This window comes from Canis lupus, chromosome 2, assembly GCF_048164855.1.
Source record: "Canis lupus baileyi chromosome 2, mCanLup2.hap1, whole genome shotgun sequence".
In the NCBI taxonomy this organism is placed as follows: domain Eukaryota; kingdom Metazoa; phylum Chordata; class Mammalia; order Carnivora; family Canidae; genus Canis; species Canis lupus.
In genome coordinates this window covers 48884254-48956342 of record NC_132839.1, presented here as the reverse complement: position 1 = coordinate 48956342, position 72089 = coordinate 48884254, and the positions used below count along the sequence as shown (strand labels likewise).

The window sequence follows — 72089 nt, the reverse complement described above, 5'->3', positions numbered from 1 at the left end:
GGAAAAGAAAAGTGGAGTGTAACCAGTTCTCTCTCTGTATTGGGTCTGACCACCACATGGTATCACCATTGAACATGGACCCTGTGGAAGGTCTCCAGACTTGAGCTGGTCCAGCAGTGATGATGCCCTGGTTGGTCCCTGAGCAGGCTGTAGTCTTCTTCAAGAAAAGGTGGCCTTCCTCCCTGGTGTTAAATCCCATCTTGGGTGCCCCAGCTTTGAGCATACACATAAGCACATGCACCCACACATGCACTCAGTTGCTATTTCCAAAGCACATCCAGTGTGCCTGATTGGCTGTGCTAGGATCCCATTCTTTCTCCCAACTCACCCTCTCCTTGTGCCTTACTTGTATTGAGCCTGGGCCAGTAGTCTTTTCACAAAGTAATACTTTAATGCCTGAATTTGTCCCACCTTTATCCAACCCAAAAGACCTCAGGACTTCAGATATCAGGAATTAGGGTTTGGAGTCTTTCCCAGAAGGTCCTAGCTCTTCTGCAAGTAGATTTACCTCCTCACCTAATTAGCTTTGCATCCAGGAGACTTAGGACAAGTCAAGGAAGGTTCTGTTAAGAGTCTAAATCCATATAAAACAACTGCTTGCTCCTACTACTCTACATAACTAAGAAGGACTTTCAAATGGGTTTTTTAAAGGGGAAAGATTAGGTTCTCTCAATTAAAAAAAAGAAAATTGAAACCAGCTACATTTACACTCCTTCCGTTTGTGTGGTTCATTCTGTCTGCTTGGGGGAAAAGTTCTCCTCCAATGATCTTTGATTTCTATTTATTCCACTAAAAAGTTAAGTATCAAAACCTAAATCTTAAGACTTTTTTTAACATAGGCAATGAATGGCCTTGCCTGTTTAGAATTGGGAAAGAGAATACTTTGCCATGAGCTGTTTTTCTAGAAACAGATTATGAATCTAAGCAGAAAAGCCCCCTTACTCATAAATAGCATGAATAGTCTTTGCTGCAATACATAGGATACATCTGAAACATAAAAACTAACCTTGTTACTCCTTGGGGGCCAGCACCATAGATGGTATCCCATTGGGCTGCATTTCTTATGCTTCTTTAAACTTTTGAGGTATGTAAGTGGGATGATTAGAAACCACAATGCAGGAAAGAGTACTGGCCATGTGCTGTTTTGTAGCAGATCCATACAGCTCTCTCCAGTAAACACGTAAGAGCTGTATTTCTTACCTCGCTGCCTATCTAGTAATGGCTCCTCGAACTAAACTCTTTGGCATTGGCTTTGTAAGAACTGTTGAGAACCAGCCTACAGCCAAGAAAAAAATAAAAATCTTCCTGGTCAGAAACTACATCTAATCTTATCACATTGGTATCACAAATTTCTCTTTGCCATAAAAAAAAAAATCTCAGATAATATAAGTCCTTGATGGAGGACCAGCATCCATTTCTGAGATCTGAGGAGGAGAGTTGTAAGGGGGAGGGAGGGGATGGGAGCAAGTCAACTAGAGTGCTCACATATTACATACAGTGTCAGATTACTTTGACATTTTTATAGTAAGCAGTCACTTCATGCTTTACTTTTAGAATTCTTCATTTTTTTAAAGTTTCCATGTCATTTCTTAAGCCCAGGCATAGCTCTTTGGCTCCTGTCATACACAAGAAACAAGGATTTAAACAGTGGTCTAGAGACAAATTGGCTGATTATCATCCTGAGGAGACATCTCTTAGGAACAGCATAAGGCTGTAGCTTGAGTTGACTTTTGGCTCTATTGATAAGAAATGCTTTGATATATGCTGAATGAGACCAATTCAGACGCCTGTACTGATGCATATAGGAAGTCTGTGCTTCACCATCAAAACAAGGCATATAGAAACTGTCATTTATCAGATAACAATTTCCAGTGTGGGTACATAGGATGTAGTCTGATGTCCCTATTTATGAAAGACTTGGACCCACTTTGAGATGAACCAGATACAAGTCCCTCAGTGTAGAAGAGTAGGGATAGTTGAGCTCACTGAGCTCTTCTCTATAAAGATTATATAACTGCATTGTCATGATTAGAAATACCTTGATAGACAACTGGCCCTGGCCCTACTTTCCATCAGCTATTACAAAATCTGCTCCCACACTTTGACAAATATCCCCATACCTCATGTCAACACTTTTATTTACTGGGGTGATATTTTGAAAACATGTATTTCTTTTTGTTTTGTTTTAGAAAACAAATTTCTTGAAGATACAGGAAACCACTTTGCTTAAAGTTAATTGAGCATCTTAGAGTAATTTCAGAAATGTGTTTATAGGCTAAGGGGGCATCTGGTTACACCTGTTCTCAGAATGATTCCAGCTAGAAGAGAAAAAGCACAGTCAACAAACATATTTAAATATATATTGTGTTTGGTTTGGAGGAATCAAAAAGATGTAAACTGAAATCTAACTACATGTTACAGCCTGAAAAATAGATCAAAGCTGCAGAAAGATGTAATTCTTTTAATTGTGTGAATTTGCTCTCATAATTTTTGTTTTGGTTCTAAATGATAATGATCACACATAGTCCACATTTCACATACAGCACACTGCAGCAAAGGAAAGCTTTTCCCCCTGCCTCGCTGAAATGCATGTTCATTTTCCTTTAGAACAATGGTTTTTGAGGGGTCAGAGACTTCTTGGTGCAAGAGTACTTCAAAATGCTGTTTAAACTGAGCGATAGTGATGAGATGAATACAATGTGAGGACCTGAAAAGGATTATCCTTCATACATCTGTAGAATAGGTTACATGTTTGCGCTTTGCAGTAACTTGTAATCCAGCATCAGGATTCCCTTTGCTTCCTATTTTTAACTAACAAGTCTATTGTGGGTCTATTGCAAACAACGAGGGACCAAAAAGAAGAGTAGCGACTGTGTGTGTTGGTCAGAAAGCACCAAGGCAGCTGGCAGTGAGAGCCAGGCCACCCAAGTACATAAGGCCAGAAGGCGCTCATGGAGTCTCTCCAAGCTACCCCACAGGTGCAACCAATACATGCCCAGAGCATCCACACTCTGCCTTAAAGGGGAATTGTTTAAAAATTCTTAAAGGTTTTTTAAATTGAGTATCTGTCTCCTTGAATCCCTCCACATGCCTCTCAGAGTTCATGAACCAACAGTTGGAAAATATCCTCTAGAACAACTGATGGTAAGGCACAATGATTAGAACTTTGAAAGGCTTACAGAGGGTTTGTTTGGGGTTGCTTTTTGCTGCATGGCTCTTTTGGGGACAGGGGAAAATTTATCCTGCTGGCCTGTGCGTGCTTTCTCAATCCTGTGCTCTTCCAACCCATAGCCTTATTGTGATTCTCAGCTTTCCTTTGAAGGTCTCTATCCCACTGCCTATCAAAGCACCTAATGAGCATCGGTAGTAACCCTACCTAGTCCCAGAATTCAGCAGAAACCGGCGCAGTAGGGGGACTATCTGGAAATGACAAATCCTGTATATCTGGCACACTAGAACAGCACTATTCAAGCTTTTCAAAACCAGTCTGCATTTTGATAATCACCCCCCACCAAATCACATGCCATTCTTTCAAGTTATTTGAAATTTCAAAATAAATTCAACCCCCCTAACTTTGAAATCCAACCCTCAAGGCAACAGGACCACACATCAACTTGCTTTCACACTCTACAACAGCTCAACAGCTATATACCTGTTAGAAAGGAGGAAACAACGTGTTAATCTGTAGACTATAATATGACTACGCATCAAGATAATAGAAGAGCATCAAATGGAACATTCTTGGTATTTACAGATGTTAAGGAAGTGGCAAGATACATGATAAAACATACCAAAATCTCCCAAATCAATACCTTCCCGATATTCCAGCAACAAGCAGAAAATCTAGAGAGGGAATTATATTTGTGAGAGGATTGAAAAAATTTAGAAACAACACTAATGAGAAATGTTAAAGGCCCATATTAAAAACATAAACCTCATGGTGATTGATTAAATAGAAAAGTGAATGGAAAGACATAACCTTGGATTGAAACATTCAATATATTTATGCTGTTAATCCTCGCCAAAGTAATTGTTAGGTGAAATGCAAGTAACTAAATCCCAATGGGATTATTTTTAAACTTGGTGAAAGATCCTAAAGCTGACTCGGAAGGGAAAAAAAAAGATAAAAATAGCTAAGAGTTGTTTAAAGAATATCAAGGAGGTACTTTCCCTAAGAGATATGTGACTATATTGTTGTTGATTAAAATAGTGTGCTGCTGATGCAAGATTCTGTAGTCCAATGGAAGTAGAACCACACAGTCCTGAAAGCTATTATATGTTTTCTAAAAACTTAAATCTGAGAAAGGAAAGTAATGGCTAATGGTTGAATTATATCTAGGAGTGAAATTGGAAATCTTGCTGTTTGGGAAGGGGAAGGAACCAAATTTCATCCCCACCTCATAACAACATACACTCAAAAAAATTGGAGGCTCTTCTGCTGGCCCTGACCCTCCAGCTTTCCCATTCACACTGGAATTACCTCCATCCAAATCCATCTGGGTTCCTGCATCTCAGACCCCATAGTGACAGATAAAGTGACGTGGGCACTCCCCTATGCTGTTAATGAGGGTGTAAATGAGCACAACCTTTTTGGGAACTACAAACAATGAAATTATAGTGCACCCTCCTTCAGTAGGATATTGTGTGGTCAGTAAACATCAGGTTTGGGAAAGAGCCTGGATCTGGAAAATACTTGTGTTATAACCTTCCCTGGATAAGGTGAGAAACTATATTGACAGCATGATATCATTGCAACAAACTATCACATATAATAGACCCACAAAGAAAAGACAGACGACAAACCCACCAAGATGTACAGGATGGCTGTGACCGAGGACAGGATTATGAATGATTTTTTCCTCCTATTTTTCTGCGTTTTTTTGTATTTTCTGCAGAAAGTAGAGATTATTTCACAATCAGAAGTTGTTGCTTTAAAAAAACAAGATTCTAACGTAGGCGAGAACAGGAGGTGGTGATAGAACTGGAGCCCAGAGTAATGTCCAAAAACCTCTGAGATGGACAGGAAAGGGAAAGGGGGCCCCTGCCCCGGCCTGATAGAAAGGCTGACATTCAGATGACTGGAGTGGCTGTGGCCACAGAGAGGAATTAAGGTGCCTAGGGCATGGCCTGAATCGTCAATGGGACCAAAGGTCTATGAGAAAAGTAACAGGAAATATTAAGAAATAAGTTCAAGTCAGAACAGCAGTCTTCAAGTGCTAAGCCAGTCAATAGAAAGCCTCAGAAGGTTCTTTGGTGTTGCCAGCTGACCAATAATGCTCCCTTCTCCCTCCTATTCCTCTGAATCCCCCAGATTAAATCCAGAGAAAGCACCCATATAGCCAGAAGCAGCTAGAAGTAGTTTGGGGCTTAGCTTAGCCATCATGTGCTTTTCTGTCTCAGCCAGTGGAGCCTAGGCAGCCGTGGGCTCCCCAAGGAAACAGAAACAGGACTGTAGCACTGTCCCCACCTGCTAAGGGAGGACAGGCTTCCCTTGAAAAAGCTATTTCTCGGGATTTGCTTTCCTTCTCTTTTGCTTCACCTGCATTTCAGTTTTGAAGAGATATTTGGGAAGGATTCCATCAGCATAGGTCATGTTGTGGAACACATGTTCCAAGGATGTGACTCTGAACAGGCCACCCAGTTAAGGATGTGGCCGTGTCATCACATTCTGGGATGAGGAGAAGCCCTAGGAAGGGTTACTTTGAGAGTGTAATGCAAACAGAGTCCATACAGATGCCTACCTGGGGTGGTGGCCCTTTGGAGTGTTCTCTCTGGTACAAGCAGACAAGCAGGGCAGGCACCCATGCTTCTCAGTGAGGTCAGGTTCCCTTGCTAAAGAATGGAGACAACATCTGAGAAGGAAACGGTCAAGCACATTTCCACTCTCTCCCTCTTCTCACAAACACTGGGCCCATGGAGACCGCTTCTCACTCAAAAATGAGCAAACCAAAAAAAGAAAAAAAAAGAAAAGTGGGAACAGAAGATGAATCCCCAACTTGGACCTTGAAGACTTGGAGAAAGAACATACTTCTGGAAATTATCCCAAGCAATGTTTCTCATCCACGTGTTAGCCTCTGGTTTGGGTATACCACGACTACTGACCTAAAGATGCTTCAGTCTGGAAAAATAACAACGAAGCCCTGGTTCCCGCTGGCATGTCTATGCTGAGAAGACCTCCCCAGCCGCTGAGACCTCTCTCATGGCTCCTTTTTGACTCAAGGAATCCCACAGAGCCTCCCTCTGTCCACTTGGCTTTTTACTTTTTTATTCCTGTATCTTATGGCAAGCCTTACCTGCTGCTCTTAGACATGAACCATGAGCTCCGGTCCAGGAGGAGGGTCCCAGCTCCCCAGAGGCTGGCCATTCTAATCTGCCTCCCCCTGCGGAGGAAGACAGGAGGGAAGCGTGGAGCAGGGGAGGCAGGAGGCAGGCCTCCTCTTCCTTCTTCCTCCTCCTTCCAAGCTACAGCAGACCCCTCTTCTAGTTTGTGCATCACAGAGATCCACAGGGATTCTAGAGATGAAGAAAAGCCTGGACATGTCATTTACACTGAATCCCTCTTAATCAAACTCCCAAAGGGCAGCCCCTCTTACCCAGGACCCGCTCCAAGATGTGATGGAGCACAGGGCTCCCGGACAGTCCCTTGGGCCCAGAAAGGCTGTGTCCAAGGACCTCAGATGCTCAAGGGGTGAGGAGGCATAGAGGGCATGCTACACCTAGTCGAGGAAGCAGATGGGAAGGCTTGCCCCTTCTTCTGGGACCCGCCCCACACCCTATTCTGGGCTTGGCACTCACTCTGCACAACACCAGGATTAATCAGGGTCCACTGAGACCCTCTAAGAGGCAATTAAGATATTTTGTGAACCAGGACCACAGTAAGAAGCTCTATTATGTGGGTAACCATTACGCCCACTTGTGTACTCACAGCCGAACCATAAGTTTCACAAAACAATACTTACCCTACTTTGTGAAGTACACTCTGGTACTTTCTATTACCATTTCAATATTATTAAGACCCACTAAACTCTGTCATGGCTCACTGTTGGGTGGTAGCTGGCGGTTTAAGGAGCCCTGCCCTAGGAGACAGGGCCCCGAGCACCCTGACAGCCTCCTCTTGGGTGCTGAAGAGGAACCATGAGAATTGGGATTAGAGAAGGGCCTCCCATACTGCTGTTTCTCTGTGCTAAGTCATTGTAAGCAGCCAGGACCCCCAACAGAGCTGCCAGGTCAGGGGGTTAGATGCTGGAAATTTTGATAATGGAATCTGGACCAGAGGAAAAAAAGGCACAACATAGATCGTCTCAGCAGCATACATTCTGTGGATACCATTCCAGGATTTCATATTTTGCCAACATTCATCCCTGAATACTTACTGTCACTCTTTAGGTGTAGGGGGGGCCCAGGTGGGGGTGAGGGGCCGGTGCCTGTGGGAAAGGCTCTGGGAGGAGACGGAGACTCTGAGGGAACCCACTTCAGAGTATGTCCCATACCCAGGCCAGGGATCAATCTGCATAGCAGGAGCATGGGCACCTGTGTTTTCCAGACCATTTCTGTTCCCATGCCAGGCACCCATCCTCCTCCCTACTAAGGAAAGATTATTTACCCTATGGGATGTCCTTCAGGAAATTCTGGGCTCCCAGGCACCGAGTCTCAAATAGAGTCGAGCTTGTCGCCTGTCCCTAAGTGACCAGAGTTTAGGGGCAGCTGGGACTCCTTTAAATTCCAGCTGGAGGAAGACAAGAGTGAGTTCAGCTGATACTCTTTCACTGGGGACACAAGAGCTAAGTGACTACTCCCTCTCCCGGCACCCGTCTTCACTCTCTCAGGGCATGAAGCATCATCTAAAAGGCAGAGAATGAAGCAGAGAAAGTGGCACAAAGCCCTGCCACCAGCCCTGCTTCAGGCTGAGGGCCATTCTCATCATCCTGGCTTTGCCTTGCCTACCCATCTTTCTGGGAAACTGGTCCTACCCACTGAGCTGAGTGTTTTCAGTAATGTGGTGGTCAGTCTCCAGCAACATCCCTCAGACTGCTGGCCCCAAGCCCCGGGGTGGGGTGGCGGGTGGCACACTAGGCTCTGACCCTGCCAGAGCTGGGCTCACTACTGCTGAGCCCAGTCAGAAGCCCTTCCTTCTGTCATGCTCTCCTTTTCTGCTCCTAGCCACCAGGGGCCGGCCCATGGGAGGGCTGTCATCAGTCCCTGACATCCAAGAGTCACTTTCATCTCCGGCTCAAGCCAGTGCAGGGTCCCCCAAGTTCTCACAAGCCACCATCATCATATTAAGTATTTACAGAACATGTACTATACTGCGTGCAAGCTCAAGGAAACAAGGAGACAAGACAGATTCCAAACACTCAAGGAGCTTACAGTGCCACCGGGAAGACAGCAACCCAGCCACATATGAGTGGGGGTGGGAGCTGGGCAGGGTGACTGGAAAGCCATGCATGGGGGATCGGCTCTGAGCACAGGTCCAGTAAGGCAGAACACACAAGTCCAAGAACAATCAGCAACCCCATGAGGCCAGAAATGAGGGTTTGTGGGAGAAAGTTCATGGGAAGGTAGATGGGGATGGGGGGAGAAGGAACACAAGGGGAAGAGAGGGTGGGCGGCCATGCCTGAAGAAAAGATGCTGCCTTTTCTTCAAAATAACAAAACAATAGCTAGCCTTCTAGAAACGCAACCACAGCCAGCCAGAAGCAGCAATTACCAGTCAAATCACTGCAGGGCCAGGGATCCTGTCACGTCATCACTGACACTTCTGTGAGCTCTAGGATAACTCAAGCATGGGGATAGCACCAATCCCAGTCTCCCGGGGCTCTCCCCCATGCAAGTAGCTTCTCCCTCCTCTGTGTTACCTTTTTTGTCAAGTGACAAAGAATGTGTCTGAAAAAAGAGATCCTTCCTGTTTCCTTCCCATAGATTGATGCCTAGCCTTCCTCAATGTTCCAGATCAGGAAGTCAGCTTCAAATCATAATAGGGGCACAGAGCCCTGTGAGTCTGAGGGATTAGTGCTTGTAACTGGGTTGGCCAACAGACAAGGAGACACTGAAGATCTCTTCCAGATCCTCTGTTTCCAAGATTGTAAGGTGTCTGGTTGACGAGCTGCCATCCTGCTTCCCAGTCATGATGTTGGGTGCAGCTGCGTTCTTCCCAATGTGAGCAGAAGGGGTACATGACTTCCAAGTAGCCCAGGAAAGCTCTATGCTTTCCCACATCCCATGAACTGGAATGATGATCAGAAGAGCAACCATAGAAATCATTTGTTGAATATGGCAGAAGCATTCTATGCCTGGGTCCTACGGGAATGCATTGAGCAGAACTTCCTCCCACGTCTCCAACTCTCCAGGACGTGTGCCCTGGACTATCATGTGAAAATTAAATGTCTCTTGCCCTTGGGCCATGGTATTTGGGTCTATTTGTTATAGTAGTTTGGCCTATCCTAACATAATCTCAAAGACCTGAGTTTTCCTTTATCAAACAAGTGACTCAAGAAAAATTAATAAAACTCAATTACTTATAATTCTGGGTACTGTTAACCTACAGAAAGAGAAACTTAGGTGGTGATTTATTTTTTGGTGGGTGATTTAAAATGAAGGGTTACACATTCACAAACTTGCTCTAGAATATTTTGGAGGTGTCGACCTTAGCTTTGTATATCTCCATTTGAATTTGAAGGCAGATCTGGAAGTTGGTTCTAAGGAGATGTGTAATTGAGGACTATTGATTTCAACTCAGCAAACATCTCCCAAGAGTCTCCCAGGTAAAGGCAGCTCCTGGAAAGGGAGCTGGATACAAAATGGAAGCAGCAGCCAGTTCTTACCCCGGTGAACTTGCCATGTAATAGATAAGTATCAACAGTTTATTGTAGGACTCTGCCCTTTCTTCCAGTTTGAGCCAGCTGCTTCTTGGCTCTGGGCACACCTTGTTTGATTCTGTCTGAAGCCGTTTATAGGAATCTTTGGAGCTAGAGCAGGGCTCTATGAGGCCCGGCTTCACACTAGTCCTTGACATTGTGGTTGCCAGAGAACCACATATATGTTTCAAGTGACCTCCTAGAAACAATAGGACCCTTTATTGGGCTCCAAAAAAGGCACTCAAATAAATACAGTGACCCAACCAGTTCTCTCCTGCCAAGCTCTTCCTCCCGGCCCTGGAGAATACTGACACCATGCAAATGTGTTGTATAGAAGAGAAAAACCAAGGCATTCTGGAAGGAAAGGCAGTGCTCTCCACCCTTAGAATTCTCCTTTGGGGGAGAATTGTGTCTTAGGAAGAAAACTACTGCTGTCAGCACAGCACCAATCAGGACCAGTAGGAATGCAGGGGGATCCCTGGGCTGGGGACAGAGCTGCTAAGATGTCTTCCTGAACCCTCAGGATACTTTCAGAGCTTACATTTTAAAGCACACACAAAGTGTGTGTTGGCATGTTGTATGCTAGAACCTGATATACACCCTCTCCCCAAGTCTCAACTAAAATATCCCAAAAATGTGCTTGCACTGGGGGAGATCCTCACTACCCTCTGTATTCATGGTGGCAGATGGAGAAGCGTGTCCCTGGAGACGCACGGATGGCCCTCTTACCTAGGAAGGCGCAAAACAACCCCTGCCTCCTCCTCACCTGTCTGCGCCTAACTCTGGGACACAGGAGCTTCACCAGACCTGAGGTGACTCCTCCCTGCCCTGGAGACTGTGTTCTGCGGGGGGAGAGGATGGTGCCCCAGCCTTGCCCTCATCAGACCCATCCCTCGTATCCTATCCAGACCGCAGAGAATGGCTGCTGATGCGCTGGCTCGCAGCCAGATTTGGCAGGCAACGGGTGGATTGCGTCCTGGGAAAGCCATTCTAGCTGAGCACCCCCTGGCCACCTTTCCCGACCCTAAAGTTCTAATCATTTTTATTACCTCCTCAGTGGAGCTGGCTTGAGGAATGGGAAGCCCTCTACTTTCCTGGGTGCCGTTAAGGGCGAGGATGAGCAAGCTGGTACCTACACAGGAGGACGTTCCCCCTCCCCTCCTGTAGTAGTGGGGGACGGGGAGTCGCAATGCTGTGGGGGAGGCGGGCACTGGTGACATTGCCGGAAACTGTATGTGGCTCAGCGTGACCCGCCACAGAAGCAGCCACATCTACAGAAGAAACCAAGAAATATCCTGGTGTGGCGGGTGGGGTGGATTGGCTTACCCAGGGCAAAGATGAAGGGGCTGTGTTTCACACTTGTTGACATGGACAGCACGAATTCAAGTGGAAGTCAGAGGCCAGGGGACAGGGAGAAGACCCTTTCCAGAAACTGGCAGAACACTTACAAGGGTGTGCTTCGGCCGTCTGTAGAACTGTAGCCTGGAGCAGGGCTGATAATGCGGTCCCCCAAGCTGCAGCTAGTGCCCCTCCTGGTCTGGGCAAGAGGGACGTGTCCTGCAGACCAGCCCTCCTGCCTCAAGCCCCCACCCCCCGCCGCCCCCATCCTGCAAGGCAGCCTCATGTCTTAAGTGACAGGCATGTCTTAAGGGCGCTCTCAGTCACTCACACATCTTGAGAAGTGCTAAATTGCAATCATGCAAATATGTTACACATCCCATTTCTTAATCCATGTAATGGAAAGAAAATGCAAATGAAAGTATCCAGAAGAAAAAGAAAAAAAAAAGAAAGAAAGTATCCAGAAGATATTGTGACTGCATCAAGTCTTTTTTCAGTTGCCAGCCTTCTGAAGATAGACCTCTAAACCCCAGCAATGCCACGACCCTGGGTTCTAACCGTCCAGCTAAATGAGCTTTGACTGTAGTTCTCTTAGCTGGCATCTGACCCCCGGCAATGAGTAGCTCACAGCCCACCCCCCAGCCCTGAAGTCCTCCCTGGATGCAAGCCTGCTGGTGCCACCCTGGAGCTCTGCTGTACCCCACAGAGGGAGCTGCCCGGCCCCACAAGGCTAGTGATAGAAGCTAAAGAAACTTTGCCCACCTGGATTGGCAAATACAAGTCCTGGAGGGGATGGTGATTTCTCAAGAACAATTAACCTTGGGTGGGAGGTGATGGGAAGGAGCAGGATTCTAGCACAAGGAGGGGGGAATCCAACTCTGATTATTTAGGAGAGTGAAAGATTCCTACATGCATCCTCGTGCAAGAATATTCCTGAGAATGTTAAATCTACATAAGCAGGGTTTTTTGGGGGGGTTGTTGTAGGTTGGTGTGTCCTCAGTGCCCCAAACTGGACTTGGCACATAGTAGGTGCTCAGTAAATATTTGTGAAATGAATGAATGAATGAATCGATCAAGATGGGTTCCTTACCAACTGAAAGTAGAAGTGTGGAATTATGAAGTTGAAGAGGGTCCATGCCAGTTAAGCAGCCCAAGGCAGATACCAATAAGGCCAGCTGGCTCACCACCAAAATGCATGTTTCCCTCTAGAGGCCATGGGAGAATGGGAGAAGGAAGGAGGACCCAGCAAGCTGGGTTTCTGCAAGCTCAGAAACCTGGTTTTCCTGGGTATCCAAAATTGATAAATTCCAAGGCCAAGGGTAATCATTAGGAAAAAAAAGAAAGACTTCTGTCCCAGGTGACATGAGCATGTCCTGCAGCCATACCTCCCTAGTATCTGCACCCTCCTCTCTGATCCTCTGAGGTCTGAGGTCTGCAGTGCCTCTACCGCCCAGGAATGCCCCCCCCCCCTCTTGGGCTATCTCCAGGAGAGCCAGGAGATTTACCTTGGGGGGTGGGAAGTGTGGAATCAGGACAAGGTACATTAATGCGGGGCACTTGGGCAAGCTTTACATCATCGAATGTGGCTCCTTAGAGTGCAGAGTGGTAGGAGGAACTGCCTAGAAAAAGCAAAAGCGATGATTTTATATACCAAGAATCTTTGCCCTCCATGATCCCACTTCCAGGAATCTATCCTTAGAAGTGATGAGAGAAGGTGGTCGTAACACACCTGCAAAAGGATGTTTTTCAAAGCATTAATTATAATAAGAAGTTGGAAGCTACATGAACATCCGGGAGAGAAGGGGTAAATCAGAGGTTGGTCCTTAGGAAACCCACCCATGCCCTCAGCACGCCAAAGGACCAAGAGATGACAGGAACCTCCAAATGTAATTAAACCATGCCTGCAAAGAATTTTCTAAATTTGCAGGCAGTGTAGGGGTTTGCAGAGATGACTTATATTGCAGCTTGCACAGCACGTTACTCCAAACAGGAAAGAAATTCCTATAGTCAGCTTTTGGCCCCGTGTCTCCCTGGGCTCACCTCCAGCCTCCTGGGCTAGACTATGGGCTAGACTCTCTGGACTCAGCACCCCCCATGGCCTCTCTCTTCTTCCTTATTAGATATTTATAAGAAGAGAGACCTAAACACAATGTACCCAGGGCGAATTGAGGCGGGGGATGGGGGTCATTGGCACATCACTTACAAGCCATGACAGAAACAAGCCACAGTCAGAAGGCACTATATATATATATATATATCCTTTAGTACATGTAAAAGACATAAATATATGAGAAAAGAATTGAGGTGAATTTGAAGAAATATAAATGTAATTTGATTTCCACATGGGCCTCTTTTTCTATACCAATGCCTAAGTTCAGAAAAACACAGAATACCCTACCTAAAGGCCTAGGTAGGAGTCCCCTAGAAATATGCCAGCTCTTTATATCTGCAGGCAATTTTATCCCTCCTCACTGATTCTCTATGGTCTGCAGGACCCTCCAGCACTCCTCACTCCTCCTCTCTCCTTGGGGGCTGTCCTTGTCCCCAAGAACCCTTGGAGAAATACATACTCGCCAGCTGGTGAATGAGGATGCCAGTGCTGGAGGCTCCCTTCCTTTGGAGGCTCCAATGCCAGACCCTCCAAGCCTTCCCGGGAGGTTTGGGCTTGAGGCTGTACCTCCTTAGCTCTTCCTCCTCTCAAAGGCCAGGATACACCAGGCTCAGCCCCTGCCCCAGAGCCCAGCCAGCCTTCCTCCCAAGTTCCATTTCCCCAGGGTGAGCATCTCTCTCTGAAGATGAAGGAGAAGCCTATGGCCAGGAGGAGCCTAGAGAAGTCACTAAGGGTTCAGCTGCTGGAAATGGCCCACAAGGCCATTGAATTAACCCCAGAAACAGTTATTTAAAAAAAGATGAGATATTATAAAAGAAAGACTCTTTTTAAAGGCATCAAAGAGATGACAAGATAGTGAGGAATTATTGAGCAGAGTCGCGGAGAAGAAAACCCAGAACAGTAAACCCAGCTCTTGAAGCTGCTTTTGCCTTGAGGGCACCGGAGGCTCCAGAAGAATCTGCTCAGAAACTGACCTGTGCTTCAAATGGGCTCAGGGACAAAAGTCACAGGCCAGCGACACCCACTGTAGTCTGGGGCCCTGACGAGCACCCCCTTACCACCACCACCTCCTTCACACTGACCCCAAAGGGTTACATCCCCAGAACCAAGGAAAACTAGGAGTGAGTCAGACCTCCTTGGCCTCTGGCTGACCAGGAAACCCCAGGCCTCAAGCCACCATGGTGGCAGCCCCACTCCTGTCCTGCCAGCAGGCATTTCTCAGGAGCAGAGAAGAGTCTTCTCTGAAAGAAGGTAACATCACCCTGGGCCTCCAACTGTTCCTACAAAGAAAGAGCCAGCCGTCTTGAAGTCTTTCCTCCCCAGGAACTACTGACAGGCCACCTCCCTAAAAGGACATGGTGGTCACCTCACGAGGACACTGGGGTGTGTGCCCCACAGGAACGGACAGACACAAACAGAGCCCCTCCCCACGCTACAGTGAGCTCTCACTGTGCCCTTTTCTGGGATGAAGCTGGACCCAGATGCAGGCTGTCTGTGAAATCAGCTGCGTCCATGCTGGAGGCCTCTTCTCAATGAGAGGACGTCAAACACTTAAAAAAATGAGAAACCACTAAAACCCATGACCATCTTATCCCCCGGTTTTCTTTGCAGGGAGCCATGAAGATCTCTTAAGAATTGGGTGGCTGTGCCTGGGGAGGGTGTGAGACCCTGGGAACGGGCTCCAGGCTCTTTGATGGGATAGGCTGGGGACATTTCTCCAAAGCCTGACTCCCAGGCCTCCTCCCCGTCCTATCCCTTCTCCGCCTTCCACTCCCATTCGGGGCTGACCACCACCTTCAGCCCTTAGTGTTCTCACCGACAGAAGGGACTTCCTGGCTCAAGGTCTGCCTTTTGCTTAGTCCAAACCCCAAGGACACCCAAGCCAAGTCTATTTTGTCCACGGGGGTGCTCCCAGCCCCTAAAACAGCGCCCTGACATGGGAGTAGAGCTCAGTCACTTTTTTTCCGAGTGAATGAATGAAATCACAGCATTCCCTATGAAGCCCAGAGACTCGAGACAGTCAAGCTTATAGGGCTGCGCCCCTCCCTCTCTTTGCTTCAGTGATGGACTTCCTCCTCCTTCAGGAATACTGGGGGGGGTCCTTCTCCTCACCCCCCTTCATTTTCCTCTTCTTTTGTCTCCTCCTTTTATATGAGGCTTTTCAGGGCCCTGGCTCACTAGGTGCTTTTAGAGTACTCTTTATAGTAAAGTGCTAGTTGACTCGTTTCTGGCTTAAGAACCCTCCCAGATCCATTTACCAGCGATGTCCTCATATTACCCTCATTGTCACTATCAAAAATGGTCACTGCCTCGCTGTCCCAAGTGCAAGACCCCTATTCTGAGCAGAAAGACAACTAACGGTCTGGGTTCACCCCGCAGAAACTGGAGGGTTGAGGGGGAAGGCTGGGCCAGTGAGCGCTCTGATGATGTTGCAGATGCATTGTCAAGGGCCTGGGGAAGAGCAGACCAGCTGGCCCTCCCTAAAGGAAGCAGGCTATTTGCTCGGGGCAGGCACGGGAGTTTGGAGAGGCTTCGATCCATGCTTGTGGCAGCAGGTGAGGTCCCAGAGCCTGCTGGTACAAGGAAGAGGTGAGCACACAACAAACAGGGGGACTGGGGACTTTTTTTGGTTGGGGGAAGGGATGGGAGGAGTGAGCAGGGTGAGGCAAGAGGGGCAGGGGAGAAAGAGGACGACTGTTGGCAAGAGTATGAGGCTGGATGCTGCAGACCTGGGCCAAGGGGACATTCCAGTGGCAGAGGGGCAGAAAGAATGCTTCCAGGCAGGATGCCCAAGGCACCCCTTGTAAAAGTGTGTGCATGTGTTTGCGGTGCACAAAGTCAGGCCTCTCGGGAGCGTCCCCAGCTCCTCCAGAAACGTTGAAACCTTGCCCCCAACTATGTTACATGATTGGGTTTTGGTGGCACCTGACACCCAGGATGATCTGGTAAAGAGAGCGCAGATGGACAGAAGACAGAGAAAGCAGGAGGCAACCATGACCCCACGGTCACAAGTCCCTGGGCCTCCAAAGAAAGCCCACAATGGTGGTAGGATTGTGTCTGAGTTCCCTAGATCTTAAATCTCACCGGGGAGAAGACAGCTCTCAGGAGATAGGGCCCTGGGGGGAAGCCAGGGCACCCCGTAAAAGTGGGGCTGGAACCGGACCTTGCCTGGGAGGGGTGGGGCATGTGGCGTGTCCAGGAACCCTTGAGGACAAGGCCTGCACAGAGACTAGGGGGCAGCTAGCTGATGGAGCGGACTGTAGAAACCAGAGCAGGCTACAGATTGCTTCCTAAGCTAAGTTAAAGAGTTTGGACTTTTAATCTGTTGGCAATGGGGAGCCAGTGAAGGTTTATTGACCACAGAAGTGCCTCGGTCAGAGAGTGCTTGAGACCAACCCCCCACCCAAGGGTGAGGGTTGAGAGACCCTGGGGCCAAGCTGAGCTGGGGGGAAGGGGTGGTGCTGGAGCCCAGAGAGCAGTTGGGAGACTCTGCATGAGCTCAAACTAGGGGAAGGAGGGCCTGGAGGGGAGGAGGGAGACTAAGGCTGACAATGGCAGGGGAGGAAAGGAAGTAACAAGAACCCAGAGGGAGCAGCTGGCTGGAGGCCGGAAGATGGGGGAGGAGGGCAGACATTGAATCAAAGATGATGTGGATGACCTTGAAGCCTGGGAGAGGTCTGGAACCTCAGGGGACCCTGGAGAGAGGCAGCTGGGGCTCGGGGAAATGTGCCAGGTGAGCACACTGGAGGGAGGGAGGCAGGGAGATCTTCTTGACTCACGCTGCTTTTTCTCAAATGTAAACTTCCTCTCACTCATCCTGTGTCCTCTCAAGTGCACAGAGACTTCAGGCCATGTGGCCTTGCCCTAGGAAAGGCCTCTACGTCTCACTGGATGGAGACGCACGCCACTCCAAAATGCCCCACTGGGTGCCACCCACACACCCCAGCCTACAGCACTAAGAGTGGAGTGAGGCCTCACCTGCCCTGTCCAGTAGCTCACTTCCTCCTGGGGGTCAGGCCAGAGGCCCAGCACCCTGCTGTCCTCCCGACCCCACTCACAGTCTTGTGCAGCCACCTGGCTGCCCATTTGCCTTTTCTTTTGCACCAACAGACAAAGGAAGCATGGGGGCGGGGGAGGGGGGCAAGTGTCTGAAACTCCCCGCGACATTGAAAATGTTGAAAATCTCCCCAACAACTAGTTTACAGTCCTCTAGCTCTGGGTTCATGATTCTTTACCTCTACTTGCAAAGTTTGAACTCATAACTTTTCAACTATCGTGACTGAAGTTTTGGGGGCAACTTCTCTTTCTCCCCTCTACATCTATGTCTTCCTCTGGCCATTTTGTGTGGCTACTTGGCTAGTTTCCAAATACTTTGCTCTGTTCTTCCTCTCCATGCTCAGCATTTCCCTGGACACGGTGGGAAACCACACTGTGTCTTCCTCTCCCAAAAGTGAACTCTTCGCACCACACATGCATCTTGTAGCACCTTTTTACATTTTTAACTCTTCTCCCGCCCAAGTGCCAATCTGTCCATGCCACAGCAATGACTGCAGGTCCCGGCTGTGGCCCCTTTAGCCTGAGACCTGATCGTGTCACACTTGGAAGGCACTAGGACTGGAGCTGGGACACCAAGGCGAGATCGATCACCTCTTTGACAATCGTGCCTGCCATGTCCAGGGGTCCCTCAAGGGCTAGACCCTCGCTTCCTGAATGGGAGAGGTTTTTCACTTGTAGGTTGCTAAGAAGAAAAGGAAATTAATATATATATGTATATGTTCGCCAAAGAGAGCCACATATCCGCGTGGGTTGACAACAAACCCTCCTCTCCGGCTGCTTCTCAAATGTCAAGGTCTCTTCCTGGAGCAGAGAATTCATCGCAGAGAATCCATTCCTCCAAATAAGGTGGCCCTCCTGGGCATAGGAAGGAAACCGTCACCCCACTCGATTCCTTGGTCCCTGCACTCCTTCAGGGCACCAGAGATAGCCTCATAACCTTCTGCCCTTGGGTCTTGAGGATGGTCTGTGGAGTCAGCACGTGGGACTGTCTGGCCAGAACCTCCGTGTGATTCTAATACAGCAGGCTTCATGGTATCGGGGACCATTGCAGAAGCAGGGTCAGGTCAGGGGTGACCTCAGAAAGCTGAGGAGCAACAATGAGGCAAGGTATGGGGAAAAAGCAACCCAAACCACTGCTCTTCAGGACATGTTTCCCTGGGCCAGCATCACTGGCCTCTCCGGGGAGATTGTTGGAAATGCAGAGTCTTGGGCCACAGGCCTGCTGAACCTACCTGGGCTCCTGCAGCAGGTTCCCATGCATCTTCAATGCTGTGTGGCCTTAGCCCAATGGACCTCACAGCAGTCCCCACGTGGGCCTCCTGTGGGGCCCACTAGGCTGGCTGTTGGCAGTCCAGGGCCTGGCTGCCATCTCCTACACAGAACACCCAGCCCTGGCACCTCCTCCTCCCGGCGCAGGCACATGCTGGTGGGGCCTTCAGACTGCAAAACCTGCAGCGGAGCCCCAGCAGCAGAAGCCAGCATTGGCCACAGCCAGTGGGGCAGGGTCACTACTCTCCACAGTGCTTCCTGGTCCCCCTCAGGATGAAGTTCGAGGCTTTCAGACTCCTGGGTCCCTTGGCCACTGAGCTGCTTTCAGGATACATCTGACTTCTTTTGGTAGCTCCACATTGTGAATCTGCATTTTTTGTTATTTCTTTATATAGATGGGCCCAAATCCACTCTCTGCCCCAAGTACAGTGGCCACACCTTCCCGGTCTGGACTCTCATGAGGTGTGCCCACCCAACTGACTCACGCGTCTGCACCCTCACCTAAATGGAGCAGGAAAAACCACGAGGCACAGGTGTAGCCTGGAGGAAGAGGAGGCCGGTGGCTTCCTGCTGAGTCTTGCTTAGGGCTCTGAGTGTAGATGATCTGGCTTCAGAGGGAGCCTTACCCTCCTGTAGAGAAACAGTTGGAATACTCATAAATTCTGTGAGCCCCAGTTTCCTGAAGTGTAGCACGAGGACACTGGACTCTGTGACCCACCCCTCCCCAGCACCCCATCTGACCTGAATGCCCACACGACAAGTCCCCAGGTGTCATCCTGCACAGCAAGGCTCCATCTTCCAGTATGGAGGACTTCAGGTTGGACCTTTCCAGGCCCTGGACCCAGTCCCATGAGTAATTATTAATACCACAGAGCCCAGATGCAAGGGCTTTAAACATAAAACTTTGACACAGAACTTAGGGTATTAGAGATAGTGTCTGAAGTCCGTGCTGCAGGGACAACTAGAAAACGGATAAGATTGAATCCAAATTTCACACGATGGCTGTTTCAGGCTGGGCAGAGAGCTCACTGGTTCTGAACCCCATCTGCACATCAGAACCCTGGAGGCTCCCAGGAGAGAGAAAGGGAACCATATCTATGGGGAGTGGACAGAGCTGGGAGGGTTCTGATGGGTGTGGAGCTCCAGCTCACTCCCTGGGCCTGCACCTGCGCTGGCCAGCAACTGCCCTTTATGGGCTCCACTCCGTGCCACATTGAGGGTCACTGAGTGGCCGTATGCCAGGGGAAGGACAGCAGGAGGTCAGGACTGCACACAGCCCAGCCATGACCACCAGGTCTGGCCACCAGCAGAAGCTCCCTGGTCACATGGAAGCAATGACGGACTGCGGTAGGCTGAGCTCTTTGCTCACACAGGCTCCATCCTCCTCTAGGCTCTAGCCAGAAGTAGTGAAAGGGACATAACAGGGAGAAGAGAGGAAGAGGAAAGGGAACTAACCATCATCTGAGCTTTACTTGGGAGTCAGGTCAGACCCCAGAGGCCTCACTCCTTGTACTTGGCATGGGGCCTCTCCCCTCCTGTAGCTTATGCCAATATAGGTTAGAGATGGGGTCATTCTGTGGCAATCCTACAAAATACAATTCTAAGGCCCTCATTTAAAGAATTTTTTTAAATATTTATGGATGCCAGAAATGCACATAATAGTAACACTGGAAATGCTCATAATATTAAGCCAAAAAATCAGTTAATATGACCCAATTTTGTGGAGAAGACTGTGAAAGTCACCCATGCAGGAGTCCAGAAATCACTCGCCATCCAAGCAGAGCTCGTCCCTTGGTCATCAGGGCTTCTGAGCCCCTACCCCACCTCACAGTGCCTGTAACAATCCTTTCTTCTCTGTCACCCCTGGAGGTCGTGTCTGGTCTTTCCCTAGACTCCACTTCCTGAACCTCTCAAACTAACACAGCCTGGCATGAGTGGGCATTCAGTAAATGTCTGCAAATGATGAGTGAATAACGGATGGATGGATAGAAGGGAAGGAGGGAGGGAGGAAAGAGGGAGGGAGGAGGGAGAGAAAAAGGGGGAGGGAGGTGGAAGGGGAAGAGTAGGAAAGGGGAGTAGGAGGAGGAAGAGATTATGTTCAGAGGGGAACACACCAAAATGTTGAGGGTTATTATTCTCTGGGTAATGTATTTTATCTTCTTTATAATTATCAGTCTTCCAAAATTTCACCAATCAAAAAAATCACTTTTATAATACATCCACTTTTTATCAAAATTCTATTTAAATCAGTTTGAAATGTTTTCTTTAAAAAAAAAAAATGTTTTCTTATAACTTCCAAGTCCTAGTTTAGGTGAATCTAGAAGACACCGGAACAAGGTTGTATCTATAATACAGTCACTTCTTCCAGAGCCAACATTGGGACATAGGATCTCCTAAGTTCCCAAATGCTCATAAAAGAAATGGAACTGGGGCCCGTTGAGTGTCTGCCTTCAGGCTCAGGTCATGATCTCAAGGTCTTGAAGTGGAGCCCCACTTCAGGCTCCCTGCTCAGCAGGGAACCTGCTTCTCCCTCTCCCTCTGCTATTCCCCCTGCTTGTGCTCACTCACTCTTTCTCTGTCCAATAAAAAATCTTAAAAAAAATAAAAAAAAAAAACTAGAACTGAGTAGTTGGAATCAAGGTGCCTAACAAATCTGGGCAAGATCCCCACATCTAAGGAACAGGCAGTAACACTGAGGGTGTGGCGGGATCCTTTGGGACAGTGGGCCCATTTCCCCCTGAGGCTGGCCCCACTGTAAGATCCACAGTAAAGATGGGAAGAGGGAGACGTAAAGGAGAAAGACACCCTACCCAGGTCTGATCTTCCTTCCAACCTGACTTTGCTTCTCCACTGCTGAACTCCTTCTGCTTTTAGGAAATAAATCTTGTCATCCCAGAGGAGGAGCTGCATTTTCCAGATCAAGAAAGGTGCTTCTGCAGCCTCCTGCCCCAGCCCCATGCTCACTTCTCCTCTCTGTCCAGGGGCTACATCTGTGGACCACACATTCTCAAGCACCAAGCACCTGTTGCCACAAACGCTTTGCCCAGGGGAAAAAGAACAGCCTGAGGAGAGCCCTCCATGGACAGCATCCTCTGTGCCTCTGAAACTGTGCTCTAGCAGGGCCTCCAGGCAGCCCTGCTCAGACCAAGACCCAGCACCTGGTAGTGATTCAGCACTGTGCACAGCACCCAGGGCTTTGGAGTTGGGCAAGTCTATTACCATACCCTGGTTTCCTAGCTTGTAAAGCAGAAATACTAACAGAAGCTACTTTCGAGGGGAGCCATATATGTTAACATGTGAGTGCTCTGAGCCTGGTGGTGACCACAGAACACCCACTTCACAAGGCCCAGATGAGGCGGATGCTATTATTATGCCCCTTTTACAGGTGAGCAGAGGGGCTCCCAGGGAAGTAAGAGCCATCCCCCAGATCCTATGCATGGTAAATACTAGAACCAGCCCTTGTGTCTGGCTTCAGAGCCTGAGTTCATAAGACAGTGTTGCCTGGAAGCTATTTAAAGCACAAAAAATTGTAGCTGATGCTCTACTGCCACAGACATCTTAGAGGATGTGTGCAAACCTCTCTCCTCCTACTCCAAGCCTTACAAGACAGAAGCATACCTGTTCCATTCACCTCTGTGGCCCAGCAGACCCTGTGTCATGCCTTGTGGTTCCCTGAACACCTGTTGAATGTGTAATACAATGACATCCCATTTATCAGGTATGTACCATGGGTACCTTATCCCATTCAATTCTCTTTCTCTCTCTCTCTCTCTCTTTCTTTCACACACATGCGCACACGCGTGCACATACACACACACACACACATACACACACACACACACACACACACACACACACACACACACACTGTATGGGCAGCTGAGAATTGCCTCAGCCAAAAGGCCCGAGCCAGGTGCCAAGTGTCCCCAGGATGGCCTGCCTCCCCTCGCAGCCTCTCCACAAGGATGGGTGAACATGGACAAAGGGAGACTGATTCTCCAGGCAGAGCGACATGCCCCTTGGGTAGCTTTCAAATGAAGAGAGATTATCCATTTCCTTCATTACTTTATGCAGTACTAGTACAACTCTGTTCTTGTTCACTTTCTATTCTGGAAGATTTGTAGCAATTGTTTCCATGGATAGTGACTCCAAGTAAAATAAGGAAATAAAAGTACCTGATGCCTCAGCAAGACCTCGAGAGAATTGGGAGGGACAGCAAGAACATCGGAAAATGAGGGTTGATGTCAAGGCCAGGTGAATTGACCACGGCCTCACATCATGTAAGAGAATAATCACAAAAAGAAAAAAAAAAGCAATCACAAAACACTGACAAACTTAAAGCACACCCCTACTATATCTTTGATTGGAGAAAAAAAAAAGACACAGAAGATCCCCCTGTGAACCAGACTCCACAATCTGACAAATGGTTCTTCCTAACCCCACAGGCACCTAGAGTGGGCTTGTCGGACCTGCTTATCTCCCCACCATCAGTTCTAACGTTGTTGTACAACAATGCTGAGGAGGTCAGAACTAGAATGAAAGCCAAACACTATCTTTCCCAACGCACAGCCAAAATCAGGTTCCATGGATGGAGCCAATCCACTGCCCAGGTTTGTCGCACGCAGGTCAGGATTCCAGTGCAGGCCCCTGTTCAGCATCCTGCTCCCCTGCTCTTACCATCTCCACCTGGTCTGTATTGTGGGGGGCCCCTGTGGACACACCAGCCTGCACACCCTTGTCCCAGGCACCCCTGGCCACTCTTCAGCCAAGGTACAGGCATGCAAGTGGCCCTACGCAGGATGTCCTGGGAGCCAGGGACACTGAGGCACAGAATTCTAGCAGGGGATCTGGAAAGGGAAGAGCACGGATCCCCTGAGGAAGCCACAGCCAGAATGGGGCTCCCTAGACTGTGGGGTGCCAGAGTCCTTGACCTAGAGCTCAGATGTCTTATGCCATCCTACGAGTAAGCTGCTATGGTCTCTGAAAACACGCCCCCTTGCCTCCTTCCTTCAGGGGAAAGTGCTGGAAAGGGGAGGAGATTCAGACCCAAGACCTGTCCCTTTTAAGGAGCTAACCCTGCACAGCAACAAAACCATCCTGGTCCTGTGCCTCCAAGTAGAAAACAAAGACCATCACCAGCCTTCCCACCTGGTTGGCTGGACTCCCAGGCTGTGAAAGTGCTGGGCCAACATGAAATGTGTTTTCTTAATGGGGAACCAGGGAGGAGGTGCAGCTCTGGATGGGAGCAGCCCAGGACCTGTGGAAATGACAGAAGTACCCCAAGTCGGCTTCAGGATTGACACCTACAGAGAGGCCTCCAGAGGAATGGAACAAGAGACTGGATGGATGCAAACACACCTGGCCCACAGGGAGGACTCAAACGTTACCATTGATGGGGGTGGCAGCAGTGACAATTTCCTGAGTGACTCCATGCCAGGCACATGCAGCATGTGCTTTGCTAGATTACTCTTTTAATGATCACAAAAATCAAAGAAGCAGACTTGCTCCCAGGTGGCCATTGAAGGAGTGAGGCCAGGCCCATACAGCTTGTTGGCAGCCAGGCCAGGAACCCCTCTACTGGTCTGTCTACCTCCTGATTCTTCTCACCAGGCTCAGCACCTGGGCTGGCTTTCCTGTAGACACGGAGGAAAACTCACTACCCTCCCTACCTGCCCGCAGCTCCCATGATGGGTCAGTGGTTAGACCTTGCAGCCAAGATTCTGGACACCCTGCTTTGCCAACACACTAGAGCTCTCTGCGTTCCCATCATGTCTACATAGCTCATCAAAGACCCATCCCTGGGAGAACAGAGCTTGCTGATAAGCCAACCAACCACACCCAGAGAAGACCTAACACAGTATCTCACCTCAGCACATTTAGAGTACACTTTCCAAGGAGACCTACACCCAGCTACTTGGTGGACCAAAGACTCAGGTAGTGATGTAGAGTGTGGCTCACGATAAGCTCAGGAATGTTGGAGTCTGTCTGGTTCCCCAAAACAATGCAAAATAGAGGCACCTGGGTGGCTTAGTGGGTTAAGTATTTGACTCTTGATTTCAGCTCAGGTCGTGATCTCAGGGTCATGAGATCAAGACCCACATCAGGCTCTGCACTGGGTATGGAGCCTGCTTAAGATTCCATCTCTCCTTCTGCCCCTCCCTACTCTCAAAAAATAATAAAAAAAATAACAATGCAATGTGTGCATTATTGCATTTCACATGTGCACTTGAGTCCACATGTTCTGGAGTCCATTCATAAAGCCACAAGAATGTTTCAAGATGCCAGCACTGCCAGGCCCAAGGTCAGCCCTGGCCCCACCGGTCTCAGGAGCCATCTGGGGGTTTGCTGGGGCAGACCTTTTCTCTGCCCTGGTGGGTTGCAGCAGACACCTCCCCAACCCCAGAGCTCACTCGCCCATCGCCCTCAAAGGATGAAACCACTTAACTACCGAAGACAAGACCTAACTCCAACACCCTCAGAAGACCCAGGAGACCATTAATGGTGAGAAATGTAGGCAATGTTGGGTCCTGCAAATTCATGACTCTGCTCCAGGAAGAAATGCGCCAGGGGGAGGTGGCTGCAGGGGGCACAGTCAGAGAGGCAGCATGGGGTCCTCACAGAGCCCAGTACTACCTCTGGCTCCAGAGCTGATCCTCTTCCCTCCCCTCCCTCCCAGTCCTCCCCTATCCCTCTCCCCTCCCCTCCCCTCTCCTCCACTCCCCAGTCCTTCAATCCCCTCCCCTATCTCCTCCCCTTACCCCTCCTGTTCCCCTCCTCCCTTCCATTCCCCTCCCCTCCTCCTCTCTCCTCCCCGCTCCCTCCCCTCCCCGCTCCTCCCTTCTCTTCCCTCTTCAGGACAGGGCAACACCAATGTCCAATCTGCTGACATGGTCACCACAGTCTCGCTGGCAGGTCTGGGGCACGGGTATATCCCATCCCTCGGATCTTGCTCTTCAGGGCCATCTCCCTCTGATTCCACTTAAATGGAATCCAAACACAGGACTCCCACTGGAGAGGGCAGGGAGAGGAGACAAAGACTTTCAGGGACAACGTGCCAATTCCTTATAAGAAGTCCTTTGGCAGGACTCCTGGGTGGCTCAGTGGTTGAGTGTCTGCCTTTGGCTCAGGGCATGATCCTGGGGTCCTGGGCGAGTCCTGCAGGGAGCCTGCTTCTTCTTCTGCCTGTGTCTCTGCCTCTGTGTGTATGTGTCTCATGAATAAATAAAATCTTTTAAAACAAAAGTCCTTTGGCATCAAGACTCCCATCTCTCCCCCATCCCACACGCTGTGGGAATAGCTCTGTGAATATACTCCTGAAAGAACACTCAGGCGGTAGGGGGAAGGGCTCTGACACTAGGAGTCACCTTTCCCCTCAGGCTCTCTGCAGGCCCCACATGACACACTGGGAAAGACCAGTTTTGTCTGCGTAAAAAGGGGCACTGTGGGGGCTGATCCCCCAACTGAATTCGCCAAAATAAAAGGCAAGGGTGCAGCATGGGCCAACTCTTGGGGCCCACCAACTCTGGAACACCCTTCCTCTCCCCCAACCAGGCTGGCCCCTCCCTGGGTGTCTGAAGGCCCCTACCCCCAGGAGACCCTACCCAATGGGACCTTCCCACAGGGGCTTGCTTCCCCATAGCCCCACTGGGAGGAGGAGCCACCCTGACAATTCCAGCTGCGAGAGAAGTGAACGAGCTGCTTCTCTGGGGAGAGTAAGGTAGAGCACGCTGCCAGCTCCTCCCTAAGTTCCAAGGACCCCACGTCGGGATGGAAGCAAATGAGCTATCCTTTCTGGCGCTCACCCACAGGCCTGCTGACCCGGCTTGGACTCCGCCCGTTCCTGCTGTTCACAAGCTGAAGCCAAGCCAGGTAAGGAGGAGGCAATAATCAGCCGGCACTTTGACACAACTGGTTCTTTCTTCTCCGGAGATACCCCAAGATTCTCCAAACACATTAGGTCTCAGTTATGTTCTTGCCAAAGCGGCAGCCTCCAAGAAATGATCAGATGCACCTACACATGCATCTGGAAGCATCCACCATGTGTCCTCCTGTCCTCCAGCCCGAGTGCATTCCTAAGCTGTCCTCTAAGCCACCAGGACCGGGACGCCTGGGTGGCTCAGTGGTTGAACATCTGCCTTTGGCTCAGATCGTGATCCTGGGGTCCTGGATCGAGTCCCACGTCGGCCTCTGTGCAGGGAGCCTGCTTCTCGCTCCGCCTGTGTCTCTGCCTTTCTCTCTGTGCCTCTCATGAATAAATAAGATCTTTTCAAAAATTTAAACACCAAGACCAGGCATCTCCCCCTGAGCCCCCCACCTCTGCCCTCCTCCCAGCCTTGAGCCCATACCCCTGAGCCCCAAAAGGCACCTTGCTGGTGCCTCCTCAGAAAACATCCAAACTGATGCACACCTGGGTCACGCCAAAAGGGTTTTATTTAAGAGCCTGTAGTGCTGAAGCTCAAGAATTTGGAAGGTCACTCTCGGCCAGCCAGCAGGTGGCCCGGTGTTGATGTGTAAGGCGGAAGAATCCAGCTTTCCCGCATGGAGTTCCAGTTCCAAGGTTCAGAGGGTGCCCAGCTGCTGGCGGCTGGTCCCCCTGAGTCACCACTCTGGCCCAGGAGTACCCTGTGGAGGGGAGGCAAACAGGGCGGAGGAGAGCAGAAGGAAAGCAAACCAACACATGAGACAGAGTGGGCAGAGGGACAGGTGGTCGTACAGGTGTGTTCTGCACTGCACTCCGCTCGAGCCGTCTCCCCGGGCACCCCCTCTTTCCTGCAGAGGCCCTCACGCCTTCCCAAGAGTCAGGGCCTCAGGAACCCAGGGACCCAGCAGACCTGATGGCCCTTCTAAGAACAGGTGAATCAGAAAAGCCTACAGAGTTTTCATCCAAAGCAACAGGGCAGACTACCAACAGGCAAATGCACAAACCCTGCACAATGCCAGAAAAGAAACAAGGGGATAAAAAAAAAAAAAAAAAAAAAAAAGCAAAACCCCTCTCAACAGATTGCCAGGACCCCAAAGGCACTGCTAAACAGAGCTTTAGCAGAAGCAGCTTGGCTGCAGCAGATAACCTCAACCCTTAGGAAACAGCAAAATGCAAGGTCTTCACCAACCTGAGAGGTCAGCCCTGCTTCTGGAAGCCCACAGACGTCTGGGCCCACAAGCTCTGAAACAAGCCACCGCCCACCATCCCCACCCACACCTGCAGGAGGAGGCTTGCTGCTGTAACCTCCTGGGTTCAGGAGGATTTCCAGGACAGCCTGGCCTACACCAACTTCAAACCTGGCCCCCAACACTGTGCCTTTTCCAGCCAACCCAACCCCCATTCATCTGAATCACCACAGTGATTTTTTAAAATTCCATTACCAAGAGCAACAGTGTAGAACAGGGCAGAGAAACACACAGAGGATGTTCCTAACGAAAAGTTGCCTTATACTGCCTCTTCTCCCCCCAGAAAGGGAGAAATTCTAGGTGTACAGACACACACACCCACACACACTCATGCATGCACATGTACACACGCATACATATAGGTTTTTCCCTGATATTCAAAATTCTTTGTGAATTAGCTCTGATTCTGCTGAACCCTTCTTTTTAAAAAGGAAAGAAAAGGAGCCACAAACACCAGTATACTTCTGCAAGGGCTGGCCAGCTCATGACATTTCAACTGAACTTTCACACAGCCATCACCAAAAGCAGGCCAGAATTTGGCCAAGCCCGGAAGACCACCAAAAGGTCAGACATCTAGAATGTTGTAGATCCAGGAGAGCAGAATGTCAGAAAATTAAAAGCTGAATTCTTCAGGCTTTTTTTTTTTTTTTTTTTTTTAGGTTCCTGTTAACTTCTGATCTTTACTCTTTACTTTTAATAACAGTTACCTTATTTTTTAAGTCAAAGTGTTTTGACCTCTGCCCCTTAGCAAGGCAAAAGCCTTCTTGAGGAGGAAAGGGTGGCATTTTAAAGGGGCTTCCAGAGCGTGGTAGAGGAGACTCCTGCAGTGATATTCTGAGCTGATGTTCGACACAACTGTGCCAGAGTTTCATCAACAACATTTGTTTTGGTTTCAACACCTCCAACGAGACAGATTCCAGATCCTTCACACCCCAGGCTGCAGCTGACCAACGTTCCACAGGATGCCAACATGCTGAAAATAGGTTTTACCTGAAAGAAAAGGAAGAACCAGTCAGTGCCCTCAGCAGAATCCTGCATCCATTCTGAGCCTAAAGTCTCCAGCCTGCAGGTCACACTCACCAACCACAGGATTTTTGAACATGCTGTCTGGAAGGTAACTCCTTCATTCCCTTCAGCTCCTACCTCAGGATCCTAGCTCCCTATGCAGACTCCCTAGTACATCACTTCTTTTCTCCTTGCATCCTTCCTTCCTAGCAATTCAACCAGTGTTTACATCGGGGCTCAGCAAAAGTTTTCTGTAAAACTCCAGAGAGTAAGTATTTTTCACTTGCTAGGTCCTACATTCTCTGTAACAACTACTCAACTCTGTTCTTGTGGATCAAAAGCAGCCACAGAGGGCATGAAAATGCTTGAGGGGCACCTGGGTGGCTCAGTTGGTTGAGCATTTGCATTGACTCAGGTCATGATCTCAGGGTCCTGGGATTGAGCCCCATGTCTGGCTCCCTGCTCAGTAGGGAGTCTGCTTCTCCCTCTCCCTCTTCCCCTGCCTGTGCTCTCTCAAATAAATAAAAATCTTTGATGGGATAAGCACTGGGCGTTACACCGTATGTTGGCAAATTGAACTTAAATAAAATATTAAAAGAAAGAAAAAAGAAAGAAGCTTGAGCATGACAGTGTTCCAATAAAACTTTATTTGTGGACACTGAAATTTAATTTGTAAACAATTTGTACATGTCGTGAACTGTTGTCTCTTAATTCTTTCTCAACCATTAGAAATGTAAAAATCTTGGCTCGTGAGCCACACAAAAACAGGCAGACCACCAGATCTGACCCACAGGCCATAGTTTGCGAACCCCTGGTTTACATCATTACCTGCTTCATATCTGACTCATTTAGGCTGAGAGCTCCTCGCAGGCAAAACCCTTGTCTGAGCTCCCTCACCTTTAACCTCCAGCACCAAGCACACGGTACCAGGCAATGTGGGGATACGAAAAACATTCATGCAGCAAGTGAAAGAAAGCTTGGAAACCAGATCCACTCAAGACCTCATTCATCCAAAGAGATACAAGAAAGGAGGGGAAATCCGCAAGGTCAGAGCCACCAATGTTCTCTGTTCACGCTGGATCATGGGCATCACAAAATCACACATATAAAAACAGTGGGGATTTAACAGAAGTTACAAAATAATGAATTTCTTTTCAAAATGTTACATGACCCCAAATATAAATATCATCATTATTGGGTGACTGTCTTTTAAAGGACATGGACATCCTAGTTTTAGGAAATATTTGCTGGAAAAGGGACATGATGTATGTCACTTACCCTCAAATGAGTTCAGAAAAAAAAAAAATCCATATGCACACACACAGAGCCATCACCAGGTAAATGAGGCAAAATGTGAAACCAGGAAAATCTGGGTAAAGAGTATACTATTTTTGTTCTTGCAACTTTTTTTTAAGTTTGAAATTACTTCTGAATAAAAACTTCTTTTAAGAAAAGAAAAAAAAAAACAGATAAGGGTATCCTCATATTGGCCACTAGGGTATCTCCCTCAACAGACTGGAGGGTGAACAAGGCAAATCGCATAGCCATGTCCAAGCCGTGCAGGGTGGCTTTCCTCCAACACCCACAGGCACTGCCCCCCAGGCTGGGGTGGGGGTAACCTCCGAACGGCTGACATCCAGGGAGCCCAGGTATTCGCCCCCCGCCCCCATTCTACAGATGTAGCCTGCAGACCTCAAGTGTTCAGACTCCCACCAGGCCTCCCCACAATTATCAGGCTGCACCACTGCAGGTTCAACATTGAGGATGGGGCGGTGGGGGCTAGGGGAACCGGGGGACAGAGGAAAGACTTTTCAAAGCTTTCAAAGACCAAACCATGAATGGGCATGCCAATATTGCTGATGTGGTGACAGCACATCTTGGGGATGCTACAAGAGCCTGTCCCCGGGTTTTCCGCCAGGATCTCTATCAGTGCACATCCTCCCAGGCAGCTGTTTACACCCCTGTACTTAAATCTTTTTTTTTTTAAATAGAGTTTATTTGAGAGAGAGCACAAGCAGGGGGAGAAGCAGAGGGAGAATGAGAAGCAGACTTCTCACTGAGCAAAGAGCCGGATGCGGGACTCAATCCCAGGGCCCCAGGATCATGACCTGAGCCAAAGGTAGATGCTTCACCAACTCAGTCACCCAGGCACCCCACACTTGTGCTTATAGAATAAATGCACACAGTGGATGGTAGAATGGAGCAGACACAGGGATCCCCCCTCCCCACGAATCACCACACTCAGCACAATTCCTCGGTTCCTCCACAGCAGAGCTAAACCTGCAGGGCTGCCACCAGAAAGGAGAAAACAGAGCTTCCACACACCTGCACAGGGGAGCAGTCACTCTGGACACATGCAGTTGCCTTTAGGGGTCACCAGCTCCTTGGCCTCTTAAGAAGGAGGGGAGCCCCATGGCGAGTCTGAGCAGTGGGTTTAGCTTCAGACTCTCCAGTGATGCTCTGATTCAGGAGGTTCCAGGGGACCATGGACACAGACACTACGTCTCTTCATTTCATCCTGCTGCCTCCCCAAGGTCATGCAGCTTTGGGGTTTTCCTCTGGAGAGCTCTGGGGCTGGGGGGCAGAGGCTCACAGCTGCAGCTCACCTGGTGCTCCCTCCACTCGCTCAAACTTGCACACTTCACACATGCTATTAACTCCTCCTGCAACGCCCTCGCTCCTCCCTGGCCCTCAATCTGCTTTGGGGTGCTTCCTTTCAAACCCACCACCATCTTCCTCTCCTTTGGAAAGAGCTTCTTGCCCAAGAAAGGCACCCCTCCTGGCTGTCCACAGCACCCCATTCTTTCCTCCCCTGTGGTTCTCAGGCTGTCAGTGCTCCTGCTGTCTCCTCATCTCAGCACCAGCTTCCCAAGAGCAGGTTGGGCTCAGCCTGCCTCACTCATGGCCAATGGAACAAGCAGGCTCCCAAGCTGGACACATGGAGTGCGGGGTGAGCAGAGATTTTTTTTTTTAAATCTAAATTCAATTTTCCAACACAGAGTATAACACCCAGTTGAGGAAGATTTTTAAAAGGACTCTTTTAGCCTCCTTCTCTCCTCCAGAAGAGCCAAACTGCTACTGACACTCCTGCTTCATCATTAAAATAAACCCGACAGAGTCTCGATGCTGAGCCCACCCCCATCCTCCTTTGAAGCTCCCTGAGAAGTGAAGGCATGGTTAGGCGCCATGCCTCATGCCTGTTCCCTTCAAAAACTTCCAAGTGTCCTTCTTGCCCAACAACACTGGGTTATAACCATCATGGAGAGAGACGTGTCCCAACCTGTCCATGTCCCTCCCATGCTTTGTTTGGCAGCAGAAAGAGTCCTCAACACAAGAAGCCCCTGGCCAGCACCCTGGCAGCTGACCTCTCAGTGCAGCAGTGAGGGCCACCTCAGGAAAGGGCACACCGGCCACAAGAAATAAATGACAAAGGTGCAAAGGGAGGAGCCCAGGCCCTTGCTGTGAGGATGTGTGAGATGGAGACAGACGGAAGGATCACCACGACCTGTGAGCACTCCTCCAGCTTTCAACCCAGGACGCCAGAGAAGGGAACAACTGAATAATGTGGCTAGTTATTTTTTTAAAAAGCACTGCTGGTGAGAATTATTTGTGCTGGGTTCTTGTTTTTGTTTTTTCTTTGTGCCTGATTCTTACATAGATCTATATAAATTCTGTGTGTGTGCGTGTGCGTGTAGGCAAGAAACTGAGTAAGTCATGTTCACTTAACGGTAAATTTTCATTGCTGCACAAATTCCTGGTTTTTTTTTTTAAGATTTTATTTATTCATGAGAGACACAGAGAGAGAGGCAGAGACACTGGCAGAGGGAGAAGCAGACTCTATGCAGGGAGCCCGATGTGGGACTTGATCCCGGGTCTCCAGGATCAGGCCCTGGGCCAAAGGCAGTGCTAAACCGCTGAGCCACCCGGGCTGCCCCACAAATTCCTGTTTGCATAGGTTCTCCCCTCATAGACCTGAAACTCAAAGAGTTTTGAGGTGCATGATACCTTATCAAGAACTGACCCCAGACTCCCAATATGGCTTTTCAAAGAAACAAAAATGTCTCATGACATGCCCATTTTACACATATAAGCTCGGCATCCTATAAGGAAGATGACTAACAGAGCTTCATTCAAACTGGTCCGGGAAGGACTCCTGTTTGTTGTTTCAGGTCCAGGTAGGATACTCCCCCAGCATCCTCAGTGGGTGGTAGGGGCCTGGGTCACCGATGCCTTCCAGGCCTCAGAAGTTCACAATACCCATCGCCTCCACAGCTGTCCACATGTTGATGTTCCTAACAGTGCCATTCCTCACTCTAAAATCTTCGTTCCAGAAGATGAGGAAGCACGGGATAGGGAGAAGGGCCTTCCGAGTCCAACCTTGCAGAAGTCACTGCTCTGAGTGTGCTTAGCAAGTGCCATGGGTGTCCATGGGGACTCTGAGCCCTGGGGTTTCAGTCTAGGACAAGCAAGTCAATCTGTTTCCTCCTGCTCTCAGCCTAGCCTCCTGGGGCCTCTTGCTGCAAACAGCCACCAAATGCCCTTTGTTCCAAAGACAAGATGCCAGGCACAGCGCCCGGCATCACAGCAGAAATCCCACTGGTTTCTAATGAGATTCCCACAGGAAGCTCTACCCACAAGAGGGTGGGAAGCAGGCATTTCTAGGATGCATGACAGTATTCCCACAGGCCACAGCTTTTCCAGACCTAAGAGGCAAAGGAACAGGGAATGGAAGCATGCAGGTAGGAGCAGTGTGTCTCCCAGCCTCCCAGCAGCCTCCCTTCGGGCTGCACCTGCCACGGCCACTTTTACCACCCACGGAAGACAGGACAAAGGGCAGCATCTGCCTCACCTGGGGGGGTGGTGAGGGGGCACAGAAGTCTCCTGTAATAAAGCATAGGGGCACATGGGATCCCAAAATATCAGCCACAGCTGCACACCAGGCCAACCAAGCTCAAAGCACAAAGAGCCAGAACTCAAAACACCATGTGAAATCCAGAATCATTCCAAAACCCCAGGGTTCTCCATAATCTGTTCAGCCATCAGTTCTTTCCTCTAATTAGGCTTCTGAAGTGCAGAGTTGGAAAGACACTTCTACAGACTTTTTTCCCTCCCCACCCCTCCAAACCAATCCCCACCACCACATCGGGGGTCTTACCTCGAGGATGAGCACATCCCAGTTGCGTCAGAGCCTAACAAGAGGGCTCTGCACAGAAGCCTCACTTGGCCACCTCCTCTTCATTCCCTGCCTGGCTGATGCGTCCAGGCTCTAAGTCACAAAATGTTACCAAAGAACTGGCCATGCAACAGCATGGACCAAGTTACTGCCTCACCGCTCTGGCATGAAGAACACAACTCTCCTCTTTGTACTCACACAAAATAACCCAAGGTCCCCATTCAGCTGCACCAATTTAAATATGGCCCGTTTCCCAGAGGGAACCTCAATACTCATCAGCTACATCTACACAGAAAAAGACAAGTACCTGTGAGCAGATTATCAGGTGCAGACCAGGAAGTTCTCAAAAATGCTAAAGCGAACATAAAACTGGTCTTAAAATTCTTGTTCTTTCAAACTTACTGACCTATAAAGTTGTTTGCAATATGCTGTTCTGATGGAAAATGGTTTCAAAACAGCATGTGTAACCTGGTCCAACTTCTACAAAAAAGAAAATTCACAGATACAAACTCACACACACTCTAGTGGTTACCATTAAGCAGTGAGATTACAGGTGATTTTATTTTCCCTTTCTCTTATCGGCCACATCTACAGCATACATTACATCTATACTAGGAAAGGTCTTGCTCCGTCTTCCTGAACCATCCGTCACCTTTGGGCCTGAGGACCAGAGCAGGCTTGTGTCTAGTGACCTGGCTCCAAGTTCATGCGCATCCTGGTATCATTTCAACCACGAACAACACAAACTTCTACCCGGAGCTGCTTGAAGCACAACACACAGGGAGGCAGGCGAGCGCCTGGCAACAAAGAAAGCCTATGGGAGTCAGCAAATGGAGATATTACGGGATAAATGCTGACACCAGGAAAGTAAGCTGCAAATTAAGAGCTAACTGCTCAATGGAAGACACTGGAAAAGATAATGGAACACACCTGAAGAAAGCTTAGGAAGGGAGGCAGAGCCCCCGCCCCCTTCTGTCTTCTCCACACCAGGAGCAACTCTCCTGCCATCCATCCCTCAGCCCTTGAAAACAGACACCTGTGCCAAGTTCACCTCCACCTGCTTCGAGGATGGGAGCACCTCTCACTGTTGGCAGTGGTGCTAAATTCACCGGAGACAATGACAGATGAGAGCCCCAGCAGCATGATAGCCTCATGTCCCCTGACCTCACTCCTTCCCAACCAGTGCCATTTCAAGGACCTTGCACAGCTACCAAGTGCACTGGGCCCGGGGCCGCCATGGTAGGGGTGACTGGCTCTGGGGGTGGATTCAGGACTGTGTTTGGGAGCCTCATCATAGGTTAGGCCAGGAACCCCTCTCTGAAGCAACAACTCTTCTCCTATGCCATCCTGGGCTTTGCCCTCCTGGAGGTCATGGGGCTTTTCTGCCTGATGGTGGCCTTTCTCATCCTCTTCGCCACGTAAAAGAGCCATCCACGCTTCCCATAGGTCTTTCTCCCGTGTCTCATCTGCCCAGTATGTTCCGTTCTCTCTACCTCCCCAGGCAGCCTGGGGAAAGTGCTTGGCTCAGCATTTGACAGAGGGAAGACAAACAAATACTGTATTAATAGAAGAAAGAAGAAGGAAGAAGAAGAAAGAAGAAGAAAGAAGAAGGAAGAAGAAGAAGAAGGAGGAGGAGGAGGAGAAGGAGGAGGAGGAGGAAAGAAGAAGAAGAAGGGAGGCATGAAGTTGCAAATCAAAGAAGCCAAAACATGGTTCTTTATGTAGATAAATAAAATTAAACTTCCAGTAAGACTGATCTAGGAAACCAAGAAAAGGCAAATATAATCAAGAATTATTAAGAATGGAAAGAGGATTGTGTCTGTACATTACCAAGATTAAAAAGATAGGAGAATGTTGTGAGCAACTTTAGGGTAATATATTTGAAAACTTAGATGATGTGGACAAAGTCCAAGAAATACAACCCATCAAAACTGACCCAAGAAGAAACAGATAAAGACTATATAGTCCTATCATGACTCAAAGAACCAAACGTCAATAGTTTTTAAAAAGTCTTCGCACTAAGAAAGCATCAAGTTCCAGTGGGTTTCAGCATGTTTTACTAAACATTTAGAAACAAATAATTCTAATCTGACACAAACTAGTCCAGAGACAAGGAAAATAAAGAATGCACCCTAACTTCTTTTATCAGGAAAACTTGTTCTACTACTAAAACTCTTAACAAAGCCTACCCAAGACCTTGCAAAGTAGGAAAAAGACAAACCAATCTTGGTCACTCAGAGAACCAACAGCATCCTAAACAAAATATCAGCCAACTGGAGATAGCAGCGTGCGTGACTGGGCACCACAACCACAATCAAGCTCATCTTATCACATGGATGCAAAGCCAGTTTAGTATCAGAAAAGCCAACAAAGATAATTTCACCACCTTAACAGACTGAAGGTAACGATATGACCCTCCCAATAGAACTAGAAACGGCATTTAAATAAAATTTGACATTAGCTAACCAGGAACAGAGAGGAGCTTCCCAGAAAAGAAACTCTACCTACCACCCTACTGTGACCACCACTCTTAGTGGTCAGTATGGAAAGCATGCGCTTTAAGGTAAAGAATAAGATGGAATAGGGCGCCTGAGTGGCAGTCGGGTAAGGGTCTGACTTTTGGTTTCTGCTCAGGTCGTGATCTCGGTGTCAGGAGATCAAGCCCCTTGTTGGGCTCTGCCTGAGATTCTCTCCCTCTGCCCCTCCCCACTCCTCTCTCTCTCTCAAGTAAATAAATAAATCTTTAAAAAGAAGATCCAGAATGTCTATTATCATCACTTCTATCTAAGTGACTTAGAGGCCAAAAGTGAGTACAAAAAGGCTTAAAAAAGAGATGAAATGTTGAAGGATTTGTGGGGGGGCTCTCATGAGTCCAGGTTGATATATCTACATAGAAAACCCCCAAATCCCCATTTATACTACTACAATTAATGAGAGTTTGGTGAGGTTTCTGGATTTTTTAAGAAATCAGTATTTCAAAAAATCAACCATAATTCCAGACACCATGAACAAAAAGTGAGAAAATTATATTTTTTAAGCAATATAGGAGACACAGTCACAAATCATGTGACAGTGGATTGCAGAAGAACCTGTCTTTGAAGCTGTCCCCAAAGTAGCAGGAGAGAGAAGCCAGCAGCCCCGGAAACAGAAACCCAAGCATGGACAACAAGCCTGCTAGACACAGGCTCAATAGGGCTAATGATCTGGGACAGAAGGCTAACACAAGTGGATTGGCTGGGACCTGAGTCCAATGGGACCTTAGGTCCTTCCTGATGTCTTTCCTCTACCCCCTAAAATGGATTAGAATGGTGGTGGAGGAGAGACATCAAGGTGCCTTAGGTACTTAAGGTAATTCCTGCATTAAAAATTACTGGGACATGTCTTTAGCCCATTTCATGATTGGATTGTTTGTTTCTTTGCTGGTGAGTTTATTAAGTTCTTTATAGATCTTGGAAACTAGCCGTTTATCTGATAGGTCATTTGCAAATATCTTCTCCCATTCTGTAGGTTGTCTTTTAGTTTTGTTGACTGTTTCTTTTGCTGTGAAGAAGTCTTTTTATCTTGATTAAGCCCTAATAGTTCATTTTTGCTTTTGTTTCTCTTGCCTTTATAGATGTATCTTGCAAGAAGTTGCATGGCCAAGTTCCAAAAGGGTGTTTGCCTATGTTCTTCTCTAGGATTTTGATGGATTCTTGTCTCACATTAGATCTTTCATCCATTTTGGGTCTATCTTTGTGTGTGGTGTAAGAGAGTGGTACAGTTTCATTCTTCTGCACTTGGCTGTCCAATTTCCCAGCACCATTTATTGAAGAGACTGTCCTTTTTCCAGTGGCTAGTGTTTCCTGCTTTTTCGAATATTAGTTGACCATAGAGTTGAGGGCCCATTTCTGGGTCCTCTATTCTGTTCCATTGATCTATGTGTGTTTTTGTGTCAGTACCACATTGTCTTGATGATCACAGCTTTGTAGTACAAGCTGAAATCCAGCATTGCGATGCCCCCGGCTCTGGTTTTCTTTTTTTATGTTCCCCTGGCTATTTGGAGTCTTTTCTGATTCCACACAAATCTTAAGATGATTTGTTCCAACTCTCTGAAGAAAGTCCATGGTATTTTGATAGGGATTGCATTGAACATGCAAATTGCCCTGGGTAGCATAGACATTTTCACAATATTAATTCTTCCAATCCATGAGCATGGAATATTTTTCCATCTCTTTGTGTCTTCCTCAATTTCTTTCAGAAGTGTTCTGTAGTTTTTAGGGTATAGATCCTTTACCTCTTTGGTTAGGTTTATTTCTAGGTGTCTTATGCTTTTGGGTGCAAATGTAAATGGGATTGACTCCTTAATTTCTTTTTCTTCAGTCTCATTGTTAGTGTATAGAAATGCCACTGATTTCTGGGCATTGATTTTGTATCCTGCTACACTGCCGAATTGCTTATGAGTTCTAGCAATTTTGGGTGGAGTCTTTTGGGTTTTCTATGTACAGTAGTATCATGTCATCTGCAAAGAGGGAGAGTTTGACATCTTTGCCAATTTGAATGCCTTTGATTTCTTTTTGTTGTCTGATTGCTGAGGCTAGGACTTCTAGTACTATGTTGAATAGCAGTGGTGAGAGTGGACATCACTGTCGTGTTCCTGATCTTAGGGGGAAAGGCTCTCAGTGTTTCCCTATTGAGAATGATATTTGCTGTGGGCTTTTCATAGATGCCTTTTATGATGCTGAGGAATGTTCCCTGTATCCCTACACTCTGAAGAGTTTTGATCAGGAATGGATGCTGTATTTTGTTAAATGCTTTCTCTGCATCTATTGAGAGGATCATATGGTTCTTGTTTTTTTTCTTGGTGATGTGATCTATCACGTTGATTGTTTTACAAGTGTTGAACCAACCTTGCATCCCAGGGATAAATCCCACTCGGTCATGGTGAATAATCTCCTTAATGTACTATTGGAGCCTATTGGCTAGTATCTTGTTGAGAATTTTTGCATCTGTGTTCATCAGAGATATTGGTCTATAATTCTCCTTTTTGGTGGGGTCTTTGTCTGGTTTGGGAATTAGGGTGATGTTGGACTCATAAAATGAGTTTGGAAGTATTCTTTCCCTTCTATCCTTCAGAACAGCTCCACCAAAGAAGACATACACATGGCCAACAAGCACATGAGAAAATGCTCCGCATCGCTGGCCTTCAGGGAAATACAAATCAAAGCCACATGAGATACCACCTCACACAAGTGAGAATGGGGAAAATTAACAAGACAAGAAACAACAAATGTTGGAGAGGATGTGAAGAAAGGGGAACCCTCTTGCACTGCTGGTAGGAATGTGAACTGGTGCAGCCACACTGGAAAACTGTGTGGAGGTTCCTCAAAGAGTTAAAAATAGAGCTATCCTATGACCCAGAAATTACACTACTGGGGATTTACCCCAAAGATACAGATGCAGTGAAAAGCCAAGACACCTGCAGCCCAAACTGTGGAAGGAGCCTTGGTGTCCATTGTAAGATGAATGGATAAAGAAGATGTAGTCTATATATACAATGGAATATTACTCAGCCATTAGAAACGATGAATACCCACCATTTGCTTTGACATGGATGGAAGTGGAGGGTATTATGCTGAGGGAAGTAAGTCAATCAGAGAAGGACAATCATTATATGATTTCACTCATGGGGAATATGAAAAATAGTGAAAGGGATTATAGGGGAAAGGAGAGAAAATGAGTGGGAAAAATCAGAGAGGGTGACAAAACATGAGAGACTCCTAACTCTGGGAAACGAACAAGGGGTAGTAGAAGGGGAGGTGGGCAGGGGGATGGGGTGACTGGGTGACGGGCACTGAGGGGGGCACTTGATGGGATGAGCACTGGGTGTTATATTATATGTTGGCAAATCAAACTCCAATAAAAAATATACAAAAAAAATTACTGGGATGGGGTGCCTGGGTGGCTCAGTGGTTGAGCATCTGCCTTTTTGGTTCAGGTTGTGATCCTAGGGTCCTGGGATTGAGTCCTGCATCTGGCTCCTTGCAGGCAGCCTGCTTCTCCCTCTGCCTATGTCTCTGCCTCTCTCTCTGTGTCTCTCATAAATAAATAAATAAAATCTAAAAAAAATTAGCATGTATTGAGGGGCTCCATGCTATTGTCATGTCAGATAGAGGTGGAGTGCTCATTATTAAAGTGGCCAATGACAATGCTCCAGAGCATGCCCTGAGACATAGTTTCCTACCTGCTCTTGCCTTACATCAGACCAGGGAGCAAACTCAGACTTTCAAAAAACAAAAGTATTAATATGTTACCTTAACATCTACCAGGTGGTTCAATTTAATCATTTGCTTTTAGAAATAAAATCATTATGTTGAAGAGATATCTGCCTCCCTGCATTACTGCATCAGTATTTACAATAGTCAAGACATGGAAACAGCCAGTGTCCGTCGACACATGTACAGATAAAGAAAATGCAGTATAGGAGCACCTGAGTGACTCAGATGGTTAAGCCACTGCCTTCAGCTCAGGTCATGGTCTCAGGGTCCTGAGATTGAGCCCCGCATGGGGCTCCCTGCTCAGCGGGGAGTCTGCTTCTCCATCTCCCTCTGCCCCTGCCCCTGCTCGTGAGCTCTGAAAAGAATAAAATCTTAAAAAAAATAATAAGGGAAATGTGGTATATATACACAATAGAATATTATTCAGCATAAAAAAAGAAGGAAATCAGGCCATCTGCAACAACATGGATGGACCTTGAAGCCATTATGATAAGTGAAATAAGCAAGACAGTGAAAAATTAATACTATATGATCTGACTCATGTGTGGAATCTAAAACCAGAAAACAAAACAACAACAAAAAGAAAACCACCTCATAGAGAAAGAGATCTGATATGTAAGTGACCAGAAGCAGAGGGCTGGGGGTGGGGGATTTGGGTGAAGATGGTCAAAAGGTACAAACTTCCAATTAGGATATAAACAAGTCCTGGAGATATAATGCAGAGCATGCTGGCTGTGGCTAGAGCTACTTTACAGTATATGTGAAAACTGCTAGCAAGGTGCCAGTGTCAATACAGCACAAAGTGTCAGCCTGGGAAAGGCACTGGCTCCATTGTCTGAAGAACCAAGATGAGCTGGGAAATGTTCATAATCCGGTGGTGGTTTCAATATGCACTTTCTTTTCATGATCCCAGCCTCAGTATCAACCCAGCAGTCTCCAGACCACAATAACCCCTGTATCCAAGTACTCAAGAAAGGGCCCCTTTTTCCACCTTGCACTAAAGTAGGAGTCTAAAGATACAGTATCGGCACAGATTGATTGTTATATTTCTTTGTTAGGGTCTTTTTCCTGTTTGGTGAGATGGAAGGCTTCCACCTTTGGTTCAATCACTAAGCATGGATGAGATTCTATTCAGTGTCTCAGAATCAAAACAGTACATTGATCCACTTAAGCCCTCAAGTGCTCTCTATTGTATGATGCTCCTGGCCTGTGGGATGCAGCAGGACCCTCTTCATCGTGGCTAATAATGAGGACATAGTTTGCTTCCCATTAGGTTTCATTTCTGTGCAATGAATGTGAGACAGATAAAATGGCTAAGCAATAAAACCAGGACAATCACTGACTTTCTGATGTGTCTATTATGTTCCAGTATGAATGAATACCACCAATTGTTTTGATTCTACTCAAAGAGTGTTACTATTTACCTAACACGCAAACTACAGCTAACGGTTTGCTCTGCTGCTCACAAAAAAGCAATCCGTGTTTTAATGTTTGCGCGTTCTTAATAAAATTTAGGTGTGATTCATTGACAAACTCTGTTTCTAATATTGGTATGTATATAAACATGATAATGCAGCCTTTTTTTCAGACGTGAGGATAAAGAAAATAGTATTTTTAAGTCAAAAATACACACAACACATATATATACTTACACCTGCTTCTCCCTCTCCTGCTCCCCCTGCTTGTGCTCTCTCTCGCTCACTCTCTCTCAAATAAGTAAATAAATAAATAATCTTTGATAAATACCTAAACAAATGACAGTCATTCCATATTCATGGATTGGAAGATTCTCATAAAGGGACCGATTCCCTCTTAAACTGATGCATGGAGTCAAAATCCCAAACATCGTTTTGTTGAATCTGACAATTGATTTATACAGGAAAGCCAAGAACAGCAGAGGCTGTGCTGATGGAGAACAAGTCAGGAGAGGTGTGGAGGACCTGCCTTCTCATGTATAGCAAAGCTGTGTGTGCTGGTTAACCTTTCATGTCACCTTGACCGAGCGAACGGGTGCCCAGATATTTGGCCAAACACTATTCTGAGTGTGTCTGTGAGGGTGTTTCTGAGGAGATTAACAATTTTAGCAGTAGCTTGAGTGAGGTAGATTGCCCTCTCTAGTGTGGGTGGGCCTCATCCAATCAATAGGAGGCCTGAGTAGCACAAAAGGTAAGTAAGACGAATTCATTTTCCTTGCTGACCATTTTCAAGCTGGGACGCTTGTCTTCTCCTTCACGTGGACCTGGTTCTCAGACCTTCAGGCTTGGACCTTTATAATACATCTTTCTATTGGTTCTGTTTCTCTGGAGAACTCTGGCGTAGAAAGTTCAGGATGGGGTCCAGCCCAGATTTGTGTCTCCCCTTTGTTGGTAATAACTGGAACATTGGGCAAACAGCTTCCTCTTCTCTGAGGCTTTGAGCCCTCATCTCTAAACTACACTCACCCCCAGCCTTACAATGAGAATCTCATATATCAAGAGGACACTCCTAAAGGATCCCAAAACCTAACTACAACCCTGAAGTCACAGTCATTCTGACTTTCCTATGGGCTACCTTTTTAGGTCACACCCCTGCCTTTGGAGCTCATTGGTAAATGCCATCCACCGTTTTAGGTCCACCCCATCCCATGCTCTCAGCCATGAGTTTTAGAGCAGCTGAAAGAAAAGTGTCCATTTGTGTGCACCGTGTGTAACACATACAGCTGCTGGGACCTGATCCCCCCAGGCAGCATGTGACAAGCTCTCTGTCTGACACTCAGCCCTCCTTGTCTTCATGCAAAGTGGATTTCTCCAGCGTTCATATCTGGGGAAAGTGGGAATAACCACATCTCTGCAAGCATTTCTCTGCTGGCTTTCTGGGTGCTGTATGTTCTAAGAGGGGATCAAAGGTGTCCCCTCCATACACAGAATGTCCCAAGGTTAAACAAGTAACCAAAGCACAAGGACACACAGACACCACACCTGGCCTCATGTTGTTTTCCAAGATGAGCCATCCACCACCCCAACGCCTGAGAGCCCAGGAAGAAGCTTCTGTCCCCACCCGATACCTGTATTTGATGTCAAATACTGTGGAATCCTCATCCTCATCATCCTCCTCATTCAATGGGGCCATTTCCACTCGTTCAGCTGGAGTAGTGATGATGTCATACTTACGGGTCTTCTTCAACCTCTTTCCCGACCTGGAAGAAGAGAAACACATTCCTGAGAACTATGATCCCCCAGGGTAAGTCACGTAGCCACCTCCAACCCGCTCCCAGAAGCCCTGGCAAACCTCCCAGCTACCGCCCTTTTGGCCATGGGACTTCTCCAGACTCCTGACCCCCTAGTCCTCATGGTCCTCACCTGCAAAGTAGAGATGATTATGCCTGCCTTGAGTACTGCAAAGTCCCATCATCAAGATAAATAATATCCCCAACGCAGTATTTTTAAGAGGGCAAAATTAATGCAAAGAAAATCTGAGATGAGCAAAAGATCAAATTGTTCAATGAAGGCAGGATCCAGCACTGCATTTGCAGGGGTATAACACACCTGTCCCCTGGCCCCCTTGCTCCCTCACCCTCATCTTGGCCCTGCTGTGTCAGTGTGTCACCACTGCATGCACAGATGACACAGGTGACCCAGGCAGCATTGAGAGCAGTGCCCGCAGGTAACCGGGTGGGATCTGGGTCAGGGCTTGGGCATCCTCTACCTGTGTGATCACAGACAAGTCAGTTCATCACCCAAAGCCTTAGTGTCCCCCTAAATAAAAAAAGGATAAGGATAGTATTTATCCCTCACAGGCAAGAGAAGATTAAATGAGATCATGTATGGAAGGAGCCTATACACAGGAAGCTCTTGGCAAAAATTACCGTTAGTAATAATAATAAATAAACAGAAGTGCTATAGCCTCTCTCGTATGACAAGGACTTGTAAAAACAAGTCAATACTGTTTCTATCATGAGGATTTACGAGGATAGTGAGTTACAACACTACGCTTTTACCTCTGGGATGGTAAAGGGCCACTGTGGGCCACAGGGAAAGTGCTAAGACAAGCCTTTCAGCCTCTGGCATTAGTTGCTCTGCACAAAGGATACAATATTTATCAGGGCATGGCTGAAAGCGTATGACGCCACTGGGAATAATACTATTATCCTGACTACCGATGCTCTTTGCATTTATTTCTTCACTATCTCAAATGTTTTCCCAAATGCCTTGTATTCAATGATGTCCCTCCTCCTTTTTGAGTACATTTGATACTATGAGAAACCAGCCAAGCCCCTTGCCCCACCAAAAAAAGTCGTAAATGGGGCACTGAAGAATCATATGCTCCTGCTGACAGAATAGCTCCTGTAAGCTATTCCCAGGTGGCCGCCACATCCAGGACACACACGAGATCTCCTTGTCCCCAGCATACAGAAATCCTTCGCTGAGTTTATAAAATGATGAAATGAGAAGCTCGCTTTCAGGTTTCTCAAAATTTCTTCGTGACAACAGATTGTTCTTGTCTTACCTAATACGCTTTACCAAAAACATGAAAGTGTCATTTATGTAGAAAAATATGTTTATCTGTATGTGCATCTGTATCTTTGGCAAAAAGCACCTGCTCCTCATGGTCCTCTGGGCAGAGACTTTGAGAGACAGGAAGAAACCAGCTATAAAGCCTGATGATCCCCACACCTGATCATAAAGCTATCCGTCCTACCCTGAGGCACGTGCACTCGTGTGCACGCACGCACGTACACACAGGCATGGGTGTGTGTGAGTGCCTGGATTTCAAATAAGAGATAAAGCACAGTGTCAATGTCAAGCTTGGAGTCAGAAGGTAAGAGGGGCAGAGCCTATCGCCTCCCCAGTGGCCCTGCGACAGTGGCATTTTAGAAGCAGGTTCTGTGCAGGAGTATAAATGCTAACCTTGTAGACACCACTAGTCCTACATGCTCACCATCAACAGAATCTTTTTCTCTGTCCACCTTTCCACAAAAGAGCAAAATAAGCCTTTGCATGCTGCCCTGGCTGACTCATAATCCCTGACCAATCCCATCTCCAATACTGAATGGGAGAAATGAGAAACTGCTCCATATACCACAAGTCCCCCAAGACAAAGCCACAAGGAACCACCTATGTCCCCAAGCCCTCAAGACTAGAGTCAACACCCCCTCCCATGGATGCAGACCCGCATACCACACCTTTGTCAAGAAAACAGCCCACATGTCCACCCAGATGATTCACAACTGTTCAGAGCTGTTGGCAAAACGTAGCTTTGTAAAGGAGCAGGGCTTGCCCTTCTGCTGACCCCACCTGTGCCTGGGTCACCCGTTCCAAACACACATCTGAACATTAAAAAAGGAGATGTCCCATAAACCTGAGGACTTGCAAAAGCCCCCTGTGGATGCCAAAAGGGACAGACACACTGATGGTTTCAGATAAAGGAATCACAGTGCTGTTTGTAACTCTTTTCCAGGGATTGTGAAGCCTAGAAAATGCAAAATCTGATTTGAAAACCTCATTGCACACTTGGAACTTCAAACCTAGTTTAGTCATTGGCCCTGGGGCAGGACTGACAGCTGACCCTAGAAGAAGGTCCAGGAGCTCTGACTTTAACTCTGCTTCATGGGAGTGGGTCCCTATCACCTATAAAGTCACCTCCCTTCTTTCTGATTGTTTATAGTCTTGTCATGAGAAAATTAACCTATTTAGGGGGGGCGGGACCAGATGCGGAGGAGTAGAGTCCCCAAGTCACCTGTCCCCACCAACTTACCCAGATAACTTTCAAATCATCCTGAAAACCTACGAATGTAACCTGAGATTTAGAGAGGACAGCTGGAACGCTACAGAGGGAAGAGTTTGCGCTTCTAACAAGGTAGGAAGATGGAAAAAGAAAGAGAAAGAATCCAGTGGGGGAGGGGCCCCGCGAGGAGCCGGGCCAAGGGGGCGGCGAGAGCCTCGGGGCAGGAGACCCCAGCCCCGGGGAAGCAGGAACTTTAAAAACCCGCACCGGGTTCTTCCCGGAGGGAGAGGCCCTTAGCAGGGAACCCGGGCAGGACCCAGGAGGGGCAGCGGAGCCCCCAGGTTCCCGGGTCACTAGCAGAGGAGGTGCGCCCGGGGAGAGCGCGGCTGAGGGCTGGAGCACGCCCGGCGGGGCCTCGGGAGAAGCGGGTCGGGCAGGCGGCGGCTCCGCGGAGGGGGCTGCGCACCCTGGGGGGGTTCCAGGCGCAGGCCCCGGAGCCCAGGGCGCGGGGGACACAGCCCAGGATCCGGCCTCCCCCGGGACAGGCGGAGGCCGCGAGGGCCCAGGACAGCAAGGACGCTCCTGCCACCAGGCGCCCCCGAGCTGTGCAGATCGGTGCCGCCCACCCCAGCGCCCCCCACACCCGGAGCATCCAGGCTCCCGCGGACTGGGAGCTGCGGGAGTTACTGGGGAGCTGACTCCAGGGCTGGAGAGCTGGCCGCTGCCAGGGGAGTTGTCCCTCCTGGTGTCACCCTGAGCCTGGGACGGAGCAGGGCCGCAGGGAACAGGGTAAACAGCTCCCACCTAGTGGTGCACCAGGCAGGGGCGAGGCAGCTCCCCAGGTGCACACACCTGAGAATCAGCACAGCAGGCCCCCCCCCCAGAAGACCAGGTGGAAGGACAGGGGAAAAGCAAGTTCTTGGCGGAGCAGCCCTGGAAAGCTCCAGGGGAAGTCAAGGGATTTACAGTATATAGAACCAGAGGATACCCCGCCTTGTTTTTGTTTTTGTTTTTGTTTTTGTTTTTGTTTTCTTCCTTTTTCCAATACAATTCATTTTTAGCCACTGTGCACTAAGCAAAATGACTAGGAAGAAGAACTCACCACAAAAGAATCACAAACAGTACTCTCTGCCACAGAGTTACAGAATTTGGATTACAATTCCATGTCAGAAAGCCAATTCAGACGCACAATTATAAAGCTCCTGGTGGCTCTGGAAAAAAGCATAAAGGATTCAAGAGACTTCATGACTGAAGAATTTAGATCTAATCAGGCCAAAATTAAAAATCAATTAAATGAGATGCAATCCAAACTGGAGGTCCTAACAGCGAGAGTTAATGAGGTAGAAGAGTGAGTGACATAGAAGACAAGTTGATGGCAAGGAAGGAAGCTGAGAAAAAAAAGAGAAAAACAATTAAAAGACCATGAAGAAAAGTTAAGGGAAATAAATGAGACTCAGAAGGAAAAATCTACGTTTAATTGGGGTTCCAGAGGGCACTGAGAGGGACAGAGGAAAACATATTTGAACAAATCATAGCTGAAAACTTGCCTAATTTGGGGAGGGAAACAGGCATTCAGATCCAGGAGATAGAGAAATCCCCCCCTAAAATCAATAAAAACCGTTCAACACCTCAACATTTAATAGTGAAACTTGCAAATTCCAAAGATAAAGAGAAAAATCCTTAAAGCAGCAAGAGACAAAAGATCCCTAACTTATATGGGGAGAAATATTAGATTAACAGCAGACCTCTCCACAGAGACCTGGCAGGCCAGAAAGGGCTGGCAGGATATATTCAGGGTCCTAAATGAGAAGAACATGCAGCCAAGAATACTGTATCCAGCAAGGCTCTCATTCAGAAGGAGAGATAAAGAGCTTCCAAGACAGGCAGGAACTGAAAGAATATGTGACCACCAAGCCGGGTCTGCAAGAAATATTAAGGAGGACTCTGTAAAAGAAAGAGGAAGTCCAAAGAAATAATGCACAAAGACAGGGACTGAACAGGGATTATGATGACACTAAATTCATATCTTTCGATAGTAACTCTGAACGTGAATGGGCTTAATGATCCCATCAAAAGATGCAGGGTTTCAGACTGGATAAAAACACAAGACCCATCTATTTGCTGTCTACAAGAGACTCATTTTAGACCTAAGGACACCTACAGCCTGAAAATGACAGGTTGGAGAACCATTTACCATCCAAATGATCCTCAAAAGAAAGCAGGGGTAGCAATCCTCATATCAGATAAATTAAAGTTTATCCCAAAGACTGTAATAAGAGATGAAGAGGGACACTAAATCATACTTAAAGTGTCTATCCAACAAGAGAACAATCATGAATACTTATGCCCCTAATGTGGGAGCTGCCAAGTATATTGATCAATTAAAAGCCAAAGTTAAGACATACTTAAATAATACACTAATACTGGGAGACTTCAACATGACGCTTTCTGCAAATGACAGATCTTCTAAGCACAACATCTCCAAAGAAACAAGAGCTTTAAATGATACACTGGACCAGATGGATTTCACAGATATTTACAGAACTTTACATCCAAATGCAACTGAATACACATTCTTCTCAAGCACACATGGAACTTTCTCAGAATAGACCACATACTGGGTCACAAATCAGGTCTTAACTGATACCAAAAGATTGGGATTGTTCCCTGCATATTTTAAGACCATAATGCTTTGAAACTTGAGCTCAATCACAAGAAGAAATTTGGAAGAAATTCAAACACATGGAGGTTAAAGACCATCCTGCTAAAAGATGAAAGGGTCAACAAGGAAATCAGAAAAGAATTAAAAAGACTCATGGAAACTAATGAGAATGAAGATACAACCATTCAAAATCTTTGGGATACAGCAAAAGCAGTCCTGAGAGGGAAATACATCGCAATGCAAGCATCCCTCAAAAAAATTGGAAAAAACTCAAATACAAAAGCTAACCTTGCACCTAAAGGAACTGGAGAAAAAACAGCAAATAAGCCTACACTCAGCAGCAGAAGAAGAGAGATAATAAAGATTCAAGCAGAAATCAATGAAATAGAGACCAGAAGAACTGTGGAAGAGACCAACAAAACCAGGAGACCAACAAAACCAGGAAAGAATTAATAAGATAGATAAACCATTAGCCAGCCTTATTAAAGAGAGAAAGACTCTAATTAATAAAATCATGAATGAGAAAGGAGAGATCACCACCAACACCAAGGAAATACAAACGATTTTAAAAACATTATGAGCAGATATATGCCAATAAATTAGGCAATCTAGAAGAAATGGGCGCATTTCTGGAAAACAGCAAACTAACAAAACTGGAACAGGAAGAAATAGAAAACCTGAACAGGCCAATAACCAGGGAGGAAATTGAAGCAGTCATCAAAAACCTCCCAAGACACAAAAGTCCAGGGCGAGATGGCTTCCCAGGGGAATTCTATCAAACGTTTAAAGAAGAAACCATACCTATTCTACGAAAGCTGTTCCGAAAGATAGAAAGAGATGGAGTACTTCCAAACTCATTCTATGAGGACAGCATCACCTTAATTCCCAAACCAGACAAAGACCCTACCAAAAAGGAGAATTATAGACCAATATCCCTGATGAACACAGATGCAAAAATTCTCAACAAGATACTAACTAACCAATAGGATCCAACAGTACATTAAGATTATTCACCAACCATTATCCCCGGGATGCAAGGTTGGTTCAACACTCATAAAGCAATCAAAGTGATAGATCATATCAACAGGAGAAAAAACAAGAACCATATGATCCTCTCAATAGATGCAGGGAAAGCATTTGACAAAATACAGCATCCATTCCTGATCAAAACTCTTCAGAGTATAGGGATACAGGGAACATTTCTCAGCATCTTAAAAACCATCTACCAAAAGTGCACAGCAAATATCATTCTCAATGGGGAAACACTGAGAGCCTTTCCCCTAAGATCAGGAACACGACAGGGATGTCCACTCTCACCACTGCTATTCAACATAGTACTAGAAGTCCTAGCCTCAGCAATCAGACAACAAAAAGAAATCAAAGGCATTCAAATTGGCAAAGAAGAAGTCAAACTCTCCCTCTTCCCAGATGACATGATACTGTACATAGAAAACCCAAAAGAGGGCAGCCCCGGTGGCGCAGCGGTTTAGTGCCGCCTGCAGCCCAGGGTGTGATCCTGGAGACCCTGGATTGAGTCCCACGTCAGGCTCTCTGTATGATGCCTGCTTCTTCCTCTGCCTGTGTCTCTGCCTCTCTCTCTCTCTCTCTGTCTCTGTCTCTATGAATAAATAAATAAAATCTTTAAAAAAAAAAAAAGAAAACCCAAAAGACTCTACCCCAAGATTGCTAGAACTCATACAGCAATTCAGCAGTGTGGCAGGATACAAAATCAATGCCCAGAAATCAGTGGCATTTCTATACACTAACAATGAAACTGAAGAAAGAGGAATTAAGGAGTCAATCCCATTTACAATTGTACCCAAAAGCTTAAGATACCTAGAAATAAACCTAACCAAAGAGGTAAAGGATCTATACCCTAAAAAACTATAGAACACTTTTGAAAGAAATTGAGGAAGACATAAAGAGATGGAAAAATATTCCATGCTCATGGATTGGAAGAATTAATATTGTGAAAATGTCTATGCTACCCAGGGCAGTTTGCACATTCAATGCAATTCCTATCAAAATACCATGGACTTTCTTCAGAAAGTTTAAACAAATTATCTTAAGATTTGTGTGGGATCAGAAAAGACCTCAAAGAGCCAGGGGAACATTGAAAAAGAAAACCATAGCTGGGGGCATCACAATGCCAGATTTCCCACTGTACTACAAAGCTGTGATCATCAAGACAGTGTGGTACTGGCACAAAAACATAGATCAATGGAACAGAATAAAGAATCCAGAAATGGGCCCTCAACTCTATGGTCAACTAATATTCGAAAAAGCAGGAAACACTAGCCACTGGAAAAAGGACAGTCTCTTCAATAAATGGTGCTGGGAAAATTGTACAGCCACGTGCAGAAGAATGAAACTAGACCATTCTCTTGCACCATACACAAAGATAAACCCAAAATGGATGAAAGATCTAATGCGAGACAAGAATTCATCAAAATCCTAGAGAAGAACACAGGCAACACCCTTTTTGAACTTGGCCACAGCAACTTCTTGCAAGATACATCTATGAAGGCAAGAAAAACAAAAGCAAAAATGAACTATTGGGGCTTAATCAAGATAAAAAGCTTCTGCACAGCAAAAAAAAAGTCAACAAAACTAAAAGACTACAGAATGGGAGAAGATATTTGCAAATGACCTATCAGATAAAGGGCTAGTATCCAAGATCTATAAAGAACTTATCAAACTCACCAGCAAAGAAACAATCCAATCATGAAATGGGCAAAAGACATGAGCAGAAATTTCACCAAAAAAGAGATAGACATGGCTAACATGCACATGAGAAAATGCTCCACATCACTTACCATCAGGGAAATACAAATCAAAACCACAATGAGATACCACCTCACACCAGTGAGAATGGGGAAAATTAACAAGACAGGAAACAACAAATGTTGGAGAGGATATGGAGAAAGGGGAACCCTCTTGCACAGTTGGTGGGAATTTGGTGGGAATGTGAGCTGCTACAGCCACTCTGGAGAACTGTGTGGAGGTACCTCAAAGAGTTAAAAACAGAGCTACCCTACGACCCAACAATTGCACTACTGGGGACTTACCCCAAAGATACAGATGCAGTGAAACGGCAGGAAACCTGCACCCCGATGTTTATAGTAGCAACGTTCACAATACCAAACTGTGGAAGGAGCCTTGGTGTCCATCAAAAGATGAATGGATAAAGATGATGTGGTCTATGTATACAATGGAATATTCCTCAGCCAACAGAAATGACAAATACCCACCATTTGCTTCAACGTGGATGGAACTGGAGGGTATTATGCTGAGTGAAGTAATTGAATCGGTGAAGGACAAACATTATATGGTCTCATTCATTTGGGAAATATAAAAATAATGAAAGGGAATAAAGGGGAAAGGAGAAAAAATTAGTGGGAAATATCAGAAAGGGAGACAGAACATGAGAGACTCCTAACTCTGGGAAACGAACTAGGGGTGGTGGAAAGGGAGGTGGGTGGGGGGTTGGGGTGACTGGGTGACGGGCACTGAGGGAGGCACTTGATGGGATGAGCACTGGGTGTTATGCTGTATGTTGGCAAATAGACTCCAATAAAAAAATATATACCAAAAAAAAAAATCAACCTATTTAGTTTAAAATAAGACCCCTGAACAGTGAAGCTGGGAGAAGGGAGAAGGGAGAAGCTGGAAAACACCACCAGTCTCTAGAATGCCACAGTCTACTTGCTTTCACACCAACTATTCCAACCACAAGACCTCAGAAAAGAATTTTAAACCCCAAGATTACATAGAAGATATTGTGGTTAATTGTATTTGTCAACTTGACTGGCCACGGGCTGTCCAGACATATCATTAAACATTATTTCTGGGTGTGTCTGTGATGGTAACTCTGGATGAGATTAACATTTGAATTGGCAGACTAAGTAAAAGTAGACTGCCCTCCTTAGTGTGGTGGGCCTCATCCAATCAGTTGAAGGCCTGATCGGACTATAAAGCTGCTCCTCAAAAAAAAAAAAAAAAAAAAAAGCTGCTCCTCACACAAGTAAGAGTTCCTCCTGCCTGACTGCCTTGGGGCTGGGACTCTGTTTTTTGTTTGTTTCTTCCCTAGCCTCAGACTTAAACTGAAACATTAGCTTTCTTGGGTCTCAAGCCTGCCAGCCTTACGATGGGAACTTATGTCATTGTAGACTCTTGGGTGCCTAGAATGCAGATCTATTCACCCTACAGATCTTGGAACTTGTCAGCCTCCACAAACTCATGAGCCAGTTACTTAAAAGATATGTATTAATCTATTGATCATATTAATATGAATGATTAATTTATATTGATATAATTCATTTGTTACATATTGATATATACCCATTTATCTCTCGATAGATAGATAGATAGATAGATAGATAGATAGATAGATAGATAGATATACAGATAGATAGATGGATCTATGGATATATACATCTTCTTGGTCCTTTTCACTAGAGAACCCTGACAAGTGCAAAAGGCCATTAGCAAGAGCCCTCACATGTGCTTTATTTTTTTTTTAAGATTTTATTTATTTATTCATGATAGTCACACAAAGAGAGAGAGAGGCAGAGACACAGGCAGAGGGAGAAGCAGGCTCCCTGCAGGGAGCCTGACGTGGGATTCGATCCCGGGTCTCCAGGATCACGCCCTGGGCCAAAGGCAGGCGCCAAACCACTGCGCCACCCAGGGATCCCCTCACATGTGCTTTAAATGCCAGTTTTGACCTCATGAGCTGAAGAAATTACATTTCAAACAATCAACTCTCTGAGACCCAAAAACCCTTCACAAACAAGTAGCAATGTCACTGTCCACTGCTGGACGTGTGATCAGGGAAACTGGGACCTGTGTAAAGTTGCAGAGCCTCAGACTCACTGGCAGAGGCCTCCGTGGACAAGTACCATCATGGGCGGGCAGGTGGGTGGGCAGTCACTGTCCGACATATGTACACCCTGCATCGGAGGCAGCAGGATGGGAGGCTCCCCACATATTTCTCACCATAGAAGGCGACCCCTCCCTCCATAGCTGCACAAAAGTAGGAAGTGAGGAAATGTCTGAACCATCAAGGAGCCTTTCCCACAGACTGTGTCCTGGGGCTGCAGAACAGGGCCATCCAGAGAGAGAGAGAATGTGGGAAAACAGAAAATGGACAGCTCTCCAGTCTAAATAACCTCGCCAAGTCCTGCTCTGTCCTCTCCGAGTGTGGACACCCTACCTCATCTTTTCAAATTAATGCTAGTTCATGATAGTTGGGCTCTTACTTGGTGCTAGCTAAGTCATTCACATATACAATCACGTGTAAAACTTAAAAATCACTCTATAAGGTGCTGCTGTATGCTTCACAACTGAGGAAAAGGAGGCTCAGGGTGGTAGATATCACCATGGCCCTGGCCAAAGGCCACCCCAGAACAGAGCTCCTTGAGGGTCACCTTGAACCACCCATGCCTGCCAAGAGGCAAGGTGCCAGGTGACTCTTTCTACTTCTCCATCCAACTGCAGCCCCACTCTGCACCCCCACCAGACTCCACACCCACTCAACCTTAACACCAAGAAACTCTCTCTCCCATCGGACTTTCTGGAACTTGCCACTTAACACAGCTCCCACATTTCTACTTGGAATTGATCAGTGCACACTTCTAATAAACTCTTTCTGAATCATGGATCCCTGAGGACAGGAGTTCCTTTGAGGCAGGCTACCTCTGCCTTCCTTTTGGCATCTGTGTCTTCAGTGGCTTGGGTGAATCCCCTTCCCACAAGGGCCCCGTGGTGGAGGAGGCCTGGCCACTGACCACACGCCCAGCTCCAGGAGTAGACACGGGACCAAAGCCGGAGCCAATAAGTGTGTCACAATCCCCAGGCCAGGGCAAGAGAGTGGGGAGTGGGGGCCAATCCGAGCCAATGGGCCTTTGCCAGCAAGGCTAGGACAGGGCAGTAAGTGTTCTGTCCACTGGCCTTGAGACCCCAGTGAAGTAAGCCATCCTGCCACTTTCTAGAAATGGAAAAGAAAGCCAACATAGCAGAAGGCAGATAGGGAGAGAAAGAGACCAAGTTCCAAATCTACTAGAAAGCCAGACCTCCTTGACAGCTCCCAAAGCCAATCTGGGCCAGGGTTTTTATGACACACAATGTAGAGAATCCAGAATGCCACAGGGTCTGGAAGGAAAGCAGGCAGCAGGCACAGCATGCTGGGAAACCAGTGCTGTCACACTGCACACCATCTTGGGATTTTCTGACATTCTAATAGTAAAACTTCCACATGTAAATATCATTTTCTCACTTCATCAAACCCTTTCAAATTTTGGGACTCATCCCTGCACTAGACACAAAGAACCACACAAAGTGCTTCAGTGACAATATCACAAAATTTTTTGCTTTAGGGCCACCAGGCAACAGGTTTTCCAAGAAGACAAACATCCCGGTGACTCCTTCCCACAGGGCTGTTTATGAGGCCGGAGGAGAAGGCAAAGGCTACATGGCCACAAAGACTCTGAGGTCCCCTACATCTCTTCAGGGGACAGCGGGTCAGCCTGTGGACACGGCCCTCCTCTCAGTCACCAGCCCAAGGAAGAAGGCTCTAGACACCTGGTTCTAGGGCCCAGGTGTAGAGTCAGACCTGAGTTGGTAACCCAACCATCATGGTGGGGGGGACACAAGGCAGGACAGCAGCTTGCCCAAACTGTCGGCCATATAGCTTCTGGTTAAGGAAGGAGATCTGGAGAATCAAAGAAGGGAAAAGATACAGTTGGCCCGTGCTCCCCAGCACGGCCCCTTGACACTATTTCTCCCTCCTGGAACAAGGTCCCTTTAAACTGAGTGGCCTCAACGAAGAGATGGCAAATGGTGGCTTTAAGTCAATGCTCACATTGTGCTTCACAGAATAGGCAAGACCAGAGAAGTTCTAGGAGACAAAGGACCCTTCCACACAAGCCAAAACACACATTTTTAACAAGACAGAGGAGAAGTTCAAGATTCTTGTCCTCGGAAATGTAATCCGAAAGCCAGAGGATTTGTTTACTCAAAGGCCCTTTCAGCATCTGGTCAGAAGTGGGTTTCCCAGAGAGACTGAGCCTGCCCCGCCTGTGCAAACACGAAGGCCCGGAGCAGAGCATCGGAGCCCAGCAGGCCAGCAAGGAGTGGGGCCTTCTGTCCCAGCCCTGCCCCATAAGAGGAACCCAACCACACAGACCTTTAAAGGGTTAGCTTGTAATGAGATGTTGGCTTGGGGGCACAGAGGGAAGATCCACAGACTACACGTCCCGAGGTGGGGTTTGGACCTCAGCTCTGCACTTCCTTTGTTAAGTGCCTCTGGGCGACTCACTCACCCGAATCCTACCTTCATATCAATTTCTACCACTTGCCAGGTTCAGTTGGGGCTCCAGAGATGAATCCTCGTGGTACCTCCCTACCCCAACCACCAATCACCCCCTGGAGCCACAGCTTTCCTGTTTCCCTGACAAGACATCCCCAGGACACCCGACACGAGTCTGGTTTACCCCTTCTTCAGACTCCTGGGATCTCCATTCATGGGCCTTGCCCCCACTGTGGGGCACCATCTACATGCAACTCTGAAACCCATGTGGCCCTCTTGCCTCATCACTGCACCGAGGTGACAATAATGGCAGCCACCACGATGGGGCACACTCAGTGCCAGGCATCACAGGCATGGTCTTAACGGAGCCTCCAGCCAGCAAGGCCTCGTGGAGTCAAGGACACAAAAGCCAGAAAGCGCTGAGTGACCCGGCCCACAAGGGGGACTCAAATCTAGGTCTACCACATGCCAGAACCTCCAACTCAGGAGAACAGGAAATGCAGCCGAGACACCTGGTGTCGCCACGTCATTCTCAGGCAGCTGATCGTCCAACAGTGAGTGCCCGCCACCTCCTGCCACCGCCAGAGGCCACCAGCAGGATGACTGTGTCAACAAAAAGAGGACACGCCGTACTTTTGACAAGAAAGTTTCAACCTCCATACTGATGTCAGGGCTCCTGAAGTAATCTACAGGTTTAATTAAATCCAATAAAATACTGACAGATTTTTGCTGGGGAATCTAGGCAAGTTGATGCCAAAGCTCAGAGAAGGAAAAATTTTTAAAACGTAGTGAGAACAGCCAAGAAAATTCTGAAAAAGAGGAGTATGAAAGGAAACCAATCCTAATTGCATGTTTACCCAAGCCTGGGGGTTGGGAGGTAAATGGGGGTTCTGCTCATGGCCTTAGAGCTTTTTTCTGAGGTGATGAAAACCCTCTAAAATCTACTGAGGTGATGGTGACTGTGCATACACTAAAAACCATGACTCGGACCCTCTAAATGGGTAAACTGTATGATATGGGAATTATATCTCATAATGCTATTATTAAAAATAGGGAAAGGGGACGCCTGGTGGCTCAGTGGTTGAGTGTCTGCCTTGGGCTCAGGGCATGATCCCAGATCCTTGGATCAAATCCCACATCAGGCTCTCTGTGGGGAGCCTGCTTCTCCCTCTGCCTGTGTCTCTGACTCTCTCTCTCTCTCTTTCTCTGTGTGTGTGTGTGTGTGTGTCTCATGAAAAAATAAACAATAAATCTTTTAAAAAAATAAGTGAATAAATAATTAAATAAATAAAAATAGGGAAAGGTACATATATATTTATATGAATATGTACACACGTTACATTCATTTCTACACTTTAAACCTCTGGAAAGATTCACAGGAAACTGATAGCATCCAGGGAAGGAGGCATGGTGGCTGAGGGAATAAGAGGTGAGAAGATTATTCAAATTATATTCTCTGGCTTCTCAGGAATTTTGAACCATGTGAATATACGACCTATTTTTAAAATGAACAAACAGGGAAGTAAAAATTTGAAGTCACTAATGGTATAACATTTTTTTTTTTTTAGATTTTATTTATTTATTTGACAGAGAAAGAGAAAGCAGAAGCAGGGGAGCAGCAGGCAGAGGGATGGGGAGAAGGAGATTCCCCACTGAGCAGCAAGCCCAATGCAGGGAGCCCAATGCACGACCCTGGGATCATGACCCGAACTGAAGGCAGATACTTATCCGACTGAGCCCCGCAGGTGTCCCGAAGATAATGTTTTTCAATGCAGCAGCCATGAGTCAGGCCTGCTCTTCCCTGGAGCTGGCCCAGGCCCCTCTACTCAGCCCAGAGACTGCAGGTCACCTCTGCACATCCCATGACTTTAGGAGTCAAACCCAACAGCCACACCTTCCCTCCAACCTGGCTGATTTTGTTTTTAAGCCAATTTGTTTTAAGTGGTCCTTTGGCTCAAGGACCAGTCTGTGGCCAAAACCACACTACTTGTCACAGAGGACATATGTCCCCTTTGACATTTAGAAAAATTAATAAAGAAAATGAGAACAAAATGAGGGGGAGGCCAGATCAAGCAGCTGCTGGTGGTTGGCTGAGCGGCCACACAGCCTTCATGCCTGGTGGGGCTTCTGCTCTGGGGTCAGAGGCTTTTCCCATTTTTCACTCTGATCTCTACTCCGCACCTGCGGCCCCAGAGCCTAAGACATAACTGAGCCTTCCCTAGAAAACTAAGGAAACTTGAAGAAAGAAAGAACCCAATTCTAAAACCACCTTGCAGCTTCCCTGCAGGGAAGCAAGTGCCAGGAGAGGCAGGGATGACAACGGGGTCCCTGGAGAATGGGCAATCAGTAGGGGTGACTCCAAGCTCCAGCGGTGAGGCCACCACTGCCTCCCACCATGGCAGGTAGTCAGGATACAATTCCCAAGTCCAACCTTCCTTCCCACCCTGCCTTGGGGGGCCTCTGTGCTCCACCCCACACCTTCTTTTTAAAGTAGTTTAAGCGAGGGCAGCCCTGGTGGCTCAGTGGTTGTTGCGCCGCCTTCAGCCCAGGGCGTGATCCTGGAGACCTGGGATTGAGTCCTACATTGGGCTCCCTGCATGGAGCCTGCTTCTCCCTCTGCCTGTGTCTCTGCCTCTCTCTCTCTGTGTGTCTCTCATGAATAAATAAATAAAATCTTTAAAAAATAAAAAATAAAGTAGTTTAAGCCAGCCACTGAATGCGGTGAACCCAGTGCAATATGAACCTTGTCTCGCCCTGCTCCAGATGGGCATCTGCCGTTCAGTTACAGGAGACACAGCTTTTCCTCCAGTTGCAGCATGAGCTTCAGGGTCACCAGGGACCCTGCCCTAGGACGGTTCTGGTCAAACCATCCAGAACACAGTGAGAACCATCCAGACATGGTCAGAAGCACCTCCACACCTTACCCCTGTGCCAGCACTGCACCCTCCCCACCATGCCAGGGCTCCTCCATTCCAGCACCCAGATCCCAGGCAAGCACAATGCCTCAAAGCACCATGTCAAAAAAAAAAAAAAAAACCAACCTCAAGTGCCCCAGAGCCCCACAGGACACAGGAAACCCAGGAAGCAGGTCTGGTGTGACACAAACATTTGAACAAACAGGACAACCAATCCTCTGTCTCAGAGCCAAAGACACAAGGAACGGTGCTCAAGAGCCCGGCCGAGACGGATGCCCCCCGTTACTGTCACATGGAACACAGGCCCTGTGTTTCCAGATATTCTGATCTGTCCAAAGAAGCAGACCTAGATTTTTATGCAAAGACTTCTGAACCATCTCAGTTGTTAAAAACACTGTGCACATTAAAACAAAACAAAAAGAACTCATCTGGGGACCATGAGTTTGCAACCCCTGACTCTCCTGGCCATAGTCACAGACGCCAAGCATGGGTGATACTGAACAACTCAACTAAAGATCATGAGCCCAGCAAGATGGAATGATACACCTGTTCACCAGAGGTCTTCCTCGTACTTGCTCACCAGCAGTTCATTTGATTAAGGGGACCAGTCATTTATACAACCTATCTGCTTCCCTCCCCTTTGGGCACCACCCCCTTGGGGTTAACAGAGAGGTGCCATTTCTGACTGAGCCTGACACTGGCATCCAGCACACAATGCACATTGTGCCCTGGGCACGCTTACAGTTCCTATAAGCACAGATCATACAACATGGACCACGCAACCCCAAAGAGCTCAATCACAAGCCTTAGGGCTTTTCTCCAGTAACAACGCTACAGCTTCTGGCCTCCATCTGCTCTCCACACTTGTTCCTCTTTCCCTCTGTCAATACCTGAGGGACACATCAACTTTCATTCTTTCAAGACAAAATAAGCACTCCCCGGATTTAAACCTGTTTGAAGAGTCACATGCAACATGAGTACAACAAATACACCAAGACCTGTTTCTCCGGCTCCCAGGTGTGTTTGCAAAGGGCTGGGTCCTCCTAGTTTTTGTATGAGGTGCCAGGTGAGGGAAGCAAGGCATGCAACACGTGCCCTCTAGAAGCGGCTCCCTTGGTTCAAGGGCAGTGGCAAGATGGCCAAGAGGGACACTTTTGGACCCTGCAGACCCAACCACAGCTTGGAAACTCTGAGGTCACTATGCTTTAGGACATATGTCATGAGCAACCTTTTCTGCATCCACTTGTCCCTGTCACATGGTAGAGGAGACGTGGGAATGTCACTACTCACCGCCACCACCCCCACTTCAGGGACAGTCACTTCTCACAGAAGCTCCCAACCTCCTCACCCCAGGCCCAGATGTCTGGATGTGTGGCTGGCACTTCTGTGAGCAGTTCCACAGCACACCATCCTCTGCTTCCCCTTCTGCCCTATCTGACCACTCCCTTCACCTTAGCCCCTCCTCCAGGACCTCCAGGGAACTCCCTGACACTCCCCTCTCCCTCTTTCTGTTCATCCACTCAGGCATCCAGTCCTCCCCACCTGTCCTTCCGGCACCTTCTACCTATCTCCGTGGCCATCCTGAGTCCCCACTATAAGCCACATCCCGATTCACCCACTCACTCAGCAAATACTTATGAAACCCCTAGCAGGGTTGGCAGTACTAAAAGCAGCACTTGGATTACTCCATCTGCTCCTCTGACCCAATACAAGTCCCCGTATCCTACAACTAGAATCTGCATCTTCCAAAATCAAAATCCAGCTGCGAAAGGAAAGGGTGGGGACCGCTGGCTCCAAAGTCAGACCCTGACCCTTCCCCAGCTGCTTGGCCTTGAGCAAGACTCCATCCTCTGTGCCTTGATTTACTTATCTGTAAATTGAAGAGGCTCCAGCGGCACACCGATCATAGGAATGAGGAAATGCAGAGAAAACATTTAGTACATAGCCTGCTATATAGTAAGGGCTTAATAAGGATCAGCTGCTACTATTATTAACACCATTTCCTTTTTTTTTTTTAAGGATTTTATTTAGTGCTCATTTTGGCAGCACATATACTAAAGAATTTATTCTTGAGAGACAGAGAGAGAGAGAGGCAGAGCCATAGGCAGAGGGAGAAGCAGCTCCTCGATGCGGAACTCAATCCCAGGACCCCAGGGTCACGACCCAAGCCAAAGGCAGACGCTCAACCACTGAGCCACCCAGGTGTCCCACATCATCACCATTTCCAAGCAATCCCTTTCCTCAACCCTCCCCATGGCAAATCCTGCTTGGCCATCTGGTCCAGGAAGAACTTCCTCATCCTATCCCTGCACCAAGCCTAATCCTCCTCCTCCCGCATTTTCCTTCCCAGACCATCCTGTCCCCAGTCAAAGCACCTGAGGCCATCCTTTTGCAATTTATACTTTTGTTTGCAAATATTACTTTTGATACATCCTTCCCCAATTGAATTGGAGTCCTTCTTACCTACCCAGTAGAATCATCCAAGAGCATTATCCCACCTCCCAGATTGAACTGGAAGCTCCTTAGCCTCTGGGGTGTTCCCCATAGCATGTGCCCCCTATGCTCACAGTGAAAAGAAAGCTCCATCCATTCAGCCACGTTTTCTCCTGGGTCCTTGGTGGAGAGACCCAGCTGTACCAGACCAAAATCCAGCCCACCGCAGCTTAGAGGCCCAGAAAGGACCAAGCTGAGCATAGTTCTGCTTTTCCTACAAACTCACTGGATGACCTCAACAAACCCTTCCCCCTCCAGGGCCTCAGTTTCTTCATCTGTACAATGGAGTAGAAGGAGGGAGGTCAGGAGAGCTCTGTGTGCTACAGCCTCTCTCTGCTCCACACTTGCCAGTGGGCATGGATTTCCTCTCCCTAACCCTCGCCCCACCCAGGGGAAAATAAATACCAAGTCCAGGTTCCTGGCAGATCACCCTTAGATTAAGCACAGATTTTTTTTTAAGTGAAACCATGACAACATGATTCTAAATTCATGGTCCCAGAAATTCCCTCTGCAAAGAATAAGAACTAAAGCATCAGCCATAAGACTAAAATACCAGCACAACCCCTGAAGCTTTCTCTCCTTAAACCCAGGAGTGTGCTATGTAGACGCTAACAGGGAGAGTCCCACCCTACGGGTGCCTCGTGTGCCAAGAAGGATCTGCGTTTGCAAAGCCCCGTGAAACCAACGCATTTGTGGGCATGAGAGTTTACGGGTAAAGAAGCCATATAAGGCAGAGGGCTCAGGGTTAAATTAAAGAGGGATTTTTTTTCTCCCTTTCCAATCTGATAGAAGAAAGAGGTGACAGGTGCCAGATCCTCACAGGCGCATTTATAAGGGTAGTCATGAGGTACCTCCTCCACCCAGGGTCCGCCGTGTCCAGGGAGGCTCACGCAGGTTAAAGAGTCACCAATTACATTTGAAAGAGGCCCAGAGGCAGATGCACCTGCCTGACAACTTTGGCCATATGGCCATATCCTCATTTACAGGCAGAAGCAAGACCAAAAGGTCTGGTATAAATTACATCTGTTTTCAGGTCTGTATTTTTAAATATAATAGGACACTTAGCTATTTAACAGGGAGCCAGGGGCTTGGTTGACTCCATGTCATTCTAAATAATCCCGATAGGCCTCGGAGGCATGTACTGCAATTAGAGCTAGCCCGTGAAAGCCCGGAAAGGCTCAGTAAACCGCTCACGTCAGACAACCAACAGCCTGCAGCCCGGACTCTCAGGGAGCGTTGGCACTACTGACATCTCAGGCTGAACTGTTCTTTGTTAAGGGGTTGCCCTGTGCACTGCACGATGTTCTGCATCATCCCTGGTTCTAAATACTAGATGCCAATAGCATCCCTCATCGCAAGTCATGACGATCAAAAATATCTGCAGACATTTGCCAAGTGACCCCAGGAGGGCAAAAGTCCTCGCTGGTTGAGAACAATTTGAGGGAACCTCTATGTGCTATGACTTTGTTTTTTTAACTTGGTGGAAAACAGAATCAAAGGACCACTCTACACTCTTTTTTTAATCTGTATTTCTGCTGTCTTAGATTTATTTAATGTTCTTTCTTCTCTGTGGTATATAAAATTAAATGTGGGAGGGAAATTGGATGAAAGCGGCCAAAAAGTATAAACTTCCAGTTATAAGGCAGTAAGCCCCAGGGGTGTAATGTAAACATGATGTTGTACTTTGTACCCAAGAGCTGGTAAACGAGTAGATCCCCAAAGTTCTTATCATAAAGAAAAATAAATGTTTTTGTTTGTTTAGTACCTCTGTGAGGTGACAGATGTTCATTAAACTTATCGTGCTAATCCTTTCATAATAAATGTAAGTCAAACCACTAGGCAGTCCACCATCAACTTACAAAGCACTACGTCCATCTTATCTCAATGAAATGAGAAAAGCAATCAAGCAGAAAACCCACTAAAAATTAAAATCAAATCAGGATAAATAGGTTTCACTTCTATAGCTTTTCCCTCAATTCAAAACCTTGGTCACAGGGATCCCTGGGTGGCGCAGCGGTTTGGCGCCTGCCTTTGGCCCAGGGCGCGATCCTGGAGACCCGGGATCGAATCCCACATCAGGCTCCCGGTGCATGGAGCCTGCTTCTCCCTCTGCCTATGTCTCTGCGCCTCTCTCTCTCTCTCTCTCTCTCTGTGACTATCATAAATAAATAAAAAAATTAAAAAAAAAAAAAAAAAAACCTTGGTCACATCATCAAAAAATAACCTGACACTACACAAGCTCCCGAATCTCTCTTGAACTCATAAAAAGTGACTTCGCTTGCTAACCACGCTCCACTTCAAGCTCTGGTTTATTAAAATAATATTCTCGGGACGCCTAGGTGGCTCAGTGGTTGAGCATCTGCCTTTGGCTCAGGTTGTGATCCCAGGGTCCTGGGATCAAGTCCCACATCAGGATCCCCATGGGGAGCCTGCTTCTCCCTCTGCCTATGTCTCTCATGAATAAAATAAAATCTTCTAAAAAAAATAAAATAAAATAATATTCTCATATTAACAAGCCATAACTAAAAACATGTCAGAATGGTTAAGTCTCCCCAAATCCCAAAAAGTATGAAGCTGTTACGTTTTCTCTCAATAACATTTGTTCTTATTATAAGTGTAAATACACAGATGATGGGAAATTGGGAGAATCTGGGATAAGCAGGAAAGTCTCTATTCCTTTCCAAAGTGCTGGCATAGGAAAGTAAATGAGCTTCTGCAGTCCCAACACCTTCAGGACGTGGTGGTACACACCTGCCACCAATGCAAGTGGGACAGCCAGGCAGTGTCAGACCACCTAGGATTCAACTGCCTGCCCATCCCCCAGGAAGCACCAAAACCCTCCTTCCACATAAGAGGATTTTACAAAGCTTTTGAAATAAGAAGTGGCTGGGAAAGCAGCCAGCAGAGATCTGGGAGAAATGTGGCCTGGGCAGCAGAGCTCAGAGGCTTGCCAGGATGGAAAAGGAGAGTCGTGGTGGAGGTAATGGTTTCCCTGCCTTGTCTCTGCCCTGTTCTGTTCGTAAGGTGCTAGAGAGTCAAGTCAGACTCCTTCCAGATCTCGAAGGGTAAAGCTGGACCCCAGAGAGCAGGTGGAGAGGGGCACCTGGGTGGCTCAGTGGTTGAGCATCTGCCTTTGGCTCAGGGCATGATCCCAGAGTCCTGGATCGAGTCCCACATTGGGCTCTTGTGGGGAGCCTGCTTCTCCCTCTGCCTGTGTCTCTGTGTCTTTCATGAATAAATACATAACATCTTTTTTAAAAAAAAAGAAAGAGAGAAAGCACCTGGGGCACAATCCTGGCTACATTGTACCATCCCCAACTCCACGCAATCCACTGGATATTTCTAAACATCAAAAATGAGAGGAATTGCAGTTTTCTACTTCCTAGACACAGCCTCCTTGTTGATTTCCTTCTAGCTCTCAGAGAAACATATCAGGTATCAGACCTGGGGGGCAGCCCCATTGCCAGCTGTGCAGAACCGCGTGCAAAGACATGGGTGAGAGGGGCACGTGAACACATGCATACGCACACACACACACACACAGAGGGTACCCTGCATACAAACTGCCTTTCTCTCCTTCCATTTTGCCACCAGTCTTAAAACAGTCTTCCTTAATTATTCAGATACATGAAAAAGGTGTCAAGGATTCTGCAGATGGAGAGATGTGCTTGATTAATAAGTACAGGAAAGAGGGCGCTGCTCAATCTCAGTAGAAAATGAGAAAATGCCAAGCAAACCAACATGGGACCAAATTACACCACCTAACTGGAACAATGAGAAAGTCAGATGGTACTAAGCATCTCCCATCTCTGACGGGAGAACCCTTGGGCACTGCAGGAGGGAGGGTTGACTGGTACAGTCTCAAGAAAATCAAGGATGAGCAGCCCTGAGACCCAAAAATTCACTTGTGATGTATAACCCAGACTCTTTCATACAGGTCCTTAGGAAGGCACATCCAAAGACACAGCCAGGAGCCAACAGTACAGACAGGGAGAGCAGTAATGAACATATGCCCATTGTACAGAAATTCAGATCATGTAAAAACATGACCTGAAAAATAATAATTACCCACATCCACAAATGTGCATGCACACATGAATTTCTTTGCATATTCATCATATGTTTATTATTTAAATGAAATCATACTAAATATGCTGCTTTGGTTTTTTTGTTTGTTTGTTTTTAAATCTTAGATTTTATTCATGAAAGACATAGAGAAAGAGGCAGAGACACAGGCAGAGGGAGAAGCAGGCTCCATGCAGGCAACCTGACATGGGACTTGATCCTGGAGCTCCAAGATCACATCCTGGGCTGAAGGTGGCGCTAAATCGCTGAGCCACCCGGGCTGCCCTAAATATGCTGCTTTGTAACCCATTCCACTTGATAATATATAGTATCAGATCAATGTCATCATTTCTTTTAAGTAGGTGCCATGCCCAGGACGAAGCCCAACACGGGGCTTGAACTCATGACCCTGAGATCAAGAACTGAGCTGAGATCAAAAGTCAGACACCCAACTGACTGAGCCACCCAGGCACCCCCATAGTCACAATATTTAAGAGCTGTACAGTATTGCGTACTTTCCATAAATTATTTAACCAAGACCCAATTATTACTTAGGTTATCGAAATATTTTCACTACCAAACAGAACTTCTCTGAACTTCACTAGCCATGCATCTTTGCTTCCTCTTCTAATGAATAAAATTGGAAGAAAGATATAGTACATGAAAAACATGTGTACCTGGGGGATGGAACTGCTCCATTAAGAAGTATACATCTTGGGGCACCTGGGTGGCTCAGTGGTTGAGCATCTGCCTTTGGCTCAGGGTGTGATCCCGGAGTCCTGGGACCAAGTCCCGCATCAGGTTCCCCGCATGGAGCCTGCTTCTCCCTTTGCCTATGTCTCTGCCTCTGTGTGTCTCTCATGAGTAAATAAATAAAATCTTTTTTAAAACGTATATATCTTTTTCATTATTACATATATTCTGTGCTTTCAATTTTAATAGTTTCCTTGGATCCACATTGTTTCTGTTGTCTGGCAAGGTAGCTCCTTCACGGGAAAGACAAATGGGCTTGGGTTGCTGCTTTATAAGCAGTAACCTGACTATACTCTTCCTCCCTGGTCTGCGTTGCTAAGGAAATGGAGGGTCACCATCCAAGCAAATTCCTACCTCGCAGGCTTCCGGCATCAGCCATGCATTTGGTCACAGAGGACTTTCTGAGGAGGATCAGTAACATAAATTACTTACGAGTTCAACATTCATTTGCTAAAAATATCTTCATTAGATGCCAGCATGTGCTTGGAGGCTACCTGGTGTTAGAGAGACACAAAATGATCAAGGTCCAGCTCTGCTCTTGGGAGCCCCCAGGCTGGAAAGCAGAGGGACATATGTTCAGTGGCTGTTACAACTACACATGGGAACTTCAAAACTCCAGTATGCTCTGGGAGCCCTGGACTCCTGGCTGTGGAAGCTTTTCTTTTTTCTTTTCTTTTTTTTTTTTTTTTTTTTTTTTTTTTTTTGTGGAAGCTTTTCAGAGGGAACAGAGGAGGGCAATGAGCTGGCCCTGTAGTCATGGTGGCAGAGACCCCAGGCAGAGGGTCAGAGTGGGGCAAGACATGCAGGTCCCGGGCCACGTGATACCACTGGAGAGCCTCTGGAAGCCCAGCAGGGCTGGAGCTGCAGGCAGAGCCGACTTAGGGGGCTCGAGAGTGAGGCAGGGCCCTGTTGATGAAAAGCCAGCATTGTCCGTAGACTAAGGAGCTGTGCTTGGGGGTGCAGATGGGCAGAGGAAGGATGAGACCAGGGATGGAGGATGGGCAGGGACAGGGTTGGCAGCAAGAACAGCAGTGTACATGAAGGCTCTTGCTATGACTTGGACACAAGAAGTGGGGAGACAAGCCAGGCCGAAATGCTGGCAGGTGGGGGCACTACCACAGGGGGAGAGATGTGAGCACAGGCCAGAAAGCCTCGCGGTTACACCAAGGGTGGAATGGCCAGGACTCAGTGACTAAAGGAAAGCAGGACACTCAGCCAGGGCAGCAGGTGGTCCGGAGTCCTGATGAACTGACCCTGCTGAGGACCATGGAAGAGGAAAGGCCACAGTACAGACCAACAGCAAGATGGGGCATGGGCCCTGCCTCAGCCACAGATTTATGCCACGTTCTAGAAGATTCTCTAAACTAGTGGGTGGGTAACTAACTCTGCTCAATGTGTGTCATTGAGGCCCCTTCCAGCTGTAAAATGCTGGGAGTTCCTGTCTGCATCAGAAACTAGAGTGGCAGCGGTCCACCTGCACACTCACCCCAACAACAGCATCTTCCCTGGAAGAAGAGGTAGATCATGTACATAACCAGCTTCTGTGAAATCAGAACCTCCTCCCAACACTGTGCCAACAAGTCAATGAGGGCTGAGTATCAGCTCCCCCTGCCCCCCTCAAACACGCAGCTCACATCTGGCCACATGCTGCTTGCTTTTCTCCTCCACCCCTGGGTAATAAGGAGCAGACTGGCAAAATAGTTCAAATACCTTCTTAAAAAGCACACTGCCTTGTAGGCTGGGAGGCCTATTTTGAGCTAAATGTTTCAAACCTCCATGCTCAGAGCTGCTCCGGGCATCAAAGCTCACCTCCAACTGAACAATCCGGAATCAGTAAAGGTGCCTCCACTGAATGCCAGGCTGGCATCAGGCACCGAGACACAAGGAGGACAGGACACCCGTGTCCCCCAGGGCTGTCTGCTGAGCATGGGAGCTTGGCACTAAACCCAGCCACCCAGCACAGCGTGAGAAGGGTTGTGCAGAAGATGCGCAAGGCTAGGGCTGGGGCAGGCCAGAAAAGGAAACAAGGGCCTCACTCGGATGTCCCAAAAACCACACAGAGGAAGGAGCATGGGAGCTGGGCCTTGGTGCCCTCATGGCGGATACACAACAGAAACTGACCCGGGAGTGGGAAAGCAGAGGCTTATGCCATGGAGAATAAGGAAATAAGCAAGTGGCAGCAAGGAGGCTGAGAAGGGCTGGCTGATGGCTGCCAGATGGGCTGGGGCGGGTTTGTAAGAGCCCTGAATGCCACACCCAGGTGACAGCTACACCGGGAGCTACTGAAGTTTTTAAGTAGAGGAGTGAGGGCAGTGGAAAGGATGGGGCAAAGGAGGGGGGCAGCAATTCAATGCCAAAAGCACACAGAGGAGGCCAACACAGTGAGGAATGTGAGCTATGCCAGGGCAGGGGATGGGGGGATGGATGTGGAAACACAGCACCCCCTTCCCCATTTTCTCAGGACCTCTGACATTTAATCCTACAGACCCACAAGGAAACACCTTGACTCGGAATCACATGGCAACAGCAAAACCTCCACAGATAATTCCAGACCCTGCCTTTCCAGGTCTGGTTTCCGCTGCTATGCTGAAAATGTTCCCCCGGGGAGAGCCAGCCCCTGGCCCCAAACCTCCAACAGCTGATCAAACAGCAAAGGACGCTGTGTACACTTGGAATGGGGCGGTGGGCAGTGAATAACAGACACACACACCCAGACTTCCCAGCAGCACCGCCTAAGCAACAGGATACATTTGGTTCATTTCCTGCAAAAACAGGATCTCCCGGGCATTCTGGGACGCCCTCCTGGCATCCCAGGTAGCTCTGCCTCGACTCCAGGGACCCAGGTCCTCCTTCCTCATTGCCCAGACACTTTCTCCCTGAACTTAGGCAACCCACAAAAGCCTCTCCAAGACCCCTCAGGCCCTTGTGAGTCTCGAGGGGGCAAGCTCTCAGGCAGGAGCACGGAGAGCCTCTCCATCAGTATCCCCCGCCAACAGAAAGTCGCTGGGACCACCCAGGGTCACCAAGCATCCTGGAGTCCAGCTGGAATCCCCAGCGCCGAGCGCACATCCAACACAGGTCCTGGGCACATCACCGGGCGCTAGACACTGCTTTTTTTGGCAGCACAGGGAAGGAAGAGGGAGAAGGCAGCTGGGGCATTGAGGGGGCGCAGAGGCAAGGGAGGGAACAATAGTAAGGTGGGTAAGTTAAAGGCACACGGACCTGGGTCAAATTCTACCACCACCGCTAAGTCTACTTGCATAAACCACCCCTCCTCTCCCGGGCTTTTTTTTTTTTTTTTTTTCCCTCCATCTGTCAAATGGGTATAAAAATAAATTCCGTGTAAATATGAATGCTTCGTTGTCCGAATTGGTGGCGCTACTGTTAGCACTAAGGATCGGCGGAGCTCAGGATCCAGGATTCACGAGAGCCGTTGCTAAAGGGGGCGAAACCAGACGCGGCGGTCCCGCGGGCCAGGCCGGGACGCTCCCCCGCGGAGCCTCGGTGCGCGCAGGTGCGGCGGGAGCGCGGGGCCGGCGGGGCAGGGCGCGGGCGGCCAGACCCACCTGAAGACGCGGAGCAGCAGGCAGGCGATGAGCAGCGCGGTGAAGGCGCACGCCACGATCACGGCCGCCTTCAGGGTGGGCAGGTCGCGGAGCAGGCTGGACAGGCGGGTCACCAGGGCGTCGCCGCTGCTGTTGGAGCCGCCGCCGCCGCCGCCGCTGCCGCCCGCCGGCGCCCCAGACCCCGTGCGGGTGGCGTTCCCGGGCCCCGGGCCGGCCGACGGCCGCGGCGGGCGCTCGGGTCGGGGCTGCGGCGCCGCGGCGGACTCGGCTCTGCGGGCGCGGGCGGCGGGCGCGGCCAGGAGCGCGAGCAGCAGCAGCAGCAGCGGCGGGGGCGGGGGCGGCGCGGCGCGCATCGTGCGGTCGGCGGCCCGGGCCCCGCGGGGGTGCGCGCGCGGCTCAGCCCGGGGCCCCCCGCGCCGAGGCCTGCACCCGGGGCTTCCGCGGCGGAGGCGGCTGCGCGGTGCGCGGTGCGCGGTGCTCGGCAGGAAGCTGCGGCGCCCGGAAGAACCCGAGCCGCCGCCGCCGCCGCCGCCGCCGCCGCCGCCGCCGCCGCCACCACCACGTTGCACCGAGTCATTCGACGGGCCGCGGCCCCACGTGGGCGGGGCAGGCCCCGGGGCCCGGGTGCGCGCTGCGCCCGCTCCCCCGGGGCCCCGCCCCCCCCCCCCCCCCCCCGCTGCGCCGCCCCGGGCCCTGGGACCCCTGCCCGGCAGCAAGCCGCGGTCGGGCTCGCTATTGTGCGAGCGCTGTGCTGCGGCGTTTACCTCTTCTTTCTTTCATCGGAGCCTAAAACCCCTTTAGGAAACAGGTATTTCTTCATTCTCATTTAACCGTTGATTTAGGACTCAGAGAGCCAGCGCACAGCAGCCTAGATTGTGGCGGACTAAGAACCAACGTCCATGGGACCTGGAGGTAAACCCCCGCTTTACAGACGACGAATCAAGCCTCCCGAGGGAAGGGGTTGCCCCCATGTCTATGCGTTGCATTATATTTTAGCATCTCCCCATTTTCCTTCTTTCTCTCAAAAGAGTTCCTTGTCAATTTTCAGACATGTTGCACCTCTACTTATGAAATGGCTTGGGAGGTGCACTTCTGCCTTCGTCCTTTTGCTGCGGGACAGCGGTTGGGGGGATGAATAATCTCCATCCCAGGCTGAAGTTTTAAGGACTCAAGAAGTAACTCACTTGCTTCCATCTTAAGCTAAATGATGCTTAAGTGGAGAAAGACAGTAGCGGAGGGTTCCAGTGTGGGTACTGATGGAGGGCACAGAGGGCTTTCCTAGAGCATTAGCAACTAGGCTGAGAACCTTCCACCTTTGACCTTGAAGATGGATCCTGACAGGATACTTTGTAGTGGTGGCCGAACAGGTAAAGACATTGAAAAGAACTAACTTCAAACAGCTCTCTCCTGATCCTGCTAGAGAAAGACACAGATAAATAAAGCTCCTAATGTGTATCAGTTACCTGCTGCTGCCTAACAAGTTACCCCAAAACTTTGAGGCTTAAAACAGCACACAATATATTATCTCACAGTTTGTGTGGGCCAGGAATCTGGACATAGCTGAGTTCTCTGTTTTAGGATCTCTCGCATAGGTGTACTCTGGTCTTAGCAGGTGCTGGGGTCTTGTCCAAAGGTTCAACTGGGAATAAAGGAGCTGCTTTGAAGCTCAATCAGTGGCTGTTGGTCAGATTCTACTCTTCCCAGGCTGTTGGACTGACAGCCTCAGCTCTTCCCTGATTGATGGCAAGAGGCTGCCCTCTGTTCCTTACCACATGGGGCTTTCCTATGTGGCAGGCTGCTTCATTAAAACGTACAAATATGCAAGCCAAGAGTCTGCTAGCAAGGAAGAAGTCACTATCTTATGACACTTATCATAGAAGTGACATTCCAACACCTTTGCTATATTCTATTGCTTGGGGGCAAGTTACAGCTCTTGTCCACGGTCACAGGGGAAGGGATGACACAAGGGTGTGAATATCAGGAAGCAGGGATTATTTGGGCCATCCAAGAAGATGCCTGCCACTGTATGTGATTCATTTTGATTTAGTGGAATGAGCAATAATCGGGTTAGCACCCAGGGAATGCTATTTGAAATGTGTGTTGAGTATTGGGGCATGCGCCAGTGGTGATAAATTTGGACAGAATCTCTCCCAACTCTAAAATACCACTTTATGGTATGTCAGAAATGTTGCTTTGGTAGAAAGCCAGCATTATCATATCACCATGAGAGAATTTATAAAAGAAGTTCCTTAAAGTGCTATCTCTGACGCCCATGACTTTGCGACACCACCTTCAAAGGCATAAACCTCCTATGTCATGGGCTCATATTTGTGTTCTTATCAGAAATTCCTATGAAGTAGAGCAAAGAGGTCCTGGGCTTTAGAATCTCTCAGCCA

General features: G+C 47.9%; 1 protein-coding gene and 1 long non-coding RNA gene across 2 annotated transcripts; one reads left to right on the top strand and one right to left on the bottom strand.

The window, feature by feature from the left end:
* Nucleotides 1-27039: 27039 nt before the first annotated feature.
* On the bottom strand, nt 27040-70061 carry FAM174B (family with sequence similarity 174 member B). Its single transcript, XM_072798713.1, has 3 exons — nt 69694-70061; nt 43271-43402; nt 27040-28785 (listed from the first exon to the last, which is right to left on the bottom strand). The coding sequence occupies exons 1-3, from the start codon at nt 70044-70046 to the stop codon at nt 28782-28784; spliced, it is 489 nt and encodes a 162-aa protein (XP_072654814.1). The 5' UTR covers nt 70047-70061; the 3' UTR covers nt 27040-28781.
* LOC140617376 (uncharacterized) lies at nt 27859-30273 on the top strand. The gene is made up of 2 exons (XR_012017615.1): nt 27859-29068; nt 29711-30273. It is a non-coding gene; the product is annotated as an uncharacterized lncRNA (long non-coding RNA).
* Nucleotides 70062-72089: the final 2028 nt, after the last annotated feature.

Bases quoted from the DNA above. Each gene is read 5' to 3' on its own strand.
- FAM174B (XM_072798713.1), bottom strand. From the start codon at position 70,046: ATGCGCGCCGCGCCGCCCCCGCCCCCGCCGCTGCTGCTGCTGCTGCTC. The intron at 43,403-69,693 runs GTGGGTCTGGCC...CTCTTCTTCCAG, and splicing joins CTGCTGCTCCGCGTCTTCAG to GTCGGGAAAGAGGTTGAAGA.